At 29.2% G+C, this 72,089-nt stretch overlaps 4 protein-coding genes, 1 long non-coding RNA gene and 1 pseudogene across 37 annotated transcripts; 2 read left to right on the top strand and 4 right to left on the bottom strand.

Annotated features, from left to right (window-relative positions):
* Positions 1–2,346: 2,346 nt before the first annotated feature.
* LOC149513398 (ubiquitin-like protein 5) lies at positions 2,347–2,785 on the bottom strand. Its single transcript, XM_089748460.1, has one exon. It carries the CDS (start codon positions 2,705–2,707, stop codon positions 2,486–2,488), a length of 222 nt encoding a protein of 73 aa, XP_089604586.1. The 5' UTR covers positions 2,708–2,785; the 3' UTR covers positions 2,347–2,485.
* Positions 2,786–3,803: 1,018 nt separating this feature from the next.
* On the top strand, positions 3,804–5,785 carry LOC149513397 (uncharacterized). The gene is made up of 5 exons (XR_016330513.1): positions 3,804–4,145; positions 4,291–4,439; positions 4,579–4,737; positions 4,844–4,914; positions 5,217–5,785. It is a non-coding gene; the product is annotated as an uncharacterized LOC149513397 (long non-coding RNA).
* A 17,878-nt stretch (positions 5,786–23,663) lies between these two features.
* LOC111310313 (ubiquitin-like protein 5) lies at positions 23,664–24,113 on the bottom strand. Its single transcript, XM_022909635.2, has one exon. It carries the CDS (start codon positions 24,033–24,035, stop codon positions 23,814–23,816), a length of 222 nt encoding a protein of 73 aa, XP_022765370.1. The 5' UTR covers positions 24,036–24,113; the 3' UTR covers positions 23,664–23,813.
* Positions 24,114–27,482: 3,369 nt separating this feature from the next.
* Positions 27,483–31,327, bottom strand: LOC111310312 (GCN5-related N-acetyltransferase 4, chloroplastic-like). The gene is made up of 3 exons (XM_022909634.2): positions 31,033–31,327; positions 30,045–30,441; positions 27,483–28,025 (listed from the first exon to the last, which is right to left on the bottom strand). Exons 1-3 carry the CDS (start codon positions 31,187–31,189, stop codon positions 27,737–27,739), a joined length of 843 nt encoding a protein of 280 aa, XP_022765369.1. The 5' UTR covers positions 31,190–31,327; the 3' UTR covers positions 27,483–27,736.
* A 2,100-nt stretch (positions 31,328–33,427) lies between these two features.
* Positions 33,428–38,841, bottom strand: LOC111309539 (putative disease resistance RPP13-like protein 1; annotated as a pseudogene). Its single transcript, XR_016330346.1, has 4 exons — positions 36,495–38,841; positions 34,891–36,444; positions 34,363–34,852; positions 33,428–34,179 (listed from the first exon to the last, which is right to left on the bottom strand). The product of XR_016330346.1 is annotated as a putative disease resistance RPP13-like protein 1 (transcript).
* A 14,541-nt stretch (positions 38,842–53,382) lies between these two features.
* Positions 53,383–57,474, top strand: LOC111310311 (uncharacterized). 32 transcript variants are annotated; one of them, XM_089748429.1, is made up of 8 exons: positions 53,383–53,713; positions 53,994–54,111; positions 54,185–54,302; positions 55,223–55,605; positions 56,184–56,436; positions 56,589–56,759; positions 56,847–56,932; positions 57,088–57,474. In XM_089748429.1, exons 4-8 carry the CDS (start codon positions 55,434–55,436, stop codon positions 57,267–57,269), a joined length of 864 nt encoding a protein of 287 aa, XP_089604555.1. In that variant the 5' UTR covers positions 53,383–53,713; positions 53,994–54,111; positions 54,185–54,302; positions 55,223–55,433; the 3' UTR covers positions 57,270–57,474. The 32 variants fall into 32 exon arrangements, with proteins under 32 accessions (XP_089604555.1, XP_089604573.1, XP_089604566.1 ...); XM_089748447.1 differs by having other exon boundaries at positions 56,070–56,436; XM_089748440.1 differs by having other exon boundaries at positions 54,185–55,605; positions 56,589–56,687.
* The last annotated feature ends 14,615 nt before the right edge of the window (positions 57,475–72,089 follow it).

Here is a 72,089-nt window from a genome sequence, read left to right as displayed (position 1 = left end):
GGTTACTTAAGGCCAAAACGACGTCGTTTTGGGAGGGTATAAAAGGCAATTCCCTTCGTTTTTTCGGCAGAACGCTCCTCCCTCTCTCTCTCTTCTTCCCTTTTTCTCTCCCTTCTCTCTAAAAACTGAAGAACACCGGTGTCGGATTCTGGAAAATGTCGTCGGAATCTGAAAATTTCACCGGAAGATCGCCAGTTTCTAAGATTCTTCGTCGGAAACTGGGCAGGTCGCCGGAAACTTCAATGTTCGCAGGAATTGTCGTCGGAAAATTTAAATTTCGCTAGAATTTTCGCCGAAATCTGGAAATTTTTCAGAAATTTCCAAAAAAAATTTTTCGCCAAAAATTTCTAAAAATTTTTTCTCACTCCCAGAACACTCCTAAACTTTTCCTAGCTTCCTATACGCCTCATTTTCTCTCAAATCAATAGCTTTGCTTACTGTTTTCTCTGTGTTTCATTCTGTTCCAGGAGGTGCTTTATATAGGGATTGATCAGGAGTTTCTGATCAATCCCAATTCCCCTTTGGACGGGAATTCAATCTTTGAATCCAGTCTGGACTCTTCTGATTGAATTCTCACTCCCAGTGGGATTCTTCAACTTTCAATCCTAGCCCTCCAAAATAAAAATCAAAATAAATAAAAAAAACTAGATAATTAGAGAAGATAAATCAACAGATATTATAGGATAAATAAAATAATAATAAAAATAAAAAATATATATATCAGATATATAATTAAATAAGTAAAAATACAAAAATGAATAAAATAAAAAAGATAAAAAAAAAAATATATATATATATATATACATATTAGTAATAATACATAAATAATAAAATACACATAAATATTAACAAAAATAAATAAATAAATAAATATATACATATATTAATACATAATAATAATAATAGATAATACAATACATAAAATACAAAAGAAGAAAAAAAAATAATACAAGATAAAATTGAATTGGGCTTACCCATTTGGGCCAGGCCCAATTGATCTGGGCCGGACCCAACTGGGTGTCTACAATAACTTTTACACTTTATTAGTAGATTCTCCACATGTGAATGATAATGAAGAATGTAGTAAAAAATAATAGGTAGATCCAAACCAAGCACTACAACATTTTTGAATTTTCATATTCACTCCACCGTTTTCAAGTGCCAAAATGTTGGATACAGCCCACTGCTTAAATTTATCGAGGCCGAATTGTCTACTTGGCTCTTTGGAGTAGTAATCTTGAACACCCCTCCTGACTTAGGCCACTGATTAAAGATTATATATTGTAAGCCTAATAATAAAGCCACAAGCAGGCCCATAACCATGGATTAATTCCACTAAATCAATAAAAGCATCAATCAAATAAAATCCCGAACAAAGGTTATGGTGACTTAGGGAATACAATTTTAACAGGATTGGCTTCCATTGTGTCAATGATTCCACTGGAGCTATTATAAAATCTTTTGGAATGAAGTTGACATCACATAAATTTCAAGTGAATTACAAATAGATATGGTTGCAAGCAAATTTCAAACTCTTCCCTTCATTGCTTTTAAGAATTGGGAGTTGAAGAAGCAAAAAGAACAAGTTTCAGCAATAGCTTTCATTACCAAGTGAGGGAGTATCCAATTTGACGTGACCTAATTATGTAATCCAATTTTTTCTTTCCTCAAGCAACTTCTATGAAACTATTTCTTCACAGTAAAAACAAGCTTCTGAAGTCCTTCACCTCTATATTTGCCCTCTTGCTTTGTGCATAGTGAATAGAAACCCAATTTGAATAATTGCAAACGTCGAACCTAACATTAAATCAAATTTTAGCTCAATTGAATTATACAATTATTTTAAAAAGTGATGAATTATACAATCATTTTAAGAGATGATATTAAATATATCTAAAATTTAAATCTAACCCGCACAACTATTTCCCTGCTATTCCCCTTCTCTCTTGCCTCAACTACTAACTATTTTGTATAAAAAAAATTCTCAACCAATCTTTGCAATCATGATTCATCTAAAGGTTAATTGCTAAATAATAAGCATTTTTGTCATATAACATGGATTAAAAGAAAAATATTCCAGCTCAATACACGCACTTACCATTAAACCAAAGCCATAACGATGGAAATATAATCTTTTAGAAGAATTGAATTGATACAAATCTATCATTGAATTTCAGTTCCTTTTGCTCGGAACTTATAGCTCAATTTTCCATTACCCCCTTCTATGTGCCATGCTTCAATTTCTCATACCATCAAACAAAAACAAATGACTTATCGATTATATCACAATTCAGAAGAGAAAATACATTAAAGCACAAAAATAAACAAAATAAAAGAAACCCAAACCCACAACTTTAGATTCTTCCATTAACATTCCTTTAAAAAAGTAAATAGCATGATCCACAATATATAACATCCGTACATAAAAATTAAACCTTGTTCAAACAAAAACCATACAAAATTACATAAATAAATATACTAAAATTTAATTATAGTAGAGTTCGAGGCCCATGCCGTCGTGGATCTCGTAATCTTTAAGAGTAATATGATCCTTATAAACCGTATACCACTTCTGGATCCGGATCTTGTCGGCTCGGGTACCGGTTTGAGCAGCCACCAACTTCTTCAGGTCTCCGATCGTGTCGTCGTCGTTGCACTTTACACGCACCTTCTTCCCTAGCCGATCGTTCAACACTACCTCAATCATCTTCAACTTTTTTGGTTTTTTAAAATTCCAGAGAAAACCCTACTTCCCAAATTCGCTAACCTTAGTAAATAAGGTGATTGAAGCGCGTGATGGGCTTTTATCTGGGATTCTTTAAAGCCGACTGTTACGGGTTGACTAACATTGACTTTTTGTTCCGCAACGGCACCGTTTTTTTACAAAGAATTTATTTGGATATTCCATGGAATAAGACATATTTATAGATTTTTTTTTAAAGGAGTAAAATATAATTACAAAATAAATAATGATACTTTTGTAAAAAAAAAAAATTCTAAATATCATTTTTTTTCTTAGGAAAACAATCAATATGAAACTCTATTCAATTTTTTTTACTAACTTAAATCATTTTCTTTCTGATAAAAAAAATTCACTTCCTTTTTTGAAAAAATAAAAAACACTTCAAACTCGTTGTTTCAATAAAAAAAAAAATCGATCAAAATGTCAAATACTTATGCAAAATTCAACTCATCTTAATTTATATTAATTTGTAAAAAGTAATTACTCTACCGAAGTAAAAGAAGCGTCCATGGACCCGTCTTGAACTTGATTCACATTTTGAAAATCTTGTCCAAGGTTTGATTTAATGTACAATGTTTAAAAAATATATTAAAAGTTCAAATTATTTTTTGAAAATCTTGGAGCGTGCTGCAAATACATACAATAGGTTAGTAAAAAAGGCTTCAGCATCGGCTAAAAAGGTTGTGACTACATGGCTGTTTAATTGTTTATACACCTGATCTTGTGAAGGCAATCCAAAAAGCCGCTGGGAATATAGGTAATAGCTTCCTGAAATTTTTGAATAAGGTAGAAATTATTTATGGATCAATCCTTCAGCTGCTAAAAGTGCTTTTGGTGCGCTTACTAATTGTTGTTTGTTGTTGATCAACTAATAGGGATGCCATTGGTGGTATTCCACATTATTGTCAATGCAGGAGATGGTGCAGGAGGATTTTTTGCAGTAAGTTGATTTATAAATTTATTTTTCTACATCTCAGATTGAAACATTCCATCTTTCAAATGAGATTTTGCTGCTACAGATAAGTCCAAGGTGAAAGGTGCCCTCATGCCTCAAGGTACCAACCGCCAATCTCTGTTTTCTCTTGAGCATTAGGTTCCAACAAGACACTTGTCTGAGTTAATCAAACTTCATTATCTTTCATTTTATTGATATTATTGCAACTGCAACTTGTCTCCCTGTTTGGTCCTAAGCTATCCATTGTTACAGACAGTGTGACTTCAGATGGGCTTACTTCGTTCATTGAGAAAAAAACTTGGGATGATAAGAATAGAACTGACATGCCTGTATTTGCTTTGTTTCTTCTAGAGCAAACTTATAACTTGCAACTTCTTGTAGGGAGAAAGCACCAGAGAGAGATTCGAAAGAGGCTAGAAGAATGTTATTGATGAGGCGATTCATTTGGTAAGTTTCATTTTCATTTATCTTAGTTGTACTTAACAATAGAATGCCTGAACATAATGTCACATACCCTGCTGCGTCATTGCTTGGTATTGGAGATCCTTGTCACCTCTTTATACCATGGCTGATCATCTCGTTTAACTTTCAGTTCTTCGTTACCCATTGAAAAATTTTAAACTCAAGAAAAAGAACTGCGGACAGAACTCTGTTGGAGAAGAATCACATCTGGCAATAGAAACCAGTGGCCATGCAGCTCTCAGGGAGAATCACTGGCTTGATGATGGGGCATACTTCATGGTAAGCTTTTATTTTAAGTAGTGGGCAAGCCACTTCTTGCATGTTAGGTTGGCCTGTATATATGAACCAAAGCAATAACTTGAATGCACATGGACTTGTCCATCTCAAGCGGTTTTATTTGACCTTCTGCTGAGTGCAGGTCAAACTCCTAAATAAACTTGCTTCAGACAGGGCTTCTGGCAGTGGTGATGGAAGCAACAAAGTTTTAACAGATCTGGTTGAGGGTCTGGAGGAACAAGCTATTTCCATGGAACTAAGACTAAAGATAAATCAGAGTCATCCTGATCTTAAAAGGATGGTATGGTGCCTTTATATATCTCCAATCTTTATCTGTCTGCCTGATTTCTGTTAAAATGGCTGAGAGTTAGAAACTTGCATATTTTTCCGGGATTATTGGGAAGTAGTGCCGAAGCACCTGGATAACTATATTGCTTCAGATCCCAAGCTTCAGAAAGCACCGGTTAACTACAATGGGGTAAGTTTGATATAGGCTTCGGAAATTGAATTATGTAGGCTTCTTTGTTGAAGTAATCATAAGATAGTTTACTTAAACTGACTAGCAAATGTAGCCACAACAATGGGACTGCTGTAGTTTCAACATCTTACGAAACAGGTTTCCCTAGCTTCCTTATGAAAACAGGTTCGAGTTTCTGGCTATGGAGGGTGGTTTCTTCTTAGGCTTTCACTTCATGATCCTGTCCTTCCTCTTAACATTGAGCTGTGAAAGTAGTATCAACACTGTAATTTCCTGGCTGAATAATAATAAACACATTTTAGGCACCAAGCCACGAAGATGCTGTGAAATTTGGACCTGAAGTTGCGGCCGCTTTGAAGGAATTTGAAGTTTTGGACACATCTGCTTTAGACAAAATTTTCCAACCCAAGTAAGCTGAGTGGCTACCTTGTTCAGCTTTTGAGTTGTGTTCCGATGGCTGCCTCGTCTTCTGCAACGAGCTGGCCTGCTAATGTAATAATGGTAGTTTTGAGGTTATAGTCTTTGCAAAGTGATTAGAAATCTCAGCCAAGGACTTCTGCAAATATACACAATTTTCCAGGTACCAAATAATAGAGATTAGTCTGAATATCTATTCAATCCTAACAGCAACATCTATTATCATGCCTCTGCACTCAATAAAACTTGAGGAGGCTTACCCGGATTCTCTGAAGTCAGGTTACAAAGCTGACTCGTCCTTTTTATTGCCAAACCTGATCTCAACCTAAATAATCTGACTGAATTAAAACTGAAATCAATAGGAGTCAACTCAGATTTATTCTGAAAAGTTGATGATCCAAATCTGACACAACCAGCAACAGGAACCATAACTGAACTAACTCATTCGATTCCTAACATTGCAACGTGTAGTATTAAATTGTTGTACTAATCAGCTAGAAAGATATGAATGTCTCAAAAAGCTATGCCGCGGCTATTCAGTGAAGGAGAAAATTGGAACCTGCATCAGAAATTTATTTCTTAATAAGCAATATTCATTATGTCCAAAATTCAAATCTCAACTTCCACAATCTTTTTTCTTAAATTCAAACTACCGCCTCTTTTGTACCTGAAGAAAATTGGGGCGCGATTTTGAAATTTTTATTAATCATTTGTGGCACTAATTTGGAATCCCATAACTATGCGCGTGCTCACGAACGCAGCCGGTCGGTATCACAGGTACTAAATGAAATCAAACCAAAGGGGCCAGCCCAAATTGAGAAAATTTGTAGTCTCAACCTCAAAACTCAAATGCATGAGTGAGCAGAAGTTGCAAGAGCTTCGCAGAATTGTCACCTACCATAGACAGCTGATTGTAACAGGAACATTACAGACACAACAAATCCAATCAGTTTAAATTATATACAACTAATTCCAGACATGCTATATATTTGAATCATTGATAAGTTTTCTAGTTATCTTTTCAATATTTGTAAAGAATTTATGCCGTGGTAGGGGAGTTTAGAAGCTTCATCATGAAGTTGAACTCAACATTAGGTGAGGTTTTGGGCTGTGGCCAGTTTGCTCCCTCTGGCACCTTAATGCATCTGAAACCCTGGCCTTTATACAGTTTTGTAGCCCCAGGGTTGTTCAAATCACAGTGCAAAGCAATGGCACGGCAGCCCCAACTCTTCGCTTGCGCTTCTGCCTTGGCTATGAGCCTTTTAGCTATTCCCTTCCGACGAAATCTCTCTCGAACAGCAACATTTGATATGTATGCAATTCCAGTCCTGTGATAAAGATGCCCAAGTATCATTTTCTGCTAATAAAGGTTAACTTCAATTAAGAAAAAAACCTTACAAACACTTGTATATAATGCTTAACACTCAAGCAGATTTAATATATGCCACAAGTGCTTCCAACTGGAACACTAGCATCTGTGAATATTAAAATGGAACAAGAGTCTACCAATTAGGGATGAGAGAATATATATATATATATATAAAGAGAAAACAGCTAGCTTTTAACTCAAACCAATCTCCGATGGCCTGCTGATAACAGTCATTATCAAGTTATCTAGCAGGACCTTCCGCAGGATGAAGAAAAAAGTTACTCAAACAGCCTCAAGTTAACTGTGCATTGAAAACAAATATCTTCCAGTGCCATTCTTCTCCATTGAAAATCACTTTCTCATCAGAGTTTCATGCCTTCTCAGTTTTTCCTCACAACCTCACTGGCCTTCTTTCAGCATTCCTACAATCATTTGCCAGGCATATTGCATATTTCTGTCCTAGCCAGAAAATTTGATTATCTTCTCTAAATAAAATTAAAGGAGAAAGGGGTTTAACTGAGTTTGTCGCCTCTGTAGGTTTTAACAGGCATCAATAACGCATAGTAGCATATAACTGTTCTGCTACTAATTGACTTTAGCATATGTCCAAAAATCATACGTTTGAAATTAACAAATTTATCGATTAAGTTAATGCATCTTTAAAACCATACATAAACTTGTATATTTGATGAAATTAATATTAAGTTGGTAACTTTCTTCATTTTTTTCTTCAAGTATATGATTTTTTAAGGTCAATTGTGGTATATATTGGCAACCATAATTTCTTCTTACAAGCATATGATTCAACTTTTAACATGGTTTTGGGGTTTGAATTCATCTAATGGGATTGAAAGAACTGGACAAATTTCAAAAATGACAATCTTCATTGAATCCAAATAGCCTCACATGGGTTATGAAAACTTACAATTTTCATAAAAAGGAAAATGATCTATAATTAGCTTAGTTCAAGTTGCATAATGAACTAATTGTTACATTTTATATATTTTTTAAAAATAGTTTTAATGAAAATTTTAAACAATTTGTTGAAATCCATGCACACGTGCACAAGCACAACCAATCATATAGTCTTGGGATATTTTAAAGTAAAAGAATGGTTTTAAAATTTCAACCATAAAAGCTTGACTCTTGTGCTACACAACAACGTAAACAAAAACATTGGGATTTGAATCAAAACAAGTGGTTTTAATCAAACCAAATTGCTTAACCAGCTGGGGTTAAGAGTTTTAAGTATAGCAGGTCAAATAGGCAAAGGCAGTGAACTGGCTTCACCTGGAATTGCACAAGGCAGACAGAGATTCGTGAGTCAAGGAATGCTGGCCCCACTCTTTTTGTCAAGTCTTAAGTGACAAGCTATTGACATAAGAAAAAAAATTAGACCAAACTTCAATTTTCTCTCCTTTAACAGTTCTAAAAATAATTCAACTCTTGGATTTGCTAAATTGAAGTTCTCTTGATATTATCGTGTGTTTTTCTCTTTTACAATACTTATCAGTTGATTTATTTAAATGAACAATGAAATTTTTTGATGATATTAAAAATTACGGTGACAAAAAAAATTAATTATTATAATAATAAATTGGATATTATAATTAAACTCTTAATGATTCACATACTGCTCCTAAATGAAAATTGATTTGTTATGATTTATTTGAAAAAATATTAGACTCCAAATCTCTATATATAAAATATATATGCCATTGATTCAAACGTTAGATGCTATAGAAAAATAAGTCAAACTTTGTTGATTTTGTGAGTTGCATGGAATAAGGGATTTTAGGGCAAAAACCTAATGGTGTCTTTGCTTCTTTTTTTTTTTTTGGTTTTTAAGATGGATATTTCAAGTATAAAGAAAAAAAAAAAAAGGGGGGCGATCTTTTTACTCCAAATTATACATGAGAAATATGTGTATGAACTATGAAGAAAAGTAAATTGTGTTACCTCGATCATCCATTTTGGAACAAACTAAAAAGAATGGTCAAATTTTTTTAGAACAAAATTTTGGTTTTGAGGTTTTTTGCAATATGATGTGTTAATTTGGAAAAAAGTAAAATCTTGATGGCTGGATCAAAGTTTTACATGCTATGACTTACTTTTATTTTCAACATTTTGCAATAGATATTACAAATTTGCAACAAGCTTTCCTTCTCTCTTAAATTTTTCTAAAAAAAAAAAAAAAACATTAAAATAGCCAATTAGATGCTTAACGGTAAAGAAGAGATCATAAAATCTACAAATCGTAAGTTTAAGTTTTATTGTGTTAAATTTGTTTATTTATATTTTAATTTGTTCGTTGATTTGTGTGACTATTAAAAAATTTTTAATATATGAATGTAATATTTTATTATGATTGTAATTTATAATTATAATTTTATAAAAAATTAAAATAATTTTTTTTTATTTTGTCAAATTCAATATAATATATACGTCTTTTACGCACAACTAATTGTTAGACATGTCACATGTAATTTAATTATAGCACACCAAAAAACATTGCAGAAGTAAAATGGCTGGCATGCTTTGACATTGCAACTCTTGGATCAAGATTGGCACAAAGAAAAAAATATGTTTTTTACTTTCAAATAAAACAGACTTCGCAATTTGACAGACAACACATAATCTCCATCCATGTCTCCACTAGAAGAATTGAACTTCAAATCACTAATTAAGGTGACCCTAAAGAAAAATTTTATAATTAATGTAGTCTTTTTTAACTGGATACGGTTAACATGTGTCTATAGACACTGATTAAGTATTATTTGATTACTATTTTAATTTTTTTGTATTTTATGCATTGCTTTTGTCAAATTCAAGAAAAAATAATGTATTAATTGTAATTTTTTTTCCTTTAAGTATCATCTTAATTAGTTTCTATAAACATATGGTTAACATTTCTCTTTTTAATTTTATAAAAAAATGCATTAAGTGAACCATTTTCTAAAGTAATATTTTAACTAACTTTGACAAGTGTATGGAAGAACCCCTTAACCACACCATTTATTATTAATACAAAAATCCAGTCTTCATTATTAATTATGATTTAATAAATTATTTATTTTTATTTTCCAGAAAATAAGATAGGGTTAGCTTTTCTAGAACAAAAAGAGAAATTTTGTCAACAGCTATTATAAATGAAAATTATGAGGCTAGACAAAGTGTTGAATGTGATAATCAAAGTGGCATTGATGTTTAATGTGGATTTATAGCAAGAAAATGGTGACATTGATGTTTAATGTTTGGTTCAGAAACCAGGATCCAAGAATTCCCATTTATGTATACGGTCTAGGAGTCAACCCCCAGGAAAATTATACTATTTCAGACATGGGATTTGAAAAGTCTCCTACTTGTTTTCAAGTTTCCTACGCATGCAAATAATTAAAGTGGCATGGGAAAACACAACCAGACCATCAAGATTTTAACCAATTAATTAGTTTAGGTTTAAGAGTGAGTGGTTTTGTCATGTGCAAAATTAGAAATGGAAAAAATTGATTTAAAATCATAATATTTCATTTGGTCTGGGTTGATATTTTATTTGGTTTAAATTAGATTTGAATATTAAATGTATATGTTAAGTTTGGATTGAACTTCGAATAGGAAGATAAAAAATGAAAAAAATGAATTGAACCAAATTATATATTTTTAATAGTTTATATATTTTTTAAATTTTTATAAAATAAAATAAAAAATTTATTTTAAAATCAATTTAAATATACTAAAATTTATATTAAAATAATATATAAAAAATAAAAATTTAAAATTTAAAAGTTGATAAATTGAATCAAAAAAATAAAATTCAGTTTAGTTTGGATCGAATCATATAAAAGATCTGTTCCAATTTGGATCAAATTTTAAGAATTTATAATATTATATAATATCAAAAAAAAATTGAACCGAATCAAATCTAATTCAAATTGTTATCACCCTAAGCAAAATTATATACTTTTGAATATGAAATTAATTTTGATTTATACAATTATCTTTAAAAAATAATATTTAATAAGTTTAAGATCTAAATTTTATTTTATTATTTCCAATTGAAATCCTTTTTGTAAAAAAATACAATATTTTATGAATATGCAAAATTACAACCTAAGATACATTGTAGCATATTGTCCATCAAAACATAACTTAGGTGTCCATTTTGTTAGGAATAGTGATTCAAATCTCATAATAGATTTATTTGAAATTAGTTAGATATTACTTGATAGACAAGAAAATTAAAAAAAAATTTTAATAAGAATGTGTCAAACGTATAGATCCGTAGATCTACTACTAGATATGAATTAAAAGAGTCACTATTCATCTTTTTTGTTTAGGGGTGATTAGATACTTAATCGAATTCGTCTCATTTAAATAGGATTTTCAAGATTAACTTAGGTATATTTAAATAGTAGATTTTAGTCCACGAAATCAGATTTCAGATTCGAAAATATAGTTACGCGTGAAAAAAGTTATAACAACCTCACAGCACCTATCTAAATGATAGTACTAATTTAATTTCAAATTATCCAAGCCTTAATCATATTTATGATTTACCAAAATATTTACTATTAAAAATTAATATTAAAATTGTTCTAATAGTTTGGTAATAATTTAAGATAATTTTCTCACCTAAAAAATATTCATAAAGACTAGTGTTTCACCTTGAAAAAATCATCGTTAAATTCATTTAAATTTTAGTTAAAAGAATAATCAAGTAAAATCTTTCAATAATTTCTTTAACCGCACCATTTATCATTAATACAAAAATCCAGTCTTCATTATTAATTATGATTTTAATACATTATTTACTTTTATTTCCCAAAAAATACGATAGAGGTAGTTTTTCTAGAACAAAAAAAAAAAAAACATTTTGTCAACAGATATTAAAAATGGTAATTATGAGGTTAGACAAAGTGTTGAATGTGATAATCAAAGTGACATTGATGTTTAATGTAGATTTCTATAGCAAGAAATTGGTGACCTTGATGTTTAATGTTTGGTTAGAAACCAGGATCCAAGAATTCTCTATATGGTCTAGAAGTCAACCCCCAGGAAAATTATAGTATTTCAGACATGGGATTTGAAAAATCTCCTACTTGTTTTCAAGTTTCCTATGCATGCAAATAATTAAAATGGCATCGGAAAACACAACTAGACCATCAAGATTTTAACCAATTAATTAATTTAAGTTTAAAAGTTAGAAGTTTTGTCATGGGCAAAATTAAAAATGAAAAAAAAATTGAAAAAATCAAAAATTGATTTGAAATCGTAATATTTGTTTTGGTTTGAATTGATTTTTTTTATTTGGTTTAAATTAAGTTTTGATATTAAATATATATATACATTAGGTTTGGATTAAATTTCAGATCGAGAGGTAAAAAATAAAAAAAATGAATTGAACCAAATTATATATTTTTATTAGTTTATATATATTTTAAATTTTTATAAAACAAAAATAAAAATTTTATTTCAAAATCAATTTAAATATACTAAAATTTATATTAAAATAATATATAAAAAACAAAATTTAAAAATTTAAAAACCAATAAATTGAATTGAATTGATAAAATTTAGTTTGGTTTGGATCGGATCATATAAAGGGTCGGTTCTAATTTAGATCAAATTTTAAGAATTTATAATATTATGCAATATCAAAAAAATTTGAACCGAATCTAATTTAATTTAAATCGTTATCACCCCTAAGCAAAATTACATACTTTTGAATATGAAATTACCTTTGATTTATACAATTATCTTTAAAAATAATATTTAACAAGTTTAAGATCTAAATTTTAACATTTGTAATTTTTTTAATTTCCAATTGAAATCTTCTTTGTAAAAAAAATACAGTAGTTTTCGAATATGCAAAATTACAACCTAAGATAGACTATAGCATATTGTCCATCCAAACATAACTTAAGTGTCATTTTGTTTACGAATACGAATAGTAACTCAAATTTCATAAGAGATTTGTTTGAAATTAGTTAAATTTTGCTTGATGGATATGAAGACTGGAAAAAGAAGAATTCTATGAGGAAAGGGATTCTTAATAGGTAAGTTTGTATACTTATAAATAAGTAGAGTTTTCATATAGTTAGATATGAGAAAAAGATATAAGAAAATTGTAAGGTACCCTATAGGACTAAATATGACTTTCATTACAGTTGATGGTGGGAATAGTGACTCATATTCTATAAAAGATTTGTTTAAAATTGGTTAGATATTACTTGATGGATAAAAAGAATAGAAAAAAATTTCTAAAAGAAAATGGATTCTTAATATGTAAGTTTGTATGCTTATAAATAGGTGGAGTCTTTATATGATTAGATATAAAAAAAAAAAAGATGTAAGAAAGTTATAAGATTTTTATTGGATAGATACCTTATAGAACTACGCGAGAATTCTATTATGGTTGAAGTCACGTATGTCTAGCATGAAGATTGATGATTTAATTAAATTTAAGTCAAGATGGAGATTGTTGAGAATAGTGACTCAAATTTCATAATAGATTTGTTTGAGATTGGCTAGATATTATTTGATAGATAAAAAGATTAGAAAAAGAAAAATTCTAAGATGGCAGGGATTCTCGATAGGTAAGTTTGTATACTTATGAATAAGTGGAGTCTCCATATGATTAGGTATAAGAAAAAAATGTAAAAAAATTGTAAGGTTTTTATTTGTTAGACACCCCATAGGACTATAGAAGATTAATGTCTTTATGGTTGTGTATATTTGAGTGGACTAAAAGAGAATGAAAGGGTTCATATAGGTATGGTGCATGGGTGCACATGTGTATATGTTTATTTAGGTTGAAAATACTTTATAGACAAGAAAAGATTTAGAGGATCTATGGGTATTAATTGTTGAGTGATTGATTGAGATTGTATGTTTATAATTTTCTACAACTAGTGAATCTTTTCTCTCATCTGTGGATGTAAGACAGTTGAGTTAAATCACGTTAAATTATTATCTTTTGTATAATTGATTAATTTTTTAATTATGTTTTAGTTGACGTGAATGTTCAATTGGATTAGGGCTCTTTTTCCTAACAAGTGGTATTAAAGCATAAGTTCGAGATGTGAGAAGAGATAAGTCTAAAAGAGCTTGATTGAAGGGAAGAGTTTAAGTTCATGTTTTAATAGATCAGTTTACATGAAACTTGAAGACACACTAGAGAATATGATTGTGACGTTTCTATTACTGTTAAAGTCAAGCATGTCTAGCATGAAAATTAATGATTTGATGGAATTTAAGTAAAAATGGAGATTGTTGAGAATAATGACTCAAATCCCATAAGAGATTTGTTTGAGATTGGCTAGATATTACTTGATGAACAAGAAGAATCGAAAAAAAAAATTTAAGAGGAAAGGGATTCTTGATAGGCGAGTTTGTATTTCTATAAATAGGTGAAGTCTCCAAATGGTTAAGTATGAGAAAAAAATATTAGAGAGTTATAGAATTTTTATTTGGTAAACATTTCATAGGACTACAAGAGATTGATATCTTTATGGTTGTGTATGTTTGAGTGAACTAAAAGAGAATGAGAGGGTCTACATAGGTATGATGCATGGGTGCACATAGGTATGTGTTTGTTTAGATTGAGAATACTCCATAAGACTAGAGGAGATTGAAAAGATTTATGGGTATTGATTATTGAGTGATTGATTGAGATTGTATGTTTGTAATTCTCTATAACTAGTTGATCTTTTTTTTATTTGTAGATGTAAGCTAGTTGGGCTAAACTACAATAAATTGTTGTCTTTTGTATTATTAATTGATTGTTTAATTATGTTTCAACTAGTGTGAATTAGAGGTGATAACATATCAAATTGGTTCAAATTTTTTATTTTTTTATTTGATTTGACCTATATGGGTTTCATATTTTGTGATTTGTATCTGATCTGCATAAATAGAATATTTGGATAAAATCAAATTAGATTGGATTGATAATTTAAATTTTTAATTTAAGCAAATTTGGGCTTTAATCCAGTTTCAAATTTGGACTTTTGATTAAAATAAAACTTGGACTTCTAAATTAATTAAACAAAATTATAATATATAATTGACAAACTAACAATTTAAAAAATAATATACATAAGCGATAATTTAGTTAACTTTTGATAGTTGCAATATAAGCAAGCAACCACTCCAGAATAAACCCATTAATTCCTTTAATTTTTGCTCCATCTTTTTTTCGAAACTCTATTACATCATAAATTAGATAACAAAGATATTGCTATCATTAGCAATGTCTAGAATATTGTTGCTAGAATCAAAAGGTTGACTGACTAAGACTAACCTAACTTGTAAAGTAAAGCACCACACGTCTTAGCTTGTCACACTTCTACAAACCAGGATATGGCACCCCTAAAACATTATAGCTTGAATGTTATAGTTTCTAGGATTAAAATGATAGAACATATGTGGATTAATATGAAAGGTAAACTTCAAATGAATAATTTCTACTAAGTTGTAAGTTATAATCTTTAAAAACAATTTAAGCTAAGACCTAGGCCATAAGATGTACCAGCAGTTTTAAAATAATAAACACAAAATCAAAACCACGCATAATCATACTAGATGTGACCTAACAAACTTTCTTTCAAGAAAAGTAGCACTCATGCATGATATTGTTAAAAATAAAGCAAACAAGGCTTAGTGTGAAAATTAATAAATGATTATAGTTCATTCATGAAAAGTAGTTAGAAAGTGTTAAAGTTTGACTACTTACCATGAATATTTAAAAAGACGCAAGCTATAGCGTATCCCCAAAGTGGCCAGCTATAATATCAAACATGATTCTACTATAATTGATTTTTATCATAAATTGAAGAGTTATTGACAAGTGTTTTATAAACCTAGTTAAAATATATAAGCTATATTGAAACATTGCAAGCAAAATAGGATCCGGAATATCAATAGTTGTAGTTCATTTTTTTTAGTAATATATTTGATCATTAAAATATAATATATAAAAAAATTCATAGGATATAGGTTTAAACTTGAGATTTAATTTGTATGAAGGCTTACCTAATACCAAAAATGCCATGAAACTCATCTTCCACGTTTCTAACCATATATTTATGGAAATTATAAGAAAGTGGTAGCTTGTGCTTCTGAAAGTCAACAAGAACAATAGGAGAATATATAAGTTAAGATTTATAACAAAAACCATCCAAGAGCAAAATAGGTAATCATGAAAAAATAGATACCCACAGCAATGAAACCCATATGTAGAGCAAGGTAATCTAACTTTCAGATAGAACTCTTAAATTATCGAAGAAAGCAAAGTTACATGCACATACCACAAAACCAATTACTTAAAGACACAAACCAAATGATATAAAAAGGTAGGGGATGGAAATAAAAGAAAAAGTTACAATGGACTATTATAATGAGACTGAAAAATATAAAACTCAATCCTTACTAACATTCTCAGGTTTTGGGAACTCACATATATGCTTGTCAAAAGTTAGGAGCACCATTCTAGATAATATATTTTAGAGCTATATATATGTGGGACAAGAATATGCCTAAAAAACTAAAAACACATCTTAAAGTTTAAAAGTTGGATCATAAATAAAAGAATTTTAAGCTTAGTTAACAAACACATTTCAACATTAAAGATGCAAATAAGAAGGTGCAAAGCAATATAAAGTTGAAAATATCATTGATTAAGGAAATACAAAATATATAGTTGAGCATGAAAATACCATCCATATGAGAATTTGACTCTTGCTCTATAGATGAGATGTGTGATGAAAAACAAAAGTAGATTATTGCCTCATCACACATAACATTAACCCTAAACTTTAATTAGGTTAAGAAAAAGGGAAAGAAAGTGAAATGATGTAAGAAAGTGGTCTTTTTCCCTTAATTAGGATTAGTGAACCTACAAGTTTTCACAAGCACATTTTATGATAGTGGAAGAACATCATTAAACCAGAAACCTACCCCAAACTCATGCCGCCATGTTTGGTAATTGCTTAATTGGTATGACATATTTGAAGTAGTTTTTTTCATCATACTTTGTCATTGTATCTCTTCATCTTTCCCTTCAAGAAAATGTAAGAGGTAACCCAACAATGTCAATGTAAAAGGCATAGAATGATGTAATTGTTTTACCATAAATTAAAGAAATTAAGCATGTAAAGCATGCTAATATATATAAAAGATTGGCCAACCTTTTAAAACTTAATCTCATACCTTGTTCATGTTTTTTCTTCTTCTTACACAAGATAAAGCAAGACAAAATTGTAACTATGAGCAAAACAACAACTCCAACTAACAAACCAACAATAATAATGCCAATGTGTCTCATTTTTTAAAAATTATTCTTGAACCAATAATTTATTTGATTAAATACACCATTATAAACAAATAATTCAAGAAGCAACCAAACAATTTTATAAACATCACAAATAATTCCATAATAAACCTTTAATCATCCATAAACACAATAAATTAAAAAGTTTCCAAACCAGACAACAAAATACAATGGAATTGGTACAAACAATTATACTAAGTCACTAAATAAGCTCTATTTCACAAGAGGCTAATGTGTCGAACTATATCAACCTACTAGGCTATTAGAAAACAAGTTCAAAATAAAATAATTACCCAAAAACATAACTACAACAGCCCATGATATGAAATTAAGAACAATAAGTTACAAAATATAATTTCATATTTAGTGGAATTATTGTTGAAAAATCCTTTCCATGTTCAATTTCCTAAAAATAAAATTAAAAGAATATCCATAATAAAAGAGAAAAAATTAACTTGCAATGAAAAGAACTGAAAATGAAATCAAAACATTACCTCATTCTCTTTAAGTTAATCATCAATGACTATCTTTGTTTCATTAAGAATCAAATCCTTAAAATCTATAGAAATAAGTACGCATAAAATTAATTAAATCACTAAAGGAATGATAAATGATGAATAAAACAACATAAATATTAAATATATCTAATTAAGTTATAAATACTTACTGTAATAAATGTCTTCTCAAACATATAATTTTTTCTCATTTTCAACCAGCACAGGTACAAATTTTAGACAATTATGTGTGCAAATAAGGGCCTCAACCATATTTGGAGTGAAAAAAACTACAAAACGGATCAAGAACATGCCCTTTAATGCCTAAAGTATATTTAGAAGCTATAGTAGATACAAGAATAGCTAATACATCTCATGTTATCGCAACAAGTATTAGATATTTGGAACCATTTACCTTTCATCAAAGTAGAATGTCAAAGTTCTTATCATTTTGCTCATATATATCTTTCAAGTACCTTTCCAATTCTTACTTTTCCTCTTTGCATTATGACTCTACCATTTTATTTTTTTTTTTGGTATTTTGACAAAGCATACACCTCTGCATTAACATCAAAATTCTCCTCTAACTTTAATGATGAGTGAGAACCATAACTTGTTCCTCTATTAGAGCCACTAACAAATGAAGCATAGTGCTTAAATAATACATTTAAAGTGGCCTTTACCCGATTAGCCAACTTTCTTGCCTTTTTTTCATCATAAACTTCATTAATAACAAATATAGCATAATCTATCTTACGTTTAAGATTTAAAATAACATAAATTAATAACAAATGATTGAGGTTCTTTACATTTCCCTAATATTTCTCAAACTTCTATTTCATTCGAGAAAGCAGCAATTGAATACATGTATTTGGATCAAGCAATTTGTCATTAATTTGCATTATAACACTAAACACCACATGAAAGTACTTATGACTAATTACATACAAAGAACCAGAGACACACAAAATGGAATCATAAAAGTTTTTAAGAAAATGCAACAACCCACGAACATAATTCTAATCATTTTTAGTAGGCAAGCCCCTATTTTTTTCTGCCTCAAGCTCGGCTCTATCTTTGTCATCTTATTCCTCTAACCTATCAAAAGCTTTTTGAAACTTCAAAGCAGCTTTTAACATTAAAAAAGTTGAATTCCACCTAGTCTCATCATCTAAACAAACAAGGCTTTTAGTTGTTATTTTTTCTTGCTTTACATAAATCTTGAGTCTTTGTAACCTTGTAGGGGTGACCTTACTACCTCATAATAGAATGGATTTGAAAGATTGAATCATCCAAATCTTTCAAACCTTTTTTCACAGTAAAACTAAAAATGTGTGCATAATACCTCTTATGCAAATATTCACTCGTTAAAATACTACCCTGCAACTGTTAGGTTTTTTTTTTTTTTTACATATTGGATACTAAGATCATTACCACTTATATTATCTACTGTGATAATAAAAACTTTATCTATTCACCATTCAAGCAATGCTTCTCAATGCATTTTCTAATAACATCACTAGAATGATTAGAAATTGGAGTAAAACTCAAATTTTGTTTATACAATTTTCACTCTCGATCAATAAATGAACTATAAAGCACATATAACTAAGATTTTGCCTAAAAATCCAAATATTAGTAGTAAGACAAACTCTTAGTTTTATTTTTTTAAAATGATATGAAAAGCTTCTCTTTTTCATTTAAAAAAAGAAAAAAGGTCATAGTAAACCTTAGTCGTAGTGAACCTTGAAGGAACTTGAAATCAAGGTTGCATAACACTACAAAACTCATGAAACCCCTCATGCTCGACAATCCTAAAAGGTAACTTAGCCAAAATGATCATCTTAGCATAATATTTTCTACAAGTTTTTTGATAAAATTTTTATGTAACAAGTGATAAACCACTACTATTTTATGCATCATCCCCTGATAGAGCTTTAAACATTAAGGTCATTTAATTCTCATCAAGTTTGTTTAGAGGATTTTTTGGGCTTCTATTCGTATGGTTACGCAAGATAGTAGTTTTATTTATACTAGGACACTTCGTGATTTTACCACAATAATTGCAAGAGGCTTTTTGCTTAGCTTTATTATTATAAGATAACTTGGTAAAATCATCCCATACCTTAGATGTTAAGTATCCTAATTCACCACTTAGTCTTTTAGCATCTGATGAGACATGAGTAATGGCATTTCCTAGATCATTTGCTATTGTTGCTGCTCTAAAAATGTGAGTTTCAACCACTTGTGGTAGATTCTTGGTGATAGGTTACAAGTATTTTGACTCTTGAGCATAGCATTACTATTAGGTGGATTACTTGATGTTGTTGAATCCATCTAGCTATCTAAATAAAGGTCAAATATAACTTGCTAAATAACAAATTATGCTTATCTTAAAAACAAATAAATGATAATAGTGTAAGGTTTTAATATTTATAAAAAATCCAAAAACTTAAACCACATCTCTGACCATTTGATCTTAAACCCAAGTGGTAGCTACACTTAAGTTTATTAATACTAAAAATTAGATTTACCTTGAATATCTGTGGTGTTCCTTTGAAAAAGTAAGGCTAGAGTGTAAGAGGAATGATGGAGATGCTTTGTTAAAACATTGGTGAGGGAGTTGAAAAAGGGCGATGAAGTAAAAAGATATGAGCTATTGAGCTTCAATGCAACGTATGATTGAGATAGTGAATGAAACTTGAAATGTGTAGTTGAAAGAGTGAGAACTATGTAGTTGATTTAAAAATTAGGTTGAAACTTGAATTGTGTCACTAAAGAGAGAGTGTGTGAATATTTGAATCATATCACAAATGAATTAAGTATATGGGCAAGTAAGAATTGGACTGGGTAAGTAAATTGGCTTAAAAAAGAATAAAAAATTTATGTTTTTTTTATTTTAATATTTTAGATTTTTTAAATTCAAGTTTATTTGAGTTTTTAGAATTCGATCGGAATAAATGAATCTGATCTAAATTTAAGCGATTTTGATGATATTATTTATCCGAATACGAATTGAATTTTAAAAATCCAAACCGAACCAATCTAAATCGCTCGATTTGAACTAATTTTTCAATTTTTTTGATTTTTTTTCTCAGCTTTAGCGCGAATGTTTAATTGGATTAGGGTTTTTTTTTACCTAATAAGTGATATCAGAGCTGCGTAATCCTAATAAGTGATATCAGAGTGTAGGTTCAAGACATAAGAATAAGCAAGCCTAAAGGAGCTTAATTCAAATGAAAAGTTTGAATTTATGTTTTGTGCACTGATTTACGTGAAGTAAAATATACAAGAAAATTTTGTTATGAGACTTTCATTACAAGTGAAGTTAAGCATGTTTAGAATAAAAATTGATGATATTTAAATCAACGTGGAGATTGTTGGGACTGATTTAAATTCTATAAGAGATTTATTTGAGATTAGCTAAATATTGATTAATGGATAAGATAATTTCTAAATGAAGAATTTTAAAAGGAAAGAGATTTTTGATAGACAAGTTAGTATACTTATAAATAGGTGAAGTCTCTACAAAATTAGGTATGAAAAAAATATATAAAAGAGCTATAAAGTTTTATTAGGTATACAGCCTATAGGACTATAGGAAATTAACATCTTTATGGAAGTGTATATTTGAGTAGACTAGAGGAGAATGAGATGGTCTACATAGATATGATGCATGAGTGCGCATGGATATGTATTTATTTGGATTGAGAATACTCCATAAGACTAAAGGACAATGAGAGAGTTTATGGGTATTGATTGTTGAATGATTGATTAAGATTGTTTGTTTGTAATTCTCTACAACTAATGAATTTTTTTCTCATCTATAGATATAGATCAATTGAGTTGGTCACATTAAATTATTATCTTTTGTGATTGATTAATTATTTAATTTTGTTTCCACTAATTTGATTGGATTAGAACTTTTTTGCTTAACACTTTTGACAATGATAAGAGGTGCAATGGAGAATTTTTCACTGCACTACACTTCTTTTTCTTGTGAGAGGCATTCTATTATATATGAATCTCCCTCGATGTGCCAAATGCTTACACCAAGTAAATGCAAAAAATTCATTTGTTAATAATTGAGATAAAAAATTGTTATATATACACTTTTAAAAAGTTACAATAAAAAATAGTTTATCTTTGAAATTGACATTATTTATATATATCTCATATTATGTACTTCATTATCTTATAATTTCTAAGTAAATCCTATTTTTAAAATATATTTTCAAGCTTTAATAAAAACAACGTATTGCCTAGTGAGTAGCATCCAATCGAGGGATAACAAGAAGACATTCAATCTTAAAGTTGGCAATGGGTCAACCCAACTTTAAATTTTTTTTATTTTTTCATATCCAAACCTAACACGACTCGATACTATATAAATCGTACCCGATCCAATCCGAAATTAATAAAATATTATTTTTAAAATATAAAATATTATTTTTAAAATATAAATATTTAAATATATAATTATATAAATATATATAATTAAATAAATAATTAAAAATTAATTTTTTATATAATATATGATCGGGTCGGGTCGGATTTGTCTAAAATCTAAACCCAACCTGACTATGATTTTTTCTTAGCCTTACCCGACCCGACCCAACCTGAAATCTAATTTAAAAAAAAAAATTGATCCTATGAGGTCGGGTTAGGTCGGAACTTGTCAAGGACGAATTGGATTGTCGACCTTATTCAATCTCGAAACCCTTACTAAATTTTTTTAAAGCAATTAGATGTTATAGATTCATGACTCTCTTTTAATATTTTTTTTGTCCATTATTTTTTAATATAATTTTAATCATCATTTACAACTATAACTTTTACAATTTATGAGTAGATTCTACACGTGAATGGTAACGAAGAATGTATTAAAAAATAATAGTTAGATCCAAATCAAGCATTACAACATTTTTTAATTTTCATATTCACTCCACCTTTTTCAAGTGCCGAAATGTTGGACACAGCCCACCGGTAAATTTATCAAGGCCGAAATTTCCATTTGGCTCTTTGGAGTAATAATCTCAAACACCCCTCTTGACCTAGGCCACTGATTAAAGACTATATCTTGCAAGCCTAATAATAAAGCCACAAGCAGGCCCATAACCATGGATTAATTCCACTAAATCAGTAAGCATCAACCAAACAGAATCCCGAATAAAGGTGATGGTGACTTGGGACTACAATTGATTCCACTTGAGCTATTATAAGATATTTTGGAATGAAGTTGACATCACATAAATTTCAAGTGAATTACGAATAGATATGGTTGCAAGCAAATTTCAAACTCTTCCCTTCACTGCTCTTAAGAGTTGGGAGTTGAACAAGCAATAAGAACGAGTTTCAGCAATAGCTTTCATCAGACAACTTTCAAATTACCAAGTGAGGGAGTATCCAATTTGACATGACCTAATTATGTAATCCAATTTTTTCTTTCCTCAAGCACCTTCTATGAAACTATTTCTTCACAGTAAAAACAAGCTTTTGAAGTCCTTAACCTCTATATTCGCCTTCTTAGTTTGTGCATAGTGAATCGAAACCCAATTTGAATAATTGCAAATGTTCAATCCGAACGTTAACTTAAAATTTAACTCAATTGAATTATATAATTATTTTAAAAAATAACGAATTATATAATTATTTTAAGATATGCCATTAAATATATCTAAAATTTAAATCCTAACCCGTACAACTATTTCCCCATTATTAAATTGCTATTCCCCTTCTCCTTTGCCTAAACTACTAACTATTTTGTATAAAAAAAATTCTCAACCAATCTTGCAATCATGATTCATCTCAACGATAATTGCTAAATAATAAGCATTAAGGTCATATAACATGGATTATAAGGAAAAAAATTCCAACTCAATACATGCATTTACCATTAAACCAAAGCGATAACGATGGAAATATAATCTTTTAGAAGAATTGAATTGATACAAATCTATTATTGAATTTCAGTTCCTTTTGTTCAGAACTTATAGCTCAATTTTTCATTACCCCCTTCTATATGCCATGCTTCAATTTCTCATGCAATCAAATAAAAACAAATGACTTAGCGATTTTTCTCAAAATTCCGAAGCGAAAATATATTAAAACAAAAAAATAAATAAAATAAAAGAAACCCAAATCCACAACTTTAGATTCTACCATTAATATTCCTTAAAAAAAGTAAATAGCATGATCCACAATATATATATATATATAACATCCATACATAACAATTAAACCTTGTTCAAACAAAAACCATACAAAATTACGTAAATAAATATACTAAAATTTAATTATAGTAAAGTTCGAGGCCCATGCCGTCATGGATCTCGTAATCTTTGAGAGTAATATGATCCTTATAAACCGTATACCACTTCTGGATCCGGATCTTGTCGGCTCTGGTACCGGTTTGAGCCGCCACCAGCTTCTTCAGGTCTCCGATCGTGTCGTCGTCGTTGCACTTCACGCGCACCTTCTTCCCTAGCCGATCGTTCAACACTACCTCGATCATCTTCGATTTTTTCGGTCTTTTAAAATTTCAGAGAAATCCCTAATTCCCAACTTTGCTAACCTTAGTAATGAGGAGATTGAAGCGCGTGGTGGGCCTTTATAGGGGATTCTTTAAAGCCGACTATTACGCGTTGACTAACATTGACTTTTTTCCGAAACGGCACCGTTTTTTTCCAAAGAATTTATTTGGATATTCCATGGAATAACACATTTATAGATTTTTTTAAAGGAGTAAAATATAATTATAAAATAAATAATGATACTTTTGTTAAAAGAAAAAAAATTTATAAATATCATTTTTTTCTTAGGAAAACAATCAATATGAAACTCTATTCAATTTTTGTTTACTAACTTAACTCATTTTCTTTCTGATAAAAATTTTCACTTCCATTTTTGAAAAAAAAAAAAAAAAAAAACTTGAAACTCTTTATTTCAATAAAAAAAAAATCGATCAAAAAGTCAAATGCTTATGCGAAATTCAACTCATCTTAATTTATATTAATTTGTAAAAAGCAATTACTCGACCGAAGTAAAAGAAGCGTCCATGGACCTGTCTTGAACTTGATTCACATTTTGAAAATCTTGTCCAAGGTTTGATTTAATGTACAATGTTTAAAAAATATATTAAAAGTTCAAATTATTTTTTGAAAATCTTGGAGCGTGCTGCAAATATATACAATAATTTCCTAGCAGAAGGTTAGTAAAAAAGGCTTCAGCATCGGTTAAACAGGTTGTGACTCTACGGCTGTTTAATTGTTTATACACCTGAACTTGTGAAGGCAATCCAAAAAGCCGCTGGGAATATAGGTAATAGCTTCCTGAATTTTTTGAATAAGGTAGAAATTATTTATGTTGAATAAGGTAGAAATTATTTATGGATCAATCTTTCAGCTGCTAAAAGTGCTTTGGTGCGCTTACTAATTGTCGATGCATGAGATGGTGCAGGAGGATTTTTTGCAGTAAGTTTGACTTGTAAATTTATTTTTTTACCTCTCAGATTGAAACATTCCATCTTTTAAATAAGATTTTACTGCTAAAGATAAGTCCAAGGTGAAAGGTGCCCTCATGCCTCAAGGTGCCAAACGCCAATATCTGTTTTCTCTGAAGCATAGGTTCCAACAAGACACTTGTCTGAGTTAATCAAACTTCATTATCTTTCATTTTATTGATATTATTGCAACTGCAACTTGTCTCCCTGTTTGGTCCTAAGCTATCCATTGTTACAGACAGTGACTTCAAATGGACTTACTTCGTTCATTGAGAAAAAAACTTGGCATGACAAGGACTGAACTGACATGCATGTATTTGCTTTGTTTCTTCTAGAGCAAAGTTATAACTTGCAACTTCTTGTAGGGGGAAAGCACCAGAGAGAGATTTAAAAGAGGCTATAAGAATGTCATTGATGAGGTGATTCATTTGGTAAGTTTCATTTTCATTTATCTTAGTTGTACTTAACAATAGAATGCCTGAAAATAATGTAGCATACCCTGCTGCGTCATTGCTTGGTATTGGAGATCCTTGTCACCTCTTTACACCTTGGCTGATTATCTTGTTTAACTCTCAGTTCTTCGTTACCCATTGAAAAATTTTAATTTTTCAAACTCAAGAAAAAGAACTGCTGACAGAACTCTGTTGGAGAAGAATCACATCTGGCAATAGAAACCAGTGACCATGGAGCTCTCAGGAAGAATCACTGGCTTGATGATGGGGCATACTTGATGGTAAGCTTTTATTTTAAGTTGTGGGCAAGCCTCTTGTTGCATGTTAGATTGGCCTGTATATATGAACCAAAGCAATAACTTAAATGCACATGGACTTGTCCATCTCATGGGGTTTTATTTGACTTTCTGCTGAATGCAGGTAAACTCCTAAATAAACTTGCTTCGGACAGGGCTTCTGGCAGAGGTGATGAAAGCAAAGTTTTAACAGATCTGGTTGAGGGTCTGGAGAAACAAGTTATTTTCATGGAACTAAGACTAAAGATAAAATCAGAGTCATCCTGATCTTAAAAGGACGGTATGGTGCCTTTATATATCTCCAATCTTTATCTGTCTGCCTGATTTCTGTTAAAGTGGCTGAGAGTTAGAAACTTGCATATCTTTCCGGATTATTGGGAAGTAGTGCTGAAGCACCTGGATAACTATATTGCTTCAGATCCCAAGCTTCAGAAAGCACCTGTTAACTACAATGGGGTACGTTTGATATAGGCTTCGGAAATTGAATTATGTCGGCTTCTTTGTTGAAGTAATCATAAGATAGTTTACTTAAACTGAATAGCAAATGTAGCCACAACAATGGGACTGTTGTAGTTTCAACATCTTACGAAACAGGTTTCCCTATTTTCCTTCTGAAAGCAGGTTCGAGTTTCTGGCTATGGAGGGTGGTTTCTTCTTAGGCTTTCACTTCATGATCCTGTCCTTCCTCTTAACATTGAGGTATGAAAGTAGTATCAACACTGTAATTTCCTGGCTGAATAATAATAAACACATTGTAGGCACCAAGCCACGAAGATGCTGTGAAATTTGGACTTGAAGTTGCGGCTGCTTTGAAGGAATTTCAAGCTTTGGACACATCTGCTTTAGACAAAATTTTCCAACCCAAGTAAGCTGAGTGGCTACCTTGTTCAGCTTTTGAATTGTGTTCCGATGGCTGCCTCATCTTCTGCAACGAGCTGGCCTGCTAATGTAATAATGGTAGTTTTGAGGTTATAGTTTTTGCAAAGTGATTAGAAATCTCAGCCAAGGACTTCTGCAAATATACACAATTTTCCAGGTACCAAATAATAGAGATGAGTCTGAATATCTATTCAATCCTAACAGCAACATCTATTATCATGCCTCTGCACTCAATAAAACTTGAGGAGGCTTACCCGGATTCTCTGAAGTCAGGTTACAAAGCTGACTCGTCCTTTTTATTGCCAAACCTGATCTCAACCTAAATAATCTGACTGAATTAAAACTGAAATCAATAGGAGTCAATTCAGATTTATTCTGAAAAGCTGATGATCCAAATCTGACACAACCAGCAACAGGAACCATAACTGAACTAACTCATTCTATTCCTAACATTGTAACGTGTAGTAGTGAATTGTTGTACTAATCAGCTAGAAAGATATGCATGTCTCAAAAAGCTATGCCAAAGCTATTCAGTGAAGGAGAAAATTGGGACCTGCATCAGAAATTTATTTCTTAATAAGCAATATTCATTACGACTAAAATTCGAATCTCAACTTCCACAATCTTTTTTTTTGAATTCAAACTACGGCGTCTTTTGTACCTAAAGGATATTGGGGATCGATTTTGAAACTCTTTTTAATCATTTGTGGCACTAATTTGGAATCCCATAACCATGCGCGTGCTCATGAACGCAGTTCGTACTCCCCATTTGAACCTGAGCCGGTCTGTATCACGAGTACTAAATGAAATCAAACCAAAGGGGGCAGCCGAAATTGAGAAAATTTGTAGTCTCAACCTCAAAACTCAAAATGCATGAGTGAGCAGATGTTGCAAGAGCTTCGCAGAGTTTTCACCTACATAGACAGCTGATTGTAACAGGAACATTACAGACACAACAAATACAGGAACCAGAGCGTATCTGAAGCTAATCCAACCAGTTTAAATTATATACAACTAATTCCAGACATGCTACTTATTTGAATCATTGATGAGTTTTCTAGTTATCTTTTCAATATTTGTAAAGAATTTATGCCGTGGTAGGGGAGTTTAGAAGCTTCATCATGAAGTTGAACTTAACATCAGGTGAGGTCTTGGGCTTTGGCCAGTTTGCTCCCTCTGGCATCTTAATGCATCTGAAACCCTGGCCTTTATACAGTTTTGTAGCCGCAGGGTTGTTTAAGTCACAGTGCAAAGCAATGGCACGGCAGCCCCAGCTCCTCGCTTGCACTTCTGCCTTGGCTATGAGCCTTTTAGCTATTCCCTTCCGACGAAATCTCTCTCGAACAGCAACATTTGATATGTATGCAATTCCAGTCCTGCGATAAAGATGCCCAAGTATCATTTTCTGCTAATAAAGGGTTAACTTCAATCAAGAAAAAAACCTTACAAACACTTGTATATAATGCTTAATACTTCAAGCAGATTTAATATATGCCACAAGTGCTTCCAACTGGAACACTAGCATCTGTGAATATTAAACTGGAACAAGAGTCTACCAATTTGGGATGAGAGAACATTAAAATGAAAAAAAAAAAAAAAAAGTGAAAACAACTAGCTTTTAACTCAAACCAATCTCTAATGGCCTGCTGATAACAGTCATTTTCAAGTTATCTAGCAGGACCTTCCACGGGATGAAGAAAAAAGTCACTCAAACAGCCTCAAGTTGACTGTGCGTTGAAAACAAATATCATCCTGTACCACTATCTTTCTCGTCAGAGTATCATGCCTTCTCAGTTTTTCCTCACAACCTCACTGGCCTTCTTTCAGCATTCCTACAATCATTTGCCAAGCATATTTCTGTCCTAGCCAGAAAATTTGATTATCTTCTCTAAATAAAATTAAAGGAGAAAGGGTTTAACTGAGTTTCTCTTGTCTCTGTAGGTTTTAACAGGAATCAATAACTCATAGTAGCATATAACTGTTCTGCTACTAATTGACTTCAGCAATATCATTTCAATTATTGATCATCTGGCCTTGTGCCAGAAAATTTTCTAATTTTTTTTTTAGGACACTGACACCAGGCATCCTTACCAATTATTGCTAATCCTTACCCTAAACACCAGGCATGTCACAGGCCCAAAAAAGAACACCAGGCATGCCAGAAATATTTCCAACTTGTTAAAACTGTTCATTTTCTAGGATATGCAAGAAACAGTCTGTATCTTACCAAATAAGAGATTATCCAGAATAGAAAGACAACACAACATATGTAGAAACTTTGCTACATATCCAGCATTGGGTAGTATCTAGGTTCACTTGAATTCTCATTGGTTATGAAATCTTGAATGAGTTGAGATACACAATGCAAGATGCAAGACTTGAAGTACTTTGCTCCAAGATAGCTAATTATGGACTGAAAAAGAAAAATTAGATAAAAAAGAAGGGATTAAAAAGGATAAAACCTCTTTTGTCTTTTCCTTTCCTGGTGTTTTGGTAAGGAGGGGAAGTCGCAGGGTTTGATTTATCAAACAGAGGGGATGGCAATAGTCTACTATTGTTCCTAAAAGCCAACCATACAGCCTCAGAATAGTTATTTTCAACTAGTATACAGAGATCACAAGTAATCAACCGTAATCCGCTTAAAGCCTTAACCACTCTAGGCTGGCTAAACAAACTGTTCTTCACTTTCATTAAAGAATGGCTTTGTAAGGATTATTTATATTTGGCCAATGACTTTGGACAGGCTGTTGACAACATTTTGCTGTGACATCTAGCTTTGACATTAATATTAAAGGATGGATCACCGTATGACTTGGAAGAAATAAAGACAACCAGCTACACTCTAGGCGGGATTCCAAGCTTGCTGTGTTTCTTATTACAAGCATAGAGAGGCAAGCTAAATTTAAGGAGATTGAGCAATCAAGCTAAAACCTTACTCAGCCACCATATCTTCAAATTTGAAAAACAAAACTGGTTAAAAGTAACATAACATACTGTAAGACATCATTAAAGCCAGTAGTATAAGGCAAGGAAGGCTTGGAGTACGAAAGTTATGAGCAAATACAAACTTCTTAACCAACAAATACTGATAACCACAACTGCATTTTGGAATTATTACAGGTTCCGAAGACATTGAGCACATAAGTTGTTTATTGACGACATTAAAGGGGTAACATAGAAAGTGCAAGTTAAAGAAACAAAGACAAAGCTGAGGTAAATTTGATGAACTGCGTTTATGCAACCAGAAAACTGAAATTTTAAGACATTTTCATCTTGCAGCATAAGTAGTTAATGGTTAATAAGACAAGTTTCTTATGGAGTAATTTTCAACTGGCATGTCACATCTTTAAATGACATTAAACTAGCATGAAAAAGCTAGGAATAATTCAATTCACCTTCTCTGTCGGCGTGGTCCTTTTCTAGGAAGAAAATCAGCAACAGTATCAACAGTTAGTATGCCAGTCACATAACCTTTATTAAGACTAAATCTCCCATCAAAACCTCCTATTTTGAAATCTTCGCTTCCAAATAACAATGCATCATCAACAGAACCACCAATGACAGCAACCAAACAAGTTCTCCTGCAACCAGTTGGAATAGAGAATCCAGACAGCATTGCCACCAGCCTGTCAACTCGCAGTACAAAATCCAAAGGGAAGGAATATTCGGGGAAGAATGAGCTACAATGAGTCTCAGCCACTTCCCAACAGTCCTCTATCCGGGCCTCCCGAACTACTATCTCAGGAGACACGGCTGGAAAGAGATCAACAATTTGAGTAGCTCTGCATGCTCCTACACCCAAATACCAACATGTCCAAACAAACCATCAACATCCACATGTCCTACAAATACGGCCTATAATCATAGCAATTTAACCTTCAGGATTCTTTTATACGCAAAATGGACAATCCAGCCTTCAATAAACCCAATGAAAGTAGCATCTCCAGTACAAAATAGCCATAGAAAAGTGATTCCAAAAATCAGGAAAGGAACCCACGTTCTATCACTTCCAACAAGTGTCAGAAAAAGAAACTTGCTTTCTCACCTTGAAGTCAATCTTCCATTGACAAAAAAAAAAAAATCGTAAATTCAGCCGTAGGCAAATTAAACCAACCCAGATTCACATAAAAACAAACAGGAATTATCAAAAGTCTCAGGAACCAAACAGAACACAGATACTTAAGTAATTGGCAAAGTCAATGCAAACAACAAAATACCGAAATCCAACAAATTCATGCACACCTAAATTCACATGTTAATAAATACCAAAACCCAATTTTTCTCTTTAAAGAAAATTTATGACATAGGTCAAATCCAGTAACATATGTTCATCAAAGTAATACTAATAATATCCATCTAAGAAAAGATTTTAACTTTTGTTACCTATTTTGGAAAGAGATAAGTCATGACAAACCCTGGAAGAAGATGGAAAAAAGGGTTGATGTTGTTTTTTTGAAAGAAAGAGAGGGAAAAGAGAAGGTTTTGAGGAAGTTGGTGAAGGAGAAACTGTAAGTGAAGTACCCAAAGGTAAGCTCCGCATTTCTAGAAGACTTGGTGTCTCTTTGTCTGCCTCCTCAACTTCTCTCTCTCTCGTTGATAGTTGGTCTTGGAGAGAGGGAGAGAATGAAGAACAGAATTGTTATGTAACAGACAAAAAGCAACCAAGTAAGCAAAGGCTGAATCTTCGGACACAAATTTTGCTGTTAACTGACAAAAAGTAACCAAGTTGAAAATGAGACAGCGTCACCATGCACACTTGCTGCACGTGTGAACTCTTTTTATTTTAAATTTAATTTATTTTTTTATTTTGAGAATTTATTTTACTATAATTATTTAACAATTATATTATTGGCAAAACAAAAATTTATGTTAATCTATTAATTTTCTTAGCTAATTTTCTTAAATTTTTCATTAATTTATTGTTTTTTAGGTGCATTGCCATGCTCGCAGGTAAAGGTGGTGTTTTGGGTAAGATAACAAGTAAGACTCAACCTATGAAAATATTTTTATTTAATTTTAATTTTAGAATATATTTTTGAAATATTAAAATATTAAAATAATAATATCTTAAATATTTTAATAATAAATTGAAATCATTATTGGACAGGCAGGCTTGAGGATTGAATAATTGTTCAAAAGTGCCGATCAATCTTCTCAAACTGAACTTGGCTCATGAATATTTTCAATTTGAAAATTTTTTCAAAAATAATATATATATATATATATATAACACTCGTATATGAGTTTTTGCACATAACTATGAATGTATGTACATTTTTCTTTGATTGATTATTTGAATTTAATATTATGTGTTTATTTTTCTTTTTTTTTTCCTTGACCTTTCATTTAACTTATAAATTAGTATGATCATGTCTGAATCTCAAAAACTATTTTATTTTTACTTTTTAAGATCTGTATGTGATTTTCATATTGTTAATTTAAAATAATAATAAAAGAAAGCAAGATTAAAAGGGTAATATATTCCCATTAAGGTATATATTTAAAAAAAACCTTAATTAAAAATAAAAGTGACACATGTGTCAATCTTTTAACATAATTTGTTGAATTAAAAATTTATACTGATAATATATCATATACTAACTCAAATAATAATTTATTTTTTATAAAAAATTACCAAATACATTATCAATATAATTTTTAACTTCATAAATGGAGTTAACAGGATAACATATAACTCTTAAAGTTTATTTTAAAAAATTAAAAAAAAAAAGTAAAACATATGTCATATGTTAATGTGATATTATAAATAATTTTTTTCTTTTATAATATCTTAAATTTAATTAATGGATGTATTTATCTAGCAAAATAATATTTCCAACTAGCTCCTTTTGTTCAAGCTCCAAAAAAAAATAACATTTGTAGTGGGCCAAGTTTGAATGTAGTTTGGATTGCCATTTACAACTCTGTAAGGCTCATAAATTAAAATACATTTAATTAACTTTGGGCTATTTTAATTAAGTCAAAGAAAAAGCTAACATGGCTTTTGAAAGCTTTTTTTGCAGTTCCACAAATTTTTTTGGTTAAAATATTAATGAGCCCCTGAACTTTCTATTTTTTTGAATAATCTCTTATATTTTTATTATATTTAGATAATTCTTTAATTTTTAATTTATTCTTAAATAAGTTCTTAATATTTTTTTATCCACAAAATAAGGCATGAGGTGATAGGGTTTAAACTTTCACTTTATATATCTTTTTAAGCTTTCTTAGACGCTAAATTAAAAAATTATAAATAATAAGCTCTTAATATTTGATTTGTATTCAAATAATCAAACAATTTCTTTGAACCAACCTTTCAGTGTCTTTTAATTCGGTTCAAAGTTTCATGTTTTGTTTTTTTTTTGAGAATTAACGATTTCTTTTAATTTATTTCATTGACAATACTATATGCTTTTCTAGTATCCACACAACTCGGCGAATAGCTTTTCTAAATTTAACAATACTTTTATAATTTTACCTTTATTTCAATTATTTTTGACAATTAGTGGCAGATAATATATAAGAGAAAATACATGATAAATCATTGTATTAAAAAAAGGTCGGAGGGAGATGGTAAATTTTTGACTGGTCGCATTCCATCTAATATTTATAATATATAATAAATATAATATAATGTTCATGTTAATACACTTATAATATAATGTTCATGTTAATACACTTATAAAATTAAGCTCCGACTTCTTTTTTCTTTTATAATTTAGTTGGATAGTGCTTGACCAAACCCAAACGATATGCATCAAATATTTACAAACATAGCATAATAGTTAGAAAATAGAAATGTTTTGGTAGGAATTATCCACAGAGTGAACATGTTCTATGCTGAACACATTTTGAAATGAGTGCATTTCATTTATAATTTTTTTTTATCATAAACTTATAACGTAGGGGAAAACCAAAGAATAAAATGGATTACAAATACGGAAGAAGGAAGTTTCAGCTATAATTGTCCGAAACTCTGTATCAAATAAAATGATTTCAAGTTTTAAGATACAACCAATGTTATTTTCACTATTGCGGCTATGGTATCACAGATCATTCAACCTTCCAGGCATCCATAATTGGTGGGTCCTGCAAAAACCAAATAAACTAGTTCGTAGTTTAAAAGAAGGATGACAATGGCATGGTTAACTTGACCAAGCTCAACAATGTGTTACGGTTAACCTCAGCCTCTACTTTAGCAATTTCATTTCAACCATTATTATGACAAAAACAAATTCGGTAATGTTCCAAAATAGTAAATATTTACACTGAACATAGAAAGAACCATACTTTTGTTATCAAAATTGGCAAATTTTTGCTTCAAAGGTTTCAATTTAATGCCAAATTATGGAAGATTTGCTAAGAAATCACTTTACTTATCTAAAAATACAGAAGAAAATTCACAAACCTCTACTCCATATAACAGCCAGCACCAAGAAAACCGATGTGAACTCTCTTGCTGCTACTTCAATATTTACTCTCAGCAGATAAGAAGCATTTTGTTGATAAGGTCGTGGTTAGTATCTTATCCTGCACAAGTAATTGAAAATTTCTCATTTGTTTTTTAAATTAATGCAAAAAAACAAAGGACCATGAACCTTAGAAAAGATTTAATGCTTGATGATCAATAAAATATAAAATTGAAGATGTAATAAACATTATATTTGTAATAAAATTTTTGTAAGGGTTATAATCAATTTGAAATTGACATACCTGCGATTTTGAGTCATCAACTTTTTTTTATCAACTTTGCTGCTTCGAAGAATTATTGTGTAAACCATGATCATCTGATAAAGAATCAGCTAGAATCACGGATGTTCCTGTAATCAATTATCACACAAGGTATATGGGCTATATTGGACCATTCTGGTCCTCTATATATCCTTCTCACACCGTTCTTTTAGCACCGTACATCTCCAATTATCTAATCGCAAAAGCGAAAAAATCATCCTTCTTTTCGGAAGATACTTGGGCTTTGGGCAAGAAACGAATGACAAGCACTCCTATCTCCTCTTGAGGAAACAACACTGCATCTGGACACCCATTTTCTATTGAGAGAATTTCAAGAGAAGATCCCCGCTCAATTAGTGGCTTACAGATATTGGGTCCTCCTATAATAAGTTGTCGGATATTAGTAGGAAAGCCTTCTTTTGGGAAGGATGTCAGACTTGGGCAATTTGTTATTTGTAATTATTCTTGATAGCTAAGGTTGTGTATCGGACAGAGCTTGGAGCTTTTCACATAAATCGAGATAAGAGTACTTTGAGGTTTGAGGTGAGCAAACTACTTTCTGGAAAGGAAACCAAATTTGATCAATCAATGATGCGTATGTTCAGGAGATGGCTGAGCTTGTTCAATCCTTGAGGTAAATACTTGATATTATTACACCAATCGATAATAATACTTTCAAGAGGAGTTATCTTGAATTTCTTGTGCTATGGACTCCACCTTTGCGCAATACCATGTTGTCAGTTGTTTAAGCCTTGTAGGTAACTCCGCTCTTGATAAATATACCAGAGATGGACAATAATGAATATCCAACTGCTCTAGAAGACATGCATTGCTGATGTCAACATTCTCCCCCTCTTCCAACAAACACCGTAAAGTTTCACAACCATCGATTACTAGGATTTTGAGATTCGAAGGCAAAATGTTCTTTGAAAGAGAAGCCAGATTTAGGCAAGACCAAAGCTCTAGCACCGTAAGTGATGAAACGCAGTGCAAGGTTGTTGATAGCTTTTGTAACCTTTCACAATTCTCTATTCTCAGTTTTGGAATGGGGCAAGGGATCTTCGATTGCATCAATTCGTCTCTTTCCTCCTCTGCCCCTATGGAGACAAGTTTCGACCAGTTTCCAATACTCAATTCGCCAAGTGACATCGACTGAGTTCGCAATCCCCAATTGTTCTCTTGCAAAGAGTACAACTCCTCACAATCGTGAATCACAAGGGATTCCACATTTATTGATCCTAACGTCAACTATTCGGCTGCACAAGTAAACTTGGGAATTCTTGAAAAACAGACTCTTTTTAATGAGCTGTCGTCCTCAAAACCTCTATACACTACCTCGTGGCACCCTCGAATATCCAATTCTGAAAGCATTGGAAGGCCTTCAATTGAAATCACCAATTTCTTACAATAAGAAATCACAAGTTTCTCCAAAGAAGGAAGATTTTCCGATATACTACCCGACAGTTCCGGGCAATTCACAATACGAAGCTCACGAAGTTTAGGGAATTTCCTAGCTTCCTTATTAACTTCACAAAGGTTCCAGTTCTCCCATTTAAGCATGTCTTCAAATTCTAAACTCTCCAATGAAGAAAATGCAATTGGCGCATTTTTTCCAAAGAACTAAACTCCAAAACTAGTTACACTACACAATTTCTTGATGCTTAATTTTTCCAACAATGGCAATTGTGCAATTTGGACAATCATCAAGGCATAAAGATAGTAACTTATTGAATGAAGGATCTTCTATCAATTCCGCCAAACTAACACCACAATAGTACTTGAGGGCAAGTTTCTTAAGATTTTTGGAAGGTTGAAGCAAATCCAACACATTTTTCTCTATTTCCTCTCTTCTATTCTCAAAGTATTTACTCCACTTCAATTCTAACTTATCCAGTCCTGACTTATCATGTAACTTAGCCTTCCATGCATCTTTAGTTTCAACAACATTCTTTAACCCTGAAATACAAAAACCTCTAGCTTCCTTATTTGACATCCCTTGCTCTTTGCAAAACAAAATCGGATAGTGTTTGAAGATCACTTGGTGTGCAAAATTACTCGGCATGCCTTCTAATCTTTTTTTTTTTTTTGGGTCATTCAAGGGGGCTGAGCCCTACCTTCTAATCTATTGGCACCTGTGATATTAAGATAACATAGGTTGACTAGGATTTCCATCTCTAAAGGTAGCTTTTCAAGCACCTCACGCTCCCTTAATAAAAGGGTTTCTAAATTATAGAGGGTACCTATGGAGTCCGGCAAGCATTTAGTGAGAGTTCGAGAAAAATCTAGATACCATAAGTGTTTTAAATCTCCAATAACATCCGGTAACTTTGAGATTCGATATCCTTCCAAATAAAGCACCCTTAGACATCTCAAATTTAGCAATAAATGTGTTAGAACATTATTGGTTATATAGCAAACTCCATCATTTGAAAGCCTAAATGGTAAAAAAGTACCTAAATGTTACGCTTCATCAATGCCCTCAAACTTTTTGACGCCATCATACACACCACCAATGTAAGATAAGTGGCGAGCATGTTTTGAAATTTTCTGATCACCTTCTATTCTGCAGCATATTTCTCTGGTAACTGATTAAGCCAAATCATTGATGAGGTCATGCATAACAAATCGAGATTTATCTTTATTTGATATTTGCAAAAGAGACCTTGCTACTAGATCTGTAAAATACTTGTGGCCTAGATCTTCAATGCTATGTTTATCTCTAGCTTCCTGTAAAAGGCCTTCTGCCCTCCACAACAAGATTATTTCTCTCTCTTGGAATTCATAGTCCTTAGGAAGAATGGAGCAATATGCAAAGAACCACTTCAAATGTGGAGGAAGATGATGGTAACTTAATTGGAGAGCTGGAATTATACCACATCGATGGCCTGATGGCTTCCATATCTCACTCTTTAATATATCTTTCCAGGCATCAATGTTAACATTAGTACGAAGCAAGCCTCCAAGGGTTTTAGCAGCCAAAGGCAAGCCATCACAGTTCCTCACTATTTTCTCAGCAACTTATGTTAGATTTGAATGTCTTCCAAAATCTTTTGCTCCCAATGCATGTTGAGCAAATACAGACAAACAATCATCTTCGGACAAAACTTGTAAATAATGCAAGAGATGCAAACATTGTTGATGAAATAGCAAAACTTCTTGTTGTCACGATAATTTTGCTTCCTGGAGCCTTTGTTAGAAAAGGAGATTGTAAAATGGTCCAGTCATGATATTTTTCGTTCCAGACATCATCCAAAACAATCAAAAAATTTTCACTGACAATTTATTCTTTAATTTTTCTTGAAGAGAATTCAAATCATTGTCATTGCATGGCTCAGAAGTGACTGCTTGGAAAATTGCTTTTGTTATTCTTGTGACATCAAAATCATCTGAAACACAAACCCATGCTTTGAGATCAAAATGATCGTGAACAGTAACATCATTGTAAACAAGCTGGGCCAGGGTTGAGTCGTACCGATCTCTCCCATGCCATCGAGACACAAAATTTCCTTCATCATCAATGTTGAGGACCAATTTTAGTATTGTCTTCTTGTCTTCGTCTCTGCCATACACTTGAGTTTCAATCTCCAGAGAAGTAGGCTGACGCCTTTCTTTTATTTTGCTGTACTTCGAGCAATCAATCATTCTCAGTTGCAACTGATTTTTCCGAGGCTCTAAATCTTTCAATTTGGCAGCGATATCTTTTATCTTCGACATCATGCCCCTGTTAAACAAAACTACGTTGGATTAATCAGAAACGAGTCTGAGTTTCTTACTTGAGCTACCACGACGTTCCAACATAAAATTGCGCATGGCAATTTCGGTTTCAAGCTCATCCATAATGTCATCCACGTCATATGCCAAGTTTTGGAGTTCTGGCAACCAAATTTTCACAGATTGATCTTTTATCTACCTTTCCTCAGCATCATCAAGTAGTGCATGAATTTCTAGCAATTCTTTCTTCAACTTCTCAAGCTCTTCTTGAATCTGTTTTTCACTGACAATTTGCAAGAATTCAGAAGAACCTAACTTGTCTACAAGATAGCCAAAGAACTTGGAGATAACTTCTCGTATAGCGGACAGGGCTCCAAGCAAAGGCATGGTTGGGTTGCGTTGTTGCAAGAAATTAGAGAGAGTAAGAGAAAATTGAGAAAAGAGTTTGAGTTAGCAGGAAGAAGTGAAGTTAGGTAAAGATGAATTGTATTGCATGGATGATTTTTGTTTCTCTTTCTTTCTTTTGCTCGTTGATTTCAGGAATCTTTTACAAGTCAATATAGAACCCGCATTGACTCGGCTTTGATTTTTTTAACGTACTAGTTCTACCACTGTTGGCTATTGATAAACGAAGAAATTTCAATTGAGTTCTTTCGGCAATTTCGTTGATCCTCCATAAGAAAATCGCACCCCCTTAACTCACCTTTTTTTGGTAATTTCTACATTTGAATGTTGAAATGGGGAAATACACATACATACAGTTACTTCCCAAGTTTTATCAACAGATTTGGTGTATATATATTTGCTAATTCTATTGTCATCCTATATGATTTTCTATTTGTGATTCATAAAATAATAGTGTGCCGGACAATTCAGTAAAAAAGCATGAAAAAATTAAATACATATCTAGAAAAAATATATGAGAATCATGAATTATATATTAATCCTTAGAAAATTTATTTGGCAAATTCGATTTTTTTTTTATATTTAAATATTTTAATCACAAAAAATTAAACATCTTAATATAAATTATGTAATAATGTCAAATTTAGTCTAAAAGTATATAGTATTATTGGATAATATATTATATCATAGTATATTATTGGAAACTCTTTTCGTTGCTAGTGCTAGCGTTCGTAAGGCAAAGGTTGGTCCTACATACAGAGGCGATAATTGCGACAAAGTAAAGTGGAAATGCCAGTAACAAAAGTTGGCAAAGATGTTTTAGCAAAAGGAGATGCTGTTTGGAAAACAGATGAGTTGTTTTTTTAGGCAGCTTCCTTTTTAATTCTTCATCTGTCATTCAATCCATCATTTAATTTAAATTTCTTATCATTATCAATAAAATTTATTTCTTCAATATACTGCTATATATATGGAGCTGTCTAAATTAATTCGAATTTCAAAATTTTATTTAATTTTAATTAAAATTCAACAAACTCGATTTAATTAAAAAAGTTAATGGTTTGAACTCATTCAATTTGATCTAAAAATAATTTGAATCCATAAATAACATGAATTCAAAGTAATTTGAGTACTCCAAAGGACTCAAATTTGAATTGATTTTAATAAAAAATAATTGAAATTGAAATTTTATTTTTAAATATTAATTTGATAAAAATAATATAAATTAATAATTTACTAATATTTAATAAATTTAAATTATTTTTAGTTTAATTTTATAATTTTTTACAATTTGGTTTTTTCTTAATTATGAATAACAATAAAAAAACTAAAAATAAAGATTTGAAAGCATTTTATTTATAATTTTTTTTACTTCAATTCTGTAATTAGTCAATTAATATAAAAAATTATATAAAATTTATCACTTAAAAGTGTAAGTTCTACGTAATTTTTTTATGAATTTTACACAATATTGAATTATAATCAATTAATTATATTATAATAATTATAAGTGATATTTTTTTTATATAAAATTATTATTATTGGAGTTTGTTTGTTAAAATTAAAGAATCTGTTTACAAAAAAATTTTAAAGAAATTTAAAATAAAAGATTACGTTAATTTAAAATTTTAGTATTAATAATTATTTTATTCAAATTTTACATTTTATCAAAAATTTTATAAAACTGAAGATAAAGAACAAATTTTTAATTCAAGGCTTATTTCTCTCTATTGGCATCGTTGAAAATTTTAAAATACTTCAAAAAATCAAATTTAAAAAATCAAATTTAAAAATCATGTTACGGAAACGAAATTCAAGAATCACTTTATAAAAGAGTTAAAATCTTGAAATGAATCTTAAAATCCGGGACAAAATATCCGATGAGGATTAAAAATATTATAATCAATGTTTTAATAATCCGACCGACAGTTGAACAAATCGATTGTCCGTTTTTTGGTTTCATAGATTTTTTTATGGATTCCACCGATTGGTTCAACTTAAAAAATTATTGTCGTTAACTTTTATCAAACACCTTACCAGCTACGGCACGCCAGACCTGCCTAAATGTAATAAATAAATGGTACAAGGCAAGCTACTGGTCAAGCCCTTTACGTCAATTCCAAGTTTTGCTTTATCTTTTTTCACTTACTTGCAAAGTGATTTTGTTACGAATTGATACTTAAAAGGTCTGAATTTACGCGATTTTGAGATTCAAATATTTATTTTTTTTGGTATTTTAAATTAATTTGATCATTATTATTTATATTTTTATGAGATATTATTTATTTTGATTTTTTTAATTTTACAATTTTATCTTATAAAAAATATCTCACAAATCAAAGGTGGTGTGAACCCTTATATACCATCGTAACCCTTCTATTATGTTCGATGTGAGATTCAATACTCTTCCTTAGGTCCGTGACATTCTCCTGCACTCAATCACGTGATGCCCTCGTCACGGAGGCTGACCACTATACCTGCCTCCCTTGAAGTGCTTGACGTGGATCGAATGATTTAGGGCTGACTCTGATACCACTTGTCAAGGGTCGACACTTAAGCTCCGAACCCGCGCGGCTCCAAGATCCGGACATTCATCCTTTCGGCGTCTCAGATTAGCCTAACCGTCACGATTCACACTCTTGTGAAATATCATCCGTTTTGGGCCCCACTGACCTCACAATTTTGTCCTACAAAAGACGCTTCACAAGACGAAAGTGGTGTGAACCCTTATATACCTAATAACCCTCATATTATGTTCGATGTGAGATTGAGGACTCTTTCTTAAGTCCGTGATAATTACACGTATTTCTAGACTTAATTATAAAAAAGTTTTTAATAAAAACTAAATAATTATTTAAATTTTATTATTTATTACAATTAATAAATTAATAATTTTTTTATTTTATTAAATTGGTAAACATTATTTTTAGTTAATTAAATTTTTAAATATTTATTTTTATCAAATTGATTTTTTAATTAAATAAAAATAAATGTTAATAATTAATAATTTTTATATAATAAAGATTCAATTAATGAAATAAATATTTAATAACTTAATTAATTATAATAAAATAATAAAAATTTAAATAGTTATTTAATTTTAATTGAAGAGTTTTTTCATATTTTACTTTAATATATTTTCATCTCATTATTCTAATATTATATCACACAGATACTATCATGTAAGCATCATTTGTTTGCAATGCAAATATGATTCTTATTCTTATTATGAAGCATCATTCATTTATCATGTCAGGTGTTATTTTTCTTTGACTATAAATTAATGTAGTTTTACTATTTATGTATTTAGACATTCATAAATTTATAATATTCATAAATATAGGTAATTATGAATAAATATATTTTGTTTTTTATATCATTTAAAATTTAAGTCTAGATTTTTATTTACTATTCACAATTTTTATTATTTATAAATTTATAACATTTATAAATATAATTAATTGTAAATAAATATAATTGAATTTAATATGATTTAAATTTAACATATTTATTAAATGATATAAATATTTAAATCAAATCAACGTATTATATCCGTAATAACGTGTGGAATATGACCTAATTTATAATACATCAACCACTAGCCGAACTTTCTAACAAAAAGAAAGCGTGTAATCCAAATCAGCCACTAAGCCGAACTTTGCTCGTTTCTTTCTCTAGTGGTTTCCTCGCACTTGTCCCCGTCTTGTTTTATTCTATTCGCAAATGATCCTCTTTAATTTTTATGAGAAAGGTAAAATACAAATAAATTTCTCTCATTAAAATTTGGTACCCAATTATATTAGTCAGGTAATTGGATTTGGATACAAGGAAGAGTAAAACAAACTTACCTGCGGATCACCCAATACCCCAAATATAATATACTTATATATTTTTTTATTTCTCTTTTATTTTGATTAAAATAAAACTATTCTAAAAATATATAAATTATAAAATATTTTGCAAACCAATTTTTTTATGCTTTTAAAGAACAATTTAGTTAGACTATATTATATTTAAAGATCACTTTGATTATTTTTTTTATTTTTCCCTTAATTTGCTACTCCCATTATTATTTAAAGACCACATTTATGCTTTTAAGGACATCCTTTTTTAATATTTTTGGTTTTGTTACTTAAAAACTGAAATTAATTTTTTAACAAATTTGTTGGATTGTATGTATATATATGATTTTTATGATTATTTTATTATTTTTTAAAAATATAATCATATATTCAAATCGAATTTTAGTTACTCATTAATAATTGGTACAATAATGAATATGTAAAAATATCACATGATGGATATGAACACAAATATAGGTATGATTATCATAATAGGATACAGGGATGGAGAGTGCCACGCCCACCACGATAGTGGCCGCATTGCCATATATTCCTAATCAATGAAAAGCGATAAGATTGTCTTTAGCTTATTGATTTTGTGATCAAAAAAATTTTAAAGAAGACATCGATATTGGAACCTCAGCCTCCCTCTTTCTTTTTTGTTGTAGGATTGTGCCCTCTTAAAATCAAAAGAAAAAAGAGATAAGATCATATTTGATTTTTTAATTATAATAATATATCAAATTTAATATCTAAATTTTATTATTATTGCATCAAAATAAGCTTTCAACTCTTATTTTCGCTATCTAAACCTTTTTAATACATATAGACCCAATGATATGGCAAAAAATGTTCAAGTGAACACAATTATATACATAGATGTCAAAAAAATGTAAAAAAAATTTCAAAAAAGAGTGATCTAACCAAATTTTGTATTAATTAGTACCATGATAAAAATAATAATTAGCAAAAAAATATATAATTAATAAAAATAAAATATCTATGTTTTATAAAAAATAATAAAAAGGATTAATTATTTGATGTCATGATTTAAAATAATTAGTGAAAAAGATATTTTTATATGTAAAATTATTATTTATTAATAAAAAAGAAATGTCAATAGGTAAACTTAATAAAAAAGGAAACGTATATTTATATAGAAATTAGTAAAAAGATTAATTATTTAATTTTTTGATAAAAATAATTAGTGAAAGGGAAACATCTATATATAAAATTAAAAAAAAATTGAAATGTACATATTTAACTAGAAATTACAAAAGTAGTTTTAATTTCCTTTTTTTTTTTAATTGCAGATGAATATAGATATTTCTTTTTTATTAATTTTACATATACATATTTTTACTAATAAATAATTATTATTTATTATATTTACTAAAAATATAAGTAAATAAAAAATATTTATTATTTGATACCAAGATCTAAAATAATTATTTAAAAAATGTCTAGATATAAAATTAAAAAATTAAAATTACTTTTATGACCTCTAATGTACATATGTGTTTAGATAATTATACATATTATTTAATTAAATGTACATATATTTTATCTATATGAACATATGATAATTACTTGTAATATTGAGATAACAAAAATTGAACATTAATGTCAAAAAAGTAATTTTATTTTTTATTATTTTTAGATATTGTTACTTTGTTGCTAAAAATTAATTTTGTCATGGTATGAAGTAATAAAAATTTTATGTTATACGATATTTTTAATTTTAATTTTATATTTGTTCTCTGTGTACATTATTGTATTTACATGTATTTTTTTTATCATATTATTGTGTCTACATTTCCTAGAAAGGACTTAGATAATGAAAATTATATAGTTTTATCTTTTGATTAAAATAATTAAATATAAGTGTTATAAATTTAATTTTAATTAAAAAAATAAAAAATATATATAATTCTAAGTGAATTATATATTTAAGCCAAAATATCATATCAACAACATTTTAAGCCAAGCCGAGTTCTAACAACTTTCTCAGCTTGAGCTCGCTTATTAATTACTCAGTCGACCTCGTTTAAATCTCACCAAACGAACCCCGAACAATTAATGTATACTCCGGTTAGGTTCACGTTTGAAAATGATTGAAAGCCGAACAATTAACTTCTCGCCTGCCATGTCTGTCTGTCTTCACGGTCCCTCCTTGAAGCCATCCTTTATTTCTGACATCACCCTAGTTAGTTTTGACTTTTTATCAACCATAGTTAGTTTGGGTCTCCAAAAAACAAAAAGGAGAATTACAATTTTGAGCGATGAAATAGAAATATTTAATGGTTATTTGTCCAATAAAAAATATTTAACGCGAAGGAAATGATAAATTTTAAAATTGGACGAATACTCAAATATGTCGTCAATTTTTTTTATAAAATGAATTTAGTTCTTGACTTTTTATTACACGTAAATAAATATATAATTATTTATTATATAAATAAAATTATAAAATTTTTAAATTATGTAATTAAATCTAACTTTATTAAATGAAATTAACAATCATTTGTATTACACAATTGTTATTTTACATGAAAAATAACGTATAAAACAAAATTCATATGAACCGATGACATCATTTTTTAAAAAACAAGCTTAATATATAAATATGCGCTCAATTTTTTGTACAAAATAAATATATGTCACCGACGTTTTATTATATTTTTAATTTTTTTAAACTTTTACTTTAAGAAAATAGAAGTTTGTCTCGCCTTTTTATCCTCAAGTTGCCTCGTCCACAAACTTTTCTAATTTTGAAAAACTTGCTTTATTTCCTTTCTTGATTCTCCATAAAAAAATTTTAAAGCATTTTCATTGTTTTTTTTTTTTTTTTTTTATCCTTTTAGTTTTCACATAACCATAGCCAAATCCATTTCCATGGACTTCAAAACTCTTAACTCAATCACCATTCTCTTAATTCAATGTTGATAAATTTTAACATATTAAAAAAAATAATACTCATTTAATATGTATTTAATATATATTTAAATTTTAATTTATATGACATAATTATATTTATTTTTAGTATCAAATTTAAAATGATAAACTATTAAAGATCAAAGAATAAAATAATAATATATATGACTAATATTGATATTTATATTGTATTTATATTATTAATATAAAAAATAATTTTACAATAATTATTAAATGAGTATCATAATTAAATGTTTAAAATAATTTTTAATTGAAATTAAATAACTAATTAAGTATCATAATTAAAAGATTAAAAATTAAAATAATTTTTATATGTTTATATTAAATTAAAATAAATATAAAAAATGTATTAAACGAATTAAATATATTAAGCATGCACTCATATGATAAGATTAAATTAAATATATTATTCGTATTATGTCATGTATTTGACTAATCAACACAAATATGATATGAAAAATTATGTCATATCAAAATTTATATTAACACGAATAAATATAAAATACATTTTTTTAAAAACACATATATGACTTTTTTATGTCATTTTCGTATCGTATTACTATATCGTATCTAAAATTAACATATCTACATGAAAGGCTGAGGACACACTTGAATATTAAATCAAAATTTTATCCAAAGCCTAGCCCTAGTTGAGTTAGACACATAGGTAGCTCAACTCATGGATAAATTTACTCATAAATAACTAAAAATCATAATTTTATAATTAAAAATTTTAGGCAAAATAAAAAAAAACTAAATATAAAATTAAGATAAATTGTTTGATATATTATCGGTAGAGTTTTTTAGTCCACAAGTGGGTTTAAGAAACTGAGACATATTCTGCTTCTGTTAATTAGGTTTTTTACTCTTAATATGCCATATGAGATATGTTTCACCCTACTAATTCTGCTTATGGAGTCTAAAAACTTTACTATTAGTATCATTTTTAAGATTATTATGATAATGTAATCATTGATGTGATTTTATTGCCGAAATTATCTTATCATTCATGATTTAAAATTATTTTGTTTGGTTAACAATCATGAATTCATAAGAATTAGACATCACTATTTTTTGTATTACTAAAAATCAAACATTATTTTATTTAAAATTATGAAAATAAATATGCATATTATAGTAATTATACAAGTTAATGATTTTAATTTTGTTTAAGAATAATAACTTCTAAAATATAATTATATTTGTTTATTTTATAATAAAATATGATTAAATTCTTAAATTAATAAATATATTTATTTATTAGGTAAATCAATTTTTATAATATAAATTATGTAAAATATATATTTGAATTAGAAAATAAAAATAATTTATTAAAACATTAATAAAAAATATATATTATATTACATATAAAGTAATAAAAAATATAAATTATTTTTTAACTTATTAAGAATATTAATTTGAAAATACAAAATATTATAATATAAAATAATTATAATTTTAAGATGAAGTAAGTTTTTAATTCAATTATTAAATGGATAATATTGATTATTATTAATTTTACATATCATTTAACCTCAATGATAAAAATTTCTCATTTTTTTGGATGAAAATTAGATGAAATTTGATAATTTATGTTATTGTGTTATATTTCGTGCTAAATATGATTTCAAATGCAATATGAATAATTTTGACATAAATACGATACGACTACTTAAATGACACGAATAACTTAAACATTAATATGTCACATTTATTATACATGTTATACGTAACATAATATAATTAATACATTTAAAATTATTTTATAGCTAAATAATACGACATGGCACAACATGATTAATATGATTACATATGAATAACACGATCAGACACAATTAATTACCTAAAAAATATGACGCAAAATGACATGATTAACATAATTATATACGAAAAATATGATTAGAAAAAATTAATCCATTCATTTAAATAAAGAGTCATTTAAATTAATATTTAAACAAAAAATATCTAAAAATGGAATATTTATAATTTATTTAAACATCAAAATGATTATTTATTTTTTAAATAAATTAAAATAAATTTTAAAAAATTTTAATGTTATGAATAGTACCGTGTCTTAAGCATGTTATTATTATTTGAGATGAACATGATATAATTAAGACACAAAATACGATTACACTAAATTCATACATAATTTTTTTATATTGTTTTTGTGTCGTGTGATCGTGTTGTATTTAAAATTATTAGATCTAAATTAAATCACTTTCTAAAATGTTGATCGAATTACTTTCAATGATTTAAAGTCATTACCACATAAGATTAACAAGTATTTACCAAGTATGGTGATTTAATCACCATAATTTTTCAAGTGATTATCATGTACCAAGCATTACTCAATGTATATGATAATGTCTCTAAAATTAAATAATTAATAAATGATAAGTTTGACTTTTTATTTAAAATTAAGTTTATAATTAGCATTATTACTTTTTCAAGAAATCTGTTTATTTTTTATCAAATTTTAAAAGATAATAGACATTTTTCAAGTCTTTTTTTTTATTAAGCCACAATAGGCTTTTGTATTTCACCCTAATAATTTTTAAAAATTTTATTTTATTCTTTAGCATTTTTTTAGAGGCAAAGTGTCATTATTCAAAAATTTGTTTGTATTTTTGTCGTCCTTTAGCTAAGTTTAAACCCTCGTCCTGGCTCCGTGGTCCCCCCTCTTGGAGCTGGCTTAGTGGTCCTCAACCCTACAATCTGGAACTCATTGGAGGGTTGGGTCAACATCAAATAGGAAATGTCAAGGTAGACCACACTATATATATATATATATATATATTATATTTATATAATATAAAATATTAAAATTTATATATATTTATTTTATTTTATACGAAAATTAATGAAAACTTAAAATAAAAATATTTAATTTTTTAAAATTTATATATAATAATTATTAAAATTTTAAATTATATTATATTTATATTTATATTATATTATTATATTATATTTTTTATATCATATTTATATGAAGATTATTAAAATAATATTATCACACATCCAATAAATATTTAATTTTTTATAATTTTATATTAAAATTAAATCATCTACTTATAATTAATTGATTAATCTCTCTATTTACAATTAATTTTAAATTAAATATTTAACAAAAATTACGTTAAGATTCGTTTTAAATTCTCCAATCTATGTCAAGGTAAGTCACGGCCTGACGTACGCTCTTTCACAGTATTTTTTATTCAAGCAATACTAATCCTTGCATATCAGGTAATTTCGTTGCAATGGTCTTTTCTTTTTCTTTTTAAACAAAAACATTTACAATTACTAAATTTTTGAATTGATACTTTTTATAATCCTTTTATTTCAAAATTTTTTAAAATTTTAAGAATTTTCATACAAAAAAATTCTTTAAATTTGGAATCATAGACAGTTTCAAATAGAAAAAGCATAACTCTCGGTGCCGTCTAAAAAAAAAAATGCAAAAATAACAAAAAAAAAATTCTTCCAACTACTAATCTTCCGTCAAAACTCCAAAGTCTCTCTCCGTCCATCACGTTGTTCTCCCTCATAGTCATACCAAACGCTTCCTTGTCTTCATGACAGAACTTTTTCATATTTCTTCTAACAACCCCCAGATTTACAAGTTTTCCCACATTACGCCCTGATGTTGTGGAATTTTGCTTGAATTTAAGACCTCGACAAACAAGTTTAAACGCCTGCCAATTCTGAATTTTTTAGATTTGGTGTTATTTTACTACTTTTTTAACTTTATTTTTAAAAAATTATTATAAAGGAAAAGAATTATAACTAAACAATTGTATGATTATAAAAAATTTTACAGACAAAACTTTCGGTTAAAAGATAGCTAATCACTTATTAAAACAAAGTTATTGGCTAACGCTATGTTTGAATATATATATATATATAAATAAATAAATAAAAAGTTTTTTTTTTTAAATATATGTATAATTTATTTGAATAGTTAAAATTAATAAAAAAATAAAAATAATTCTAATAATTATTGTTTGGATAATTAATGAAAAAGAAAGCAAATAATTTATTATAATCTTTTTTTCTAATTATAAATTTTTTTAAAAATAACATATAATATATAAATATAGTTTTATACTGTCTAGTTTGTATAAATAAATTTTTTTAAACAAAATTGAATATGTTTAATATGATAATATATATTAGTTAATTATTGATTTACTTTTAATTTTATATTTTAATTTATTCTTACAATAATTTAACTTGTTTTATTGTTAAAACTTAAAAAATTATAAAATATCTATAAATTGTGATATTATCTAAAATATTTAAAAAAATTATTTTTATAAAAAATGTCCATTATACAATAAAATTTTATGTCATAACAAAAATACGACTATAATAATCTTTTTATAAAAATAAAATTTTTTAATTTTTTTTCTTAACTTTTCTTTTAAATTGAGATATTAAAAAAATAAAAATTATAAAAAAATTAAAAATTATTGAATTTCTACTTGTTTTAATTAAAAAATTATCTAAATAAAAAAATATTATTATTATTTTTATTATTATTATTTTCTCTCAATCCAAACTTAAGGTAATTGCTACGTGAGAAATACAGAATAACAAAAAGGCCCAAGTAGGGTCCCCTCTAGTATATTATTGCACGACGCGATGCTATCGATGTTGTTTTCTTCGAAGGTGACCAGTGCTTTCAATCCACAATATTATGCATCGTAGAAAAATAAAATAACTAGAAGGCCCAAGTGGGGTTCCCATTATCGCGCGATGGGTCCCATTATCGTGCGATGAGTTTCCCGTATCGCGCGATGGTTTCCATTATCGTGCGATGGGTTACATATTGTGCGATCGGTTCCCCAAATCCGTTGAAACAAAAGAAAGGAGTCTCAATCTGGATTTAATTTTAGGCGCGACGATAATCCAGAAGCTCACTCTTTCTCAACGTGGCGATCAACAGATTCTTTTAAGGAGCTGCAGTTGAATGTTGGAAAGGGGTTTTCAAGCTGAAGTGATAAAATTTCAATCTTTCGACGGAATGTAAACTTCCTTTTACTTGCTTTCAAATGCGTCTTTAATCATCGATATTCTTTTTTCGATCTATTTTTTTTTATCCTTTCATTCTCTTGTATATGACAGGTATGGTAGAGTTATAATTTGTTACAGCTTTAAAATGTTAGAAATTTATTATTCAGGTTTTTTTTTTTTCAAGTGTAGATCTCCGATAATTCTACGTCTATTTGTTTTGTTCGTTCATCCTTGTACCTAACTAGTTCAAGAGTAAGGGAATTTTCTCGAGTTCTTGTTGGAATTTTAATGAGAGATATTGATTTATATTTTACCTTTTTTTATATAAAAAAAGTGAAGGAATCATTTGAGAAGAGAATAAGAAAAGATGGAGAGAAGAACGAGGATACCACTGAGAAAGAGACGAGCAAAGTTCGGCTTAGTGGTTGAGTTGGATTACATGCCTTCTTTTTGTCAGAAAGTCCGTCTAGTGGTTGATGTATTATGAATTAGTATGAAAATTTAAAATTTAGATTTTCAATTATAAATTAGAATAAATTCGTTTCAGTATGAAAATTTAAAATAAATTTATAAAATTTATATATAATAATTATTAAAATTTTAAATAATGTTATATTTATATTTTTTATTATATTTATATTATATCATTATATTATATTTTAAATTATCATATTTATATTATTATTAAAATAATATTATCATATATTTAATAAATATTTAATTTTTTATAATTTTATATTCAAAGTATAATTAATTTGATTAATCCCTTTACTTATAATTAATTAATTTTAAATTAAATACTTAATAAAAATTATGTTAAAATTCGTTTTAAATTCTCATATCTATGTCAAAGTAAGTCATGGCGTGACATAGGCTCTTTCACAGTATTTTTTATTCAAGCAATACTAATCTTTGCATATCAGGTAATTTCATTGCAATGGTCTTTTCTTTTTCTTTTTAAACAAAAACATTTACAATTACTAAAATTTTGAATTGATACATTTTATAAATTTTTTTTCAAATTTTCTTAAAATTTTAAAAAATTTCCTACAAAAGAATTCTTTAATTTCAAGAAACAAACTTGAATCATAGACAGTATCAAATAGAAAAACGCATAAGCCTCCCTGCCGTCTCAAAAAAATTGTTCCAACGACTAATCTTCCATCCAAAAGTCCAAACTCTCCTCGTAGTCATACCTACTGCCTTCACGTCCTTCACGTTGTTCTTCCTCATAGTCATACCAAACACTTCCTTGTCTTCATTATAGAGCTTTTTCATATTTCTTCTAACAACCCCCAGATTTACAAGTTTTCCCACATTACACCCTGATGTTGTGGAATTTTGCTTGAATTTAAGACCTTCACAAACAAGTTTAAACACCGGTCAATTCTGAATTTTTTTAGATTTTTGTTCTCTTGTTACTTTTACTACTTTTTAACCTTATTTTAAAAAAATTATTATAAAGCAAAAGAATACGTTATAAATAAACAATTGTATGATTATAAAAAATTTTACGGACAATACTTTCGGTTAAAGATAGATAATCACTTATTAAAACAAAAGTTGTTGACTAGGTTGCTTATATATCATAATGTGCTATGTGAGAAATATGACAAAAAGGTCCCTCTAATATCATTATTGCACGACACGATGCATCGATGTCGTTTTCTTTAAAGGTGACCAATGCTTTCAATCCACAGTATTATACGGTTTTCTCCGATGATAGGATATTTAAAATTCTTTATTCTTTATTAGGGGTAATTTTAAACTTATTTGCTAAGTAAGGTACTTAAGCCACATCATCATCTCCTTCCTTCAAGCCTTTCCGTTCTCTTTCTACCTACTGTGTTTTTGTCAAAAATCTCATGAAGAAAAAGGACTGAAGAAACCCTTGATGTAATGGATTGAACTGAGGGATAAAGTTGATGTTTTCTTCTCAGGAGATTTATCAAACAATGGAGACTTATGAGATATTATATATCCTAGGCATTCCCTTTTCCAGTTTCAAATGGCATCTAAAATTTGTTGAAAATTCTTGTTGATTAAAACTTAGAGCCAAGAACTCAAGTATCCATTACTTTTGTTTTAAAGAGAAGTATTTTATAAAGGAATTATGGAGTGCTTTTAAAATTGAAGTTGAGTTTTATGGCTGAATGAGAGGCTAAAAATACTAATTCTTTACTAGTAATTTCAGAGTTAGAGCAAAGAAGAAGTGCCATCTTGGGGCTTGTTGATAATGGTGTGGAGATCTCAGAGCATAAAACCGTTAAGGCATTGGTTTTCGATTTATCGAAAGAATATTTTGCAGCTGATTGGTGGCATAAGCAGGTGGTAACTAACTTGAAATTCAGATTGTTGTCTGTGCGTGAAGATGGTGATTTGGAGATTCTCTTTTCTATGGAAGAACTCAAAGTTGCTATTTGGGATGGTGAAGGTTCAAAAGTGCCTGACCTTTGAACTTCAATTTTTTTAGAAGAACTTGGGGAGTTTCGAAGGTTTATCTCCTAGATTGCTTAACGTAATATTATAAAACTGATTCCAGAAGATTTAGCAAAAGCAGGAGTCAATATATAGAGTTGAGATGTTCATGGCCTGGTGGTTAACAGTTCTTGTTTGCAAGTTTGTTTCTGATTTTGCTTGGTTATGCCCTAGCTCTGTATTTTCTCTGTGTTTCCCTGTAGATGGTTGAGAATCTCTGAGGTATTGGCCTCCTGTTGTAATTTTTCCTTTTATTCATTATTAAAATCCTAACTCTGCAAAAAAAATCAATATTTTCATTATTTTTATATAAATTAATAATGATAAAGATGATGTAGCATATTGCCATGTCTAAAATACCTTACTTCGGGAAATAAAATTAAATTATCCTATTTTAAGAATAAAGATTTTAGAATACTTTGGTTTGAGAAAAAACTCCAGTATTATATATTATAGAAAAATAAAATAAATAAAAGCCGTGCGAATCGCGCGATGCGTCCCATTATCGTGCGATGGGTTCCCCGGATCGCGCGATGGGTCCCATTATCGCGCGATGGGTTGTTTTTTACTTTTGTCCTAAAGTGTCAAATGCTTCAGACATTTTTGAGAGAATCAATGCCCACTCACGTTTAATTTTTGAACTTTCGGAATAAGAAAGGTTCCACCTGTTTTCCAAGAAGGTGTTTAAGACTTGCTGCGGTGAAAACAGAAGAAAGGAGTTTCTAATTATGTATCCGGATTTCATTATAGGCGCGACGATGAGTTCCCTTATTGCGGGATGGGTTCCCCTTATTGCGGGATGGGTTCCCCATATCAGTGAAAACAGGAGAAAGGAGTTTGTAATTCTGGATCCGGATTTCATTTTAGGCGCGACGATGATCTGGAAGATCTAGAAGCTCACTCTTTCTCAACATGGCGATCAACAGGTTCTTTTAAGGAGGTGCAGTTGAATGTCGGAAAGGGGTTTTCATCCAGCTTAATTTATAAAATTTCACTCTTTCGACGACGGAATGAAAACTTCCTCCTACCCGCTTTCAAATGCATCTTTAATCATCGATTTTCTTTTTTGGATCTATTTTTTTTTATCCTTTCACTCTCTTATATATGACAGGTATGGTAGAGTTATAATTTGTGAAGAAGAAGGTTATATTGCTCCAAATTACCCTATTAAGGGAAAGAACAAATGACTTCTCTTAAATATGACAGGTATGGTGGAGTTATAATTTGTGAAGAAGAAGCTCATATTGCACCAACTTGCAAAGAACAAATACTTCTGATGATGAAGCAGAATTTATTTTTATGAATGATACTTCATCTAATCAAGGTGAAATATCAGAAATTTTCTCTGTTGCTAGCTCAGCATCAGAAGAACAAATGACTTCTCTTATATATGACAGGTATGGTGGAGTTATAATTTGTGAAGAAGAAGCTCATATTGCACCAAATTGCAAAGCACAAATACTTCTGATGATGAAACAGAATATATTTTTATGGATGATGCTTCATCTAATCAAGGTGAAATATCAGAAACTTTCTCTGTTGCTAACTTTTGAAGAACAAATGACTTCTCTTATAAATGTTATGAGAAAAACTGATAATATTTCAGATAAAAAATTGAAAAAAAACTTCAGATCTCCCATAATTCTACGTCTATTTGTTTTGTTCTTTCATCTTTGTCGAATTATTCACCAATAATTTTTTTAGTGAAAAACCGAAAAAAACCGCAACGTTAATGAAAAGTCATGCAGTCAAAACTTTCAATTTAAAAATTTTAGTTCTGATTTATCGATTTGAAATAGAAATCATGAATTCTTATGAATTTATATGGGTTTCTATTTGAACTTTTATAAATAAGGGTAGGCTTGACTTTTCAATGCTGATGAATTTGTATGGATATTATAAATATTGATAAATTTGTTATGGTTAAAACCATGAAAAAAGTTTAGTAGATTGCTGTTAAAATCATGAATTCTTATGAATTTATCTGAGTTTCTATTTGAATTTTTATAAATAAGGGTAGGCTCGACTTTTAGAAGCTGATGAATTTGTTTGAATATTATAAAATATTGATAAATTTGTTATGGTTAAAACCATGAAAAAAGTTTAATAGATTGCTGTTAAAATCATGAATTCTTATGAATTTATATGAGTTTCTATTTGAATTTTTAGGAATAAGGATAGGGTTGAGTTTTGAGCTGATAAATTTGTACGGGTATTATAAATATTGATGAATTTGTTATCGTTAAAATTATGAAAAATCTTTGATAGATTGCTGGTAAAGTATGGAATATTTATGAAAAATTGTTAAAATCATAAAATAATTTTCCAAACAATAAAAAAATATCATTTAAAAAAAAAATCATGGAAAATATATTATTTATTCATTTTCAAGTTAGCCAGCGGAGTATTAGATCTAAGAAATTTTATTTTGCGAGAGTCGAGCATAGTTCAAAAAAAAAAGCAATGTGGCCCAGCCTCTGAACAAGATTGGATTGGGCCCAATTATCGATAAAGCCTTTGTCACATAAAGAGAGTCCGAGTTGATTGGCTTAGACAGACCGGAATGTGAATTGGGCATTCAAGTTTCAAAGGTATGATGGACGACTACTCACACAAATTCGGCTAAACTAAAGCCCACTTGTCCAAATGACGGCCCGACGGGCAGGGTTTTCAAAATTAAATAGCATGGTATGGCGTTGGAAGGCGAACGCGAACGCGAAATTGAAGCAAAAAAAAAAGGGAAGGCGAAGGCGAAGGAGGCTATCTTTATCAGTTCTCAGTCTCGATTCTTCCGCGGCCACTCGCATCATTTACAAAGGTATGCTCTTGGTTTGTTCATGATTTCAAATATGTAGAATTGCGTAATCTCACATTTTTTTTTGTGTGATTTGGATAAATCAAAATTAGGGGTTTTACAATTCGATGCAAAAATAATCTTTTGATTTATGGATGATATGATTTGGTTAAATTAAAATTAGGGTTTTTACAATTCGATGCATAAATAATCTTGATTTATGGATGAGAAGACTTATATTTATAGTTAATCTCAGATTTTTAGGGTTTTTACAATTTGATGCATAAATAATCTTGATTTATGGATGATAAGACTTATTTAAATTAAAACCCTAAAAATCTGGATTTTCTCTTTTAAAATTTATTTAAACAATAAAATTATTTATTATTTCATCTGGGTGTCTCAGAAGACTAATGGGTGATAAAATGGATCTATAAAATGTTATATCTTCTGTAGCTTGAGAAAGAACAATATTCTATGTTATACAGGCGTGGTTTTGGCTGAAGTTAAGGTGTCAAAACAGCACTCTTTTGAACTCGGAACTCAAAATTAAGTATAGTTAGATTAGATTTGATCTCATTTCGTGTCTAACCAAAGTGAAGGATCAAGGAATATGTCGAAAAAAAAGGTGCTACACCAGTTCTCTCTCCATGTTGCTTTCCTGTCGATTGTGACTGTTTCATTGGGTGCACATGTCCTACCCGGAAAGCCCATCACTATTCCACCTTATCTGAGTCCACCATGCAATGCTGCCCATCCCGAGAACTGTCCGAAGCCTGTTAATACTAACTCGACAAGACATTGCAATGAGGCGAACAGATGTCGTATTCGGCCATTGTTTCTTCTAGATGGCAGGTATAAGAGTCGGTACCATTTCTTTATGCACTTGGTTTTAACATGTTTTATCTTATTTCCCATCAGCAGTGACTGTTCCTCTACCATTGGTTGCAGACTTTACTCATTTCTCATAGTTCACTTTTTGATTCATTCTCTTGGTTTGCATACAGTGGCACTCAATTTCTGGCTTGGCTTTTTGTGGAGGGAAGCCCTTTGAATCTCATTAATGAAGTGCTTGCAAATGCAACCACTGTTGCATTTGATAGATGGTTGGTGGATAACAAAAAGGATAACTCATCTCAACAGTTAAATATTTTTCTTGATATGAGAAGGAATACCCAGTGATTCTTCTCTCAAACTCCTACCCCCATACTTTTATTTTTGAGAAAAGATAGGAATTATTTAACTGATACCATTTTCCTTTGTAGGTTAGCATCCACGTCAGCAACGAAAAATGGTTCAAGTGTTAAAAAAGGGGCATCGTTCTCTCTATCTCGAAACGTTCCGACATCAGGTTGTTTTTCTGTTACTAGAGTATTTAATGATACTTTAAAAATGTTGAAACTTGATGATCATAATAATTTCACGTTGGAAGGGTTTCCTTTAGTGTACATTAGAATATTTTTCTGAGATCGTTCTTAATTGATAAACTTTTTATCTTGTGAACAGCTGGTCTTCGTGATGAGGAGTTGATTTTAAATTTCTCCACTACTGTTAAAGATCTTGGGGTAGCTGACATGAAAGACATCGTGTATCGCATTCCGGTTATATTCGGGAAATTATGGGTCGAAGGGCAGAAGAAGGGTGGAGCCAATGGGGGGCATAAGGAGGGTTCTCCCCCAAAGCCCTGAGAAATTTGTTTCTAAATTTGATTATAACTAAGTTTGTTTAATAAGGGAAAAAGGTCAGGTCATTTGTGATTCTATTTGCATATTTTCTATCATAAGTTTAAGTTGTTTCAAATTCTCATTTGATTAGATCTGTAAAAAAATTTTCTGATCTGTGGCTCTGATGTTGTATACAAAGAAGAAGCTAAGTGAGCTTATTTCCTTACCATCTATGATCCAATGGTTCCAGTAACACTGGAAATAGCTTTTTTTTTTTTTTCTCCCACCTCTAGAAACATGGATTGTCAAATTTCAGGAGGCATACCTCCAACCTGAATGGACACCAAGTAATTATTCAACGTATAAAAATATTTGGGTGTGACTTAAAAATTATGAGGTAGTGATCTGGCATCTTGTAAAAATATTAATCGAATTTGAGATAAAAAATTACAATTTTGCAATACGAAAACAAAGAACCATGAACTTTTAAAATTTTTATTGATTTTACATGATTAGTAATGATATATTATTCGATTCAACATAAATAAAGATAAGAAATTAATATCTAAAAGATAAAAGATTGTGAATACGTGAATATTAAGTACATGCATCTAAAAAAATTTATCATATATATGTCTAATCATGTTTAATCATTTATGAAAAATCAAATCACTAAAATAATTATTTATCAATAATTTTAATATTAAAAGATACATGCGAAATTCACTCAAAAAATAAAATTGATAAAAAAAATTATAAGATTATCATGATACGATTAGGTTTAAATAATATTAATAAAAGTATCGATATAATAGTATTTTCATTAAAATAAAATATTTTCAACTTTTTTTTTTGTAACTTTTTTTTTAATTAGGATATTAAAAAAATAAAAATGATAAAAAAAATCAAACGTTATTGAGTTTTTACATCTTCTCTTTCTTTTGAATTAAAAAATTATCAAACTAAAAAGAAGATATTTCTATTTTCGTTACTTTATTTTATTTTATTTTTCTTTCCTTCCATTCATTTCAATCTAAATATGACGTTAACTTTATCTTATATTTTATAGTATATATTTTGTTATTAAAAATAAAAAAATGAAATGGTGTAGACACCATTTTATTTTATTTTATTTTTTTGGTAGCTTTTTATCTGTTGCTAGTAGTCGCATTGCCAGCAGCTCAGACAATCGTCTGTAGCTGTACTGTCAGTGGCTATGACAGTAGGTGGTGACCTTAATCTTAGGCCACCAAAATTTTAAATTTTTTGAGATTTTAATTTTTTTTTTTGCTCTATAAATAGAGTCATAGAATTGGCAACAAAGGAGGAGACGGAGGAAACCCTGCAAAAAAGACAAAAAAAAAACAGATAAAAAACACACTCACTACCATATTAAAAAAAAACATTTTGTGAAAAAAGGAAAAATCAAACACTAAAACACAAACAAAACAAATAGTCCTTGAAACGGGAATCGCAGTGCCGGTCTACAAAAAATATCATAGAAATAAGAAAAGTCAATTTTGCTGAACCTTTAAGGTCAGATCCCCTCTGTTCGGAGCCTTTTTTTGCAAAATTAGGCTCGAATCTAGACTTAGGAGGCTGGGAACATTCATTTGGTGAGTTTTAAGATTTTTTAATGACCAACAAATAGTTGCTGGCGATTGCTAACAGTGGCTAGCATGGCCTCAGATTCTGGGTTTCTAGAGGGAGTGTCTAAGATGAAGAGAAAGAAAGAGGAAGAAGAAAACTAAAAAAAAAAAAAAACAGTTGATTTGGCCTTTAAATAGTCTTTCAAAACGATGCTGTTTAGGGAAGATGTCAAAACAACGTTGTTTTAACCCTAGAGGATTCATGTGTTGACCTGAAATTCAACTCAGGGTCCACACACCTAACCGATGACCTATTTTCTTTATGATTTTTGAACGATCCAGCTAAACTGGACTAGACTAGAACAAATCGAAGCTGAATTGTTAAACCAGACCAGACGAATGTCGAACCGTTGACTGACCAAACCTACCCAAACCGACATTAATTGGATTGTTGATAGGTCAGGTTCAAGTAAAATTTTTTTTTTGAACTTTTTTATTTTTTTATATATTATTTTGATTATTTTAAATTTTATTATTAATATTTATACTTGTTAAAATGTTTAAATTTTTTAGAATAAAATTTTATTATTTTAATAAATAAATAAATAAATAATGAAATATATAATTTAAATTTTTGATAATTATATTAATTAAAAAAAAAACCTTATAAATAATTTAAAAATAATAAAAAATGTAAGAAAAAAATAAAATTTTTATTTGAGAATGAGATTCAAAAGTGCTACGAGTAGTGATACCTACGAAATTTTTAGGCAAAAAGATTTTGTTTAAATACTATTAGTGTATTGGAGTATTTATAAAAGGATTTCAATACAATAAAATTTTTCTTTTTTTTTATAAAATAGTAAAATAAAAATTAACTAATTTATTAAAAATAAAATAAAGAATAAGGAAAAAGAAAATATTATCAAAGGATGAGATTCTTAAAGTATTTCAAGTAGTGATGCTTTATGAAATCCTTAGGTGAGAACATTTTTTTTTTTTATTTTACCAGTGTATTAAAATATTTATAAAAATTTTTTCAATATGATAAAAATTTCTCTTTTCTTCAATAAAACAATAACAATAATAATTCAATAAATAAGATCAATAAAATTTCTAAAGAAGAGAATAAAATGTGTGCATCAATATATTAACATTTGCATTACATGCATAACATAATTTTTTTACAAAAGTAAATTTGAGCCTCCGAAAATGAGATTCTAAGGTATTCCAAGAAGCGATGTTTAAAAAATTTCTAGGTAAGAAAGAATTCTTTTAATGTTACCAACATACTGTAATATTTTAAGAATTATTTCAATAAAAAGGTTTTGATTTATTTTTCTTGAATAAAAATGAGACAATAAATAATAAAAGATATTAAAAAAAACTAATCAATGAAAAAATCAATGAACTTATTTTTCAAACACCGAAAATAAGACTGATTTTATCAAAATCAATAGATAGCACGTAATTAATTAGTACCATTTAAAACGGACGTTGTGGGGGTGCTAATCCTTCCCCACACATAATCGACTCTCTAACTCAGACTGTTTCACAGACCTTAAAATTATCCTTTTAATAAATTTTAATTAATTTTAAGATTTTATTAAAAGGATATGTTTTAATAGGTGGTCAATTGCACATAGCCAAAAAAGATTGGTTGCGACTCCATATTTTTTTACTTTTTCTTTTCATTTTCAATTTCGTCCGACAAACATAAAACCGTTACGACAGCTTGACGACTCTACTAGGGATACCATTTTTTTCGAAAGTTAGGCCAAAATTAACTACGTGTTATCTTTAATTTTGCTTTAAACACTCTTAATTGGTATTTAGTTTTAAGTTCCTAGATTTTGATTCTTTTAAAAAAATCAATAAAAAATAAAAAATAAATAAAAAAAGAAAGAAAAAATTTCACACGTATTTTTTTTATTATTGTTCTTTTTTTTTTCTTGTATGTATTATTATTCTCAATAAATTAAGAAACATACGCACATAAGATGACACGTTACACTTCATGCATGAGCTCTATATCCAAGCTTTGTCCCTTATAAGAGGAAGTAAAGTATATGTGCCTTTGTGAGGTGATAACCTCTGTAATGGCAAACGAAATACTTTCACTTAGATTGAATCTTTTTCGTTCGTAGCCTACAATAAGTGAGGATCAAGATACTTTACTAGTCCAGCATGGATAATAGTAAAAAATAATTTGAAAACCTTTAGATGCATGTTAACTCGAATCAAGCATGTAATAAGCTATAGGAAACCAACCTTAGGTAGAGCTTTGCCAACCCTTTTGTAGAAAGTACTTAAGTCCAAAACATGTAACAATACAAAACAAAGCAAAACAAAACAATAAAACAAAAAATGAAAAATCTCAAAAAAAATTTTTCAATTTCAAACCAAAGCCTCATACTAACTCAATTTTATTTTCTTTTATTTTTTTTTACATAAATCATATCATATAATTTTGCATTGAGGTATTTACTCTAGGACATCTTTCTCTTGAGAAGTTTTTCATGGATCCAATAGAATTACAAATTTGTTCATCCTTTACTAGGATGATAAATCGCATGTAACAAAAGTTGTCTGAATCAATGAAAATTTCTAGTGTTGAAGCTTGTTCAAGAGCAAATATCTCCCACTTGCATTCATGCATTATGTGCATCATTTTTAAAAAAAAATCATAAAAAATGAAAAATAAAAATTTCAACACATGGCATTCTGATTTAAAAAAAAATTATATGGTAATAAATGTTCAAGAATAGCTTGTCCCTAAAAAATTTTGACTCAACTTACTTGCCAATCATATAACACCAGAGCTCAAACAAGAATCATAAAACGAGAATAGGTCACTCGATTTGAGAGGATGGAGAAAGCTTAAAAAGAACTAAAGTAGGACATTGATAAGATAATAGACCTGCTCAAGAATCTTGGTAAAAGAAAATTCTACCTTTTAAGAACAATCGCTAGACATGGTGGATCTTATATATCCTCTAGGGTTTGAGCCACGATTGACCCAACCTTCTTAAGGAGCTAGAGTGTAAAATTTTTACTCTCGAAGGATATTCCAATCCTTATCTAGAAATGACATTTATACCTGCTTCAAGATAGTTCCAAAATTTTGCTAATCTTGTTATAATGGAAAAATCACCCGAGCCAATCTTGGTTTCTGATTTGGATGATCTCAAAGAGAGAGAAAAGCTAGGGATAAAGAAATCTGAAAAGTAAAAGATACCAATGCTTAGTAGAAGATGAAATTATTAGAAGAAAGACTTAAGGCCATAGAGAAAATAGATTTTTATGGCTCTATGGATGCAGCTAAGCTTTGTTTGGTCCCAAATATGATCATTTCACCTAAATTCAAGGTATCAAAATTTAAAAAATATGATGGTACAAAATGTCCAATAACTCATATCACCATGTATTATCATAAGATGTCGATACATACTCATGACGAGAAGTTGTTTATGCACATAGTTTAGGATAGTCTTACGGGTTCTGCAATCAGATAGTTTGTTTAACTAGATAGGACTTGTATTCATTCTTAACAATAGCTCACAACGGCATTCTATATACAACACTGGCATGTTATGGATCTAGCTTCAGATCGTCTATCTTTGCAAAACATAAAAAAGAAGACAACAAAAAGCTTTAAAGAGTATGCATAGAGATAGAGAGATATAGCTATACAAGTACAACATTCCCTCATTGAAAAATAGACAACTGTCATGTTTATGAACACCTTAAAAATACCTTACTATGAAAGATTGATAGGTAATGCAATAAAAAATTTTATAGATATGATAATATCATGTGAGATTATTAAAAATGTCATAAAAAAGATAGGCTTGATGCAAGAGAGACAAACGAAGTAAAGAAAGGTAGAGCTCTCAAAAAGAAAAAAATAATGCCCAAATAGTAAACTATATGGGGCAACAGTTCAAAGGTATCACGCCATACCTTGTACCAGTCTATCAAACCTATTACTTTTCTTTAAATAATATTACATCCATCTTTCATCCACATCAGCCATGTTAGCCACTATAACAGCCAGCTTATCCATCTTATTTTTAGTCATCTTTTCAGATACTTACTTATTCATACAATCATCTTGCTATACCTACCAAATCAAAATGGAGACCTAACCTAAGTAGTGGTTCAAGAGCCCTAAAAAATACCTAAGAAAGAACCACTTTTGACCCTATTCTCATATCTTACACAAAATTGTTACCTCAACTTATCCAGAATCAACTTTTGAAGCCTGTGCGTCTTGAATCTCTTCAACCCTTTTACCTAAAATAGTATGATTTTAATGCAAAATGTGATTACCATAATGAAAATTAGGGTCACTCTACAGAAAACTATCATGCATTGAAATATAATGTTAGAGATATCATTAAAGCTGAAAAAATAAAATTTAAAACTAACAATGATTATCGTGTCATTGAAAACTTTTTACCTTGATATATTAGAAAAAAGGTAAACCAAGGGTGTTAAAAGCATTGATACAATGGATAGATGAGGAATTAGAGAATGGTTCTGTGGCTTTTTTTAGAAAACGATGGTTCATTTGGTGTTTGCAAAGAGGTGGATTGATTCAAAATAAAAAGTGTGCCTATTTTGTTTCTTTTTTCACTTCTGTATTAGACATGTATACGAACTTCATGACTTATATAAAAGTTGAATTTAAATGCTAATTGAGAGACTTTTTTTTTGTCTCAAGCTTTTTTAATAAAAAATTCTTTCATAATAAAAAGTCTCAAAAAATTTGGTGATCATTATTATGTAACTATCCGAATAAAATATTCTCGTGTCCTTTTCATGTCCCAAAATCACTTAAAAAACCTTAATACTTCAAAGAATGTAAGTTTGAACTTTGTGATGCCTTTTGTCAATGCAAGAAACACTGAAATGATCAATTTGGAAAAACTTCCTGAGTTCATTGAAAATTAGACAAATATGATACTTTTTTTTATCTAGATGTTGGTAAGTTGATAGGTGTCAAGACTATGCTTTAAACAAAAAGTCATTTAGATAGCCATGAATACATAATGCACTTTTTTTTTTTTATCTAGGGGCATATTGACAGAAAAGAAATTTGCAAATGCCACTATCCAATTTGGTGATGACATGCACAATTGGGATCTAAATAAACCCTTTCAACATGATTTTCCTTGTCATATAAACCTTTTTGACTTATCAAGATAGGATAAAGATTGGTTGTCATATGAGCTGTGAAAATAAAAAAAAATAAAAAGAAAAAATATTGATGGTTACATCGTGCACTCTAGATATTCAAATGATCCCAAAAAGAAAAAAAAAAGAGAGGAGATAAAAATAAATTCTAGGTTTTTCAAGGAATCACTCTTCAAGTGACTAGGCTTGAGATAACAAATGGTCGTCTTTCTTCATCCTTTCATAAACAATAAATTATTCATTTGCTACCATTTTAAGCCTAATGAATTTTTTCTAAGTGAATCTTGATCAAGGATCACTTTTTACATTAGAAGAAAAATACAAAGAAAGATTTGTTTGATGAAGTTAGGCTTCAACAATAAAAAAAAAGAAATTAAGTTATAGGGGCAAATGTCAATTGTTGAAATATGCAAGAAAAAACAAAAATGGAAATAACAAAAAAAATAAAACAAAAAAGAGGGAAGGAAAAAAAGAGATGATTGAATGTTACAACTAAAGAAATAAAAGGGATGAATGCTAAAAAAAAAAGGGTCCTTCACCTATTTAAAATGATCATTGGTTTGATCACCCTTAAATCTATGTTTTGAGCTTATTATCCATTTCTTCAAAACTTCAAACCCTAGCCTATGTTACATACCTTGAAAAGTCCATGGATACTTGAACTAAATAATTTGTTCCTTATAGAATCCTCATGACAAATTTCACTTTTGTCTATTTTCTTTGTAAAATTTTTTCTTTCATAAAAGTATTTAAGTGCATGATAAAATCATAAAAAAAACCAAAAAAAAAAGAAAAATAAAATAATGAAGCTCTAGAGTGAAAACCCAAAAATGGGCAGTCTAGAATGTGAATGAGATTGCAATATAAAAACTCATTACAATCAAAGATTGAGATGAATGCAAGGGTTATTATAGAAATCTTGGCCTTTCCCAATATGATCTTGAATTTGGAATAGCTGATCTTGACATTTATTAAAATACCACATTGTAATACTAAAAAAAGTGTCAAATATGATTTAACCATAAAAAAACTTTCCAAAAGAATTTGTTGTTGAGCCTGGATAAAATTTTAATTTTTGATATCAAGTTGTGAAGTCCTTTTGACAATTAATCATCCAAGCCATTTGAAAAGATGAAATTGCCATTTTGTTCAAATATGTATATAATAATAATCACTATTTTTTTAGTGACTTAAGAGTCAAATAAAGGTTGACTAAGGTAATTTTTTTGTGAATTAAAATAAAATGTTTTTAGAGAAGGTAAATAAAATTTTGAAAAAAAAAACTTTGAGGAAAATAAATGGCACTATGAGAAATATTTTTTTAATCAGTTGAGTTTCATGACAGTTTAATGGCTTATTCACTTTCACCAAGTTTGAGTTGATCATATGTAAAAAAAAAGTCAAGAAATCTAAATTGTGAAGAAAGAAAGCAAATTTGATGAAAAATGAGCAGCAAAGAAAGGATTTGGAATTAAAATGAAATGAAAGATTCGGGATTGAAAGAAAAAAACTTTGGCAAATTTGAAAAAAGAAAACTTTTGGGCAGTTGCATATCTTGACTTTGGTTTTTTTTTAAGAAAAAAAATTTTGAGCATTTGAATATTTTGACTTTGCATTTGCATCATTAGCTTGTCCATCATTGATAGGAATGTATACATTGACATTTTTGGAAAAAACATTTGCATTTCATATGCATCATTTTCATTATTTTAAGAAAAGACATTTGCATTTCACGTGCATCATTTTAAGAAAAGACATTTGTATTATAGGTACATCATTGTAAGAAAAGACATTTACATCATCATTTTAGAGAAGACATTTGCATCATAATTGTGTTCGCTAATTTTAGAAACATTAAAGAAGAAAGAAGAAGAGAAAAGAGTAAAAACATATTCAAAAGATCAATAATTTGTAGGAATTTCAATGAGATGGCACAATATGAGAGCTTTAAGCCTAATTTAGTTGGCAAAAAAGTTGTTAACCCAGTGCAATTGGTATCAACCAAGAAAAATATTATGATAAATTATTTTCAAAAAATTCGATGGTGATATTAAAGTACTAAAATATAGAATTGTATTCACTTGATGGTGATATTCGAGCTTACAGTTTGAATTTGCATTCTTTCTCTATATTTACATTTTCTCAATGATATCCGAGTATTAAAGTATGAATTTTATTTTTTTGATGGTAATATTCAAGATATTTTCAAAATCACTCGATGGTGATATCTGAGTTTAAAGTCTGAATTTGAACTATTTTCTTACATTTGCATTTTTTTATGGCGATATTCGAGTTCTTTGGTGGTGATATTCGAAATCATTTGCATCTTTTTGATAGTGATATTCGAGTGTTAAAATTTGAATTGCCTCTTCTCAATGATGATAGTAGAGTGTTAAAGTTTGAATTGTATATTCTCTTGGTAGTGATATCTGAGTATTACAGTTCGAATTACATCTTTTTAGTTGTGATATCTAAATGATAAAGTTTGAATTACATCTTCTCCATGGTGATATACGAGTGTTAAAGTTTAAATTGTATATTCTCGATGGTAATATTCAAGTGTTAAAGTTTGAATTACATCTTCTCGATGGTGATATCTAAGTGATAAAGTTTGGATTGCATCTCTTCGGTGGTGATATTCGAGTGTTAAAGTTGAATTGTATCTTTTCGATGGTGATATCTGAGTGTTAAAACTTGAATTATATTTTCTTGATGGTGATATTTGAGTTTCCTTTGGTGGTGATATTTGAAATCATTTGCATCTTTTCGGTGGTGATATCCGAGTTTAAAGTTTGAATTTACATTATTTTTCTACATTTACATTTTTTTGATAGTGATATTCAAGTTTCCTTCAGTGGTGATATTCGAAGTCATTTGCATCTTATCGATAGTGATATCCTAGTGTTAAAGTTTGAATTGCATCTTCTTAGTAATGATATCCAAGTGTTAAAGTTTGAATTGTATTTTCTCGATGGTGATATCTGAGTGTTAAAGTTTGAATTGCATCTTTTCGACGATTATTTTTTAGTTCCTTTCAGTGGCGATATCTGAAGTCATTCGTATCTTCTCGATAGTGATATCTGAGTTCCCTTTGGTGATGATATTTGAAGTTATTTTTCAATGGTTCAATTTAAAGTTGTTGAGCATCTATTTAGATGAGCTTTTTTTAAGATAAAATTTTTAAAGTTGTTGAGCCTCTACTTAAAAGAGCTTTTCCAAGATGAAACTTTTAAAAGTTGTCGAGCCTCTAATTAGAAGAGCTTTTAATTTTTTTTTAAAAAAAATTAAGCCTCTAATTAGGGGAGCTTTTAAAAAAAAAAATTTTAAAAGGAGATTTATGCTCAATGTTTCTTTTTTTTTTCGAATAAAATGGTTATTTATTTGTCTTTGCCTTATTCTTAATTCTCAAGAATAAGAAAAGAAAGGCAACTGTAGACATCATTTTTTTTCTTTTTTTTTTGGTAGTTTTTACCAACTGCCATCAGTCGCACTACTAGCAGCTCTGATAGTCGCTTGTAGCTGCATCATCAGTAACTTTGATAGTCGGTGATCGCCCTAATCTTAGGCCACCAAAATCTCAAATTTTTTAAAATTTTAATCTTTTTTTTTGCTCTATAAATAGAGCCATAGAACTGACAACAAAAGAGGAGATAGAGGAAACCCTGCAAAAACAACAAAATAAAAAAATAGATAAAAAACACACTTACTGTCAGATTCCAAAAAAAAAAAAAACCTTTTTGTGAAAAAAGAAGAATCAAACACTAAAACACAAACAAAACAAACAGTCTTGGAATGGGAACCACCATAGCGTCAATTTATAAAAAATACCACAGAAACAAGAAAAGTTAGTTTACCTGAACCTTTCCAAGCCAGATCCCCACTTTTTGAAGCTTTTTTTTTGTAAAACTAAGCTCAAGTTTAGACTCAGAAGGCTAAGAATATTCATTTGGTGAGTTTTGAGATTTTTCGATGATCAACAAACTGCAACCGATGATCACTGATGGAGGTCAACACAATGCCAGATTCTGGGCTTTCAAAGAGAAAAATAGAGTATTTAAGAGGAAAAGAGAGAAAGAGAAAGAAGAAAACTAAAAAAAAAAGTTGATTTGGCCTTTAAATAGGCCTTCAAAATGACATAGTTTAGGGAAAGTGTCAAAACAATACCGTTTTAACCCTAGAGGATTCATGCGTCGACCCGATACCTAACTTGGGGTCCGCACACCTGACTTGATAACCCGTTCTCCCTTTTATTTTTGATTGGTTCAACTAAACTAGACTAAATGGGAACAGACCAGAGCTGAATCGTCAAACCAAACTAGACCAACATTAAATCGCTAGACCAATCAAACTAACCCAGATCAGTGTTAACCAAACCATTGATCGGTCCGATTCAGGTAAAAATTTTTTTTGAACTTTTTAATTTTTTTAATATATTTTTTGATTATTTTAAATTTTATTATTAATATTTAAGCATGTTAAAATGTTTAAATATTTTAGAATAAATTTTTATTGTTTTAATAATTAAAATAATTAAATAAATAAATAATGAAATACATAATTTAAAATTTTAATAATTATATATTATTTTAAAACAAACCTTATAAATAATTTAAAAATAATAAAAAAATGTAAGAAAAAAAATTTTTATTCGACGATGAGATTAAAGGTATTTCGAGTAGTGATACTTACGAAATCTCTAGGTGAGAAGATTTTTTTTAAAATACTATCAGTATATTGGAATATTTATAAAAAGTTTTCAATACAATAAAAGTTTTCCTTTTTTTTTATAGAATAGTAAAATAAAAATTAACTAATTTGCTAAAAATAAAATAAAGAATGAGGAAAAAAAATATTATCTAAGGATGGAATTTTTAAAGTATTCCGAGTAGTGATGCTTTACGAAATCCCTAAGTGAGAAGATTTTTTTTAGATAATACCAGTGCATTGGAATATTTATAAAAAAACTTCAATATGATAAAATTTTCTCTTTTTCTCAATAAAACAATAAAAATAATATTTCAATAAATAAGATTAATAAAATTTCTAAAGAAGAAAATAAAATGTGTGTATCAATATGTTAGCATTTGCATTGCATGTATGACGTAGTTTTTTTACAAAAAGTAAATTTGAGCCTCCAAAGATGAGATTTTAAGGTATTCTGAGAAGCGATGTCTAAGAAATCTCTAGGTAAGAAAGAGTTCTTCTAATGTTACCAATGTACTGAAATATTTTAAGAATTATTTCAATAAAAAAGTTTTGATTTATTTTTCTTGAATAAAAATGAAACAATAAATAATAAAAGATATTAAAAATAACTAATAAATGAAAAAAATCAAGAAAATTATTTTTTAAACACAGAAAATAAGACTGTTTTTATCAAAATCAATGGATAATACATAATTAATTGGTACCATTTTAAACGGGCATATGTGGGTGCAAATCGTTTTCTATATATAATCGACTCTCGATCCCAGACTGTTTCACAGACCCTAAACTTATCATTTTAATAAATTTTAAGATTTTATTAAAATGATATATTTTAATAGGTGGCCAATCGTACATAGTAAAAAAAGATTGGTGGTAACTCCATATTTTTTCATTTGTTTCTTTCGTTTCCAAATTTATTGGCCAGACACAAAACTGTTACGATAAATGGTTTTATCATTTGATTTATAAATGGTTTAATTTTGGTGTTGATAGCACAAAGGAAGGAACTTAGAATTTTGGTTTTATCTTGAGAACTTAGGTTAATCTTGTGAATGGGGGTAGGGTTGAAATGATTGGATAAGGATACCTTTCTTTCTTTAGTCTAAGGCCTAACCAATCTCCAATTTATAAAGATGTAACGTAAAACATAATATGCAATTAATTTGCCTTATCTGTTAATCTTAGAGTGTGTTTGGTATATAAAATTATGATAGGATAGGATAAAATTATATTATAAATAGGATTACATTAAATAATGTCATCTTATCTTATGTTTAATGTGTGCAAGAATTATGACAGAATAATTTATTTATTAGTTAAAATTATTCTTTTTCAAAGTTTGCATAATTTAAATTATTAATGTAATTTTCAAAGGTAGAACATGTAATTTCAATATTATGGATTAAAAATAATCCTATCCACTTTGAGATGATTGAATTATTTTATACCAATAGAATGATTAATCTTTCTTATAATCTTATATAAATCAAATATAATATAAGATGATTATTATCTTATTTTATCTATTATCCTATGCACCAAACATATTTTTAGTATATTAAAATCAAGATTTATGATTAGACTTGTTTTACGAGGTAGCAATAATTAACAATTAAACATAAGAAAAAATAGTTGTTTGCTAATTTAAGATTTGATTAGATTTCATATGTATTTAGTAGTTTTTTTCAACATTAAAAAAATCTTTCTTCCTCAAGTATTCGTAAGGTGATTTTATCCGAGACAACTAGTTTTTTAATAATATCAAAATGACACATCCATTATAATTACAAATAGATGAGGGAATAATGGATCCCCTTGTCTGACCCTTTTGGCACCATCAAAGTGTTCCAAAAGACCTCAATTGATGGCAACTGAGAACATTGGTGTGGTGACATAACTCGTGATCCAAACAAATATGTTATCAATGCAATTCTTTAATATACAATGCTGAACTTGTGCAATTCTAACGCATCTTTTGATAAGTTAAATAACTAGTTGTTAAAAGTTGAAACTGATTCAAAAGCTGCAATTGCCATTTATTGTTGGTGATATTACTAGACTCATTTTTCTTTTCCACTTGTAGGGGCCTTGGGGAAAATTTGAGAGTAGAAGCTGATTCATATATATCATGAAACAAATATAGAGCTAATTCTAACAAAAAGAAATGGGAGTTTAGTTGCTGCCGATGGTGTTCGAGGTAACTGTCTGCACCAAGAGCCAATTGCTATTGATAGTGTTCGGGCAGTGCTAAGGGTCGGTTGCTGCGATAGTGTTCGAGGTAATTACCCATATTAAAGGTCAGCTGCTGCTGGTGATGTTTGAGGTAACTGCTCACATTAAGGGTCTTCATGTTTATTTTGTGTCAAATATGTGTAAAACATGCTTGGTGTTTGTTTCATGTCAAATATGTATAAAATAAAAAATTACATCATTTGCATCGATACACTATACATGGTTTGGATTTTGTCAATTTTTGTTAAAATTTAAAATTATTGATGTATTTTTTTTTATATCTTTTTCATATCTTGTTATCTTATCTTGTTTAAAATTATTAGCTCTCTTACTAAACTTGGTTCCAGATTAATTGGAGGGTAATAACATTCATGTTTTTATTAATGACCTTAATTCAATTTGTAACAGATAATGTATGCTAAAAAATTGAGATGTCTTTTAATTTTGTTATGAGATAAGAAGTTTCAGTGCATCAAAAATGAACTTTAATATGTAATGTTAAATATTAAACTTTGTTGTGTCAAAATTTTCAACCAAAAAAATGTTAAATCAAACTCTATTTGTGCATTCTTCCTTTGTGAAACTTGAATGATATGCCATACATCCTTCTATACTGCTCTTACCATCTGGTGGGACTACCTCTTCTGAATTCACTGCATTTCAAGTTAGAACTAACACTAATTGATAGGCAGCCACTTTGTCTTAAAACAAGTACATATCAAGTGTAGAGTTCCATGCAAGACAGATATCTAATTAGAGATTAAACCTTGACTAAAAAAAAAACTCACATGGCTAAAAAAATTAAGTATTTTATTGCACACATACATATATATATATTAATATTAATACTTTGAACTTACTTTTTATTAATGATAGTTTTTTGGGTGATTTTTTTTTATTTAGAGTAAAGTGTATTTTAAATCAAACTCTATCATCATACATAAATTATTGAGTTAAATACTTATATTGATTCAAACAATGATTTTTATTTATTTTCTTGAGCTTTGGTCGTAATCTTGCACAACAATTTTAGGTAGGTAAATAATTTTTTTTTTTATATTTGGTGTAATCACTATTTTACCTTAAATTTATTTTACAATATTGTAGACATCAATTT

The sequence above is a fragment of the Durio zibethinus genome, chromosome 19 (assembly GCF_047325235.1).
Source record: "Durio zibethinus cultivar Kanyao isolate XHJ-2024 chromosome 19, ASM4732523v1, whole genome shotgun sequence".
In the NCBI taxonomy this organism is placed as follows: Eukaryota; Viridiplantae; Streptophyta; class Magnoliopsida; order Malvales; family Malvaceae; genus Durio; species Durio zibethinus.
This window is presented reverse-complemented; position numbering and strand designations above follow the sequence as displayed.

Bases quoted from the DNA above. Each gene is read 5' to 3' on its own strand.
- LOC149513398 (XM_089748460.1), bottom strand. From the start codon at position 2,707: ATGATTGAGGTAGTGTTGAACGATCGGCTAGGGAAGAAGGTGCGTGTA.
- LOC111310313 (XM_022909635.2), bottom strand. From the start codon at position 24,035: ATGATCGAGGTAGTGTTGAACGATCGGCTAGGGAAGAAGGTGCGCGTG.
- LOC111310312 (XM_022909634.2), bottom strand. From the start codon at position 31,189: ATGCGGAGCTTACCTTTGGGTACTTCACTTACAGTTTCTCCTTCACCA. The intron at 30,442-31,032 runs GTAACAAAAGTT...ATTTGGGTGTAG, and splicing joins CTTATCTCTTTCCAAAATAG to GAGCATGCAGAGCTACTCAA. The intron at 28,026-30,044 runs GTGAATTGAATT...TCTTTATCGCAG, and splicing joins GGACCACGCCGACAGAGAAG to GACTGGAATTGCATACATAT.
- LOC111310311 (XM_089748429.1), top strand. From the start codon at position 55,434: ATGACGGCCCGACGGGCAGGGTTTTCAAAATTAAATAGCATGGTATGG. The intron at 55,606-56,183 runs GTATGCTCTTGG...ACCAAAGTGAAG, and splicing joins CACTCGCATCATTTACAAAG to GATCAAGGAATATGTCGAAA. The intron at 56,437-56,588 runs GTATAAGAGTCG...GTTTGCATACAG, and splicing joins TTGTTTCTTCTAGATGGCAG to TGGCACTCAATTTCTGGCTT.